Genomic DNA, 66,694 nt, shown 5'->3' with positions numbered 1-66,694 from the left:
AATGGGGAGCTTGGTCTCCCGGGCCTCAGGTAAGCGGCTGCAATACCAGGGATGGTTAGTGCTGCTGAATTGGGGTCCCCTGTTCCCTGGGAACGGAGACCCGGCAAACTCATGGCATGTTCACCACTTTGCACACTCCTTGCATTCACTCACTGCATTGCACACACTCATATTGCACGCTCCTTCCGGTCAGATGGCGTGGCCCGCTGCCCCCTGGAGGGCTCCCACTGCCCCCTGCCGGTTGCATCAGCTATGGGGCCTGTGGGGAGAGCCCCTGCATGCAGCCCCTTCACAGAGTTCTCTGGTTGCACCCGGGGCAGCGCGGGGCCCAGGAGGAAAAGCAGCAGGCCATGCGGGACGGGGACGCCCCCGGAGCAGCTCGTCCCAGCAGCTGGGAATGCTGCTCCCCCATCCCAGGTCTCCTCAGGTCGCCTCGCTTGAAACCCCAGATGTACCTGGAGGTTTTCCCTGCAGGTGCCTGCCCCAGGAGCCAGCTCTGATGGTGCCCTCCCTGCCCCCCATTATTCCCGTGCCTAATCATCCCAGCTAGCGGAAACGATCTGGTGCCACTAATCTGCTGAGCCCCAGCCCAATCGTTGTGCTGGTGACCTAGATCTGGGGGTGTGAACTCCGGCGGGCGGGCGAGGTCACCGCGCTCGCTCACCCCCCACCGGTGGCTGGGATGATTAATTGCTCTCCTGATGCGACCTGAGAGGTGGGACACGGAGCCGAGCCGGGGACGCGCCTGGACCAGCTGGCCCGCGCCCGCGCCCCCGGGGGCTGTGGGATCCCGTGCCGCGGAGGGGAGGCCCCGGCTCGGGCGCCAGAGCCAACAGGAGACCAGTTGCGAAGGCTGGGCAGGCAGGAGGCCGCCCGCGCGCCCGGCCTGGCCAATAGCAGTCTCCCGTGCCAGCCGGGCCCCCGGGGAGCCAGCGTTAGTCAGTCGCTCGAACGAGGATGCTGACATCATGGCCTGTCTATTCCTCCCCGCGAGCCGGTTCCCCGGTGGCCGCACATGCGCCAGGCGCCCCCCAATGAGTCATGCTGCTGCCTAGGTGAGTTTACCCAGCGACAGCACCGGCCATTCAGCAACTTCCCGGCTCACATGATGCAATGCACACGCGGGTGTGTGTGTGACAAACACCCCCCCCCCTCCCCCCGCCCACGGGCCCACGTTCATTCAGACAGCGACCGGACCTGCTGGCTGAACAGGGACGGGCCCGGGTTAGCTGGAGGGCGGGCGCTTGTGCTCCCAGACAGACAGTGTATTTGGATGAACTCGGCCCCACTCGGCTGATGGGATGGGGGAGCTGCCTTCCCAGGATCAGCCCCCCCCCCCCCCCGCATCATCCCAGGCGGTCCCTCCCCCTGCAAAGGGCTCGTTTTAAAATGCACCAGTGGCTGCAAATGGCCCCGGCCGGTGTCACTGTAGCCAGGACGCCAGGGCGAGTCTGACTTGTACCCTTGGTGCTTTGCATCAGCAGATGCTGTGGGGTCCGATTCTCCCCAGCCCCGCAGCCTGGGCCCAATTCTGCCCTGTCCAGAGTGGGAGCGTTTTACACCTGGTTTGTGCTGGCCCCAGACCTGGGCACAACGGGTGTGAAATTCTCTGGGCCAGCAGAGACTCCTGTTCCGGCAGCGCTTTGCACAGGCGTCGGCAACACACGAGGTGTCAGGCAGAAAGTAGCCAGAGTCCGGTGCCTGTGAGAAGGAACAATTCCCTGCTCCAACTGCGGGTCTTCAACCAAGATCAGGGCCCCGTCGTGCCGGGCGCTGCCCAGACCCCAGCCGAGATCAGGGCCCCGTCGTGCCGGGTGCTGCCCAGACCCCAGCCGAGATCAGGGCCCCGTCGTGCCGGGCGCCGCCCAGACCCCAGCCGAGATCAGGGCCCCGTCGTGCCGGGCGCCGCCCAGACCCCAGCCAAGATCAGGCCCCATCGTGCCGGGCACCGCCCAGACCCCAGCCGAGATCAGGGCCCCGTCGCGCCAGGCGCTGCCCAGACCCCGACCAAGATACAGTCCCCGCCCCAAAGAACTTTCAGTCTAAATGGAAAAGGGTGGGTGGGGAAACCGAGGCACAGAGCAGCGACGTGACTTGCACAAGGTCCCCCAGCTGGTCAGGGGCAAGACGCCCAACTCTCAGCCCCAGCCACTACACTGCCCTCTCGGCTCCCATCCTGGAGCCTGTCACTGTCCCCTTGGCCAGGTCCTTCGGCGCCGGCCGGGCAGCATTCGCCTCCGCTGCAGAGCGGGGCCCTGATGTCACCTCCACAGCGATGACATCCACCTCCCGCCAACCGCTGTCACCTGAGCCGCCCGCAGCCCTCCAAAAAGCCCCTGAACATGAGCTCACCGGGAGCCTGAGATCAACACGCCGGAAACCACCCGCTGATTCAACTTCCAGCCAGGTGGCGGCTGTGGCTGGGGGCCGCTGGCCCGCGAGGGCAGGAGGCCCCGTTTGCAGGCGTGGCTGAAAGCAGAACGTGGCAACAGCCTGGAGCGAATGTGTCCAGCCCCAGACCGGGAGTTTGGGGGCACCAGCCCCCTGGGGTGGGGTCCTCGGGGGGAGGGAACAGGAGATGCAGTTTATAACTGAGACTGCGCAACAGGTACAGGGGGCCCCAGCCCGGCCCGGAGTCCCAGGGCTCTGCACCCTGCTCCCCCATTGACACCAGGCCCCTAATCTACCCACTGGCCTCCACTCCCTTCCCAGAGCCAGGGAGAACCCAGGAGTCCTGGCTCCCAGCCCCACGCCAGCACCCCCCAGCTCTAACCCACTAAACCCCATTCCCATCCCAGAGCCGGGGTAGAACCCAGGAGTCCTGTCTCCAAGCCCTCTCACCCCCCGCCCGCTCTAACCCACCAGACCCCACTCTCCTCCTTTCACACTCACTTTGCACTGGTGCAAACAGCTGCACGAGGGGCAAGGCAGCTGGGAGTCAGCACACAACGGCCGGGGGATGCCGCGTGTCCCAGTGACAGTGAGCTGGAAGGATGGGGGGCCAGGGCTGCCGAGGAGACGTCCCTCGCACCAAAGGCTGGCAGCCACAGCGGGATCCCGAGCAGGACGGACCATCAGTCTGACCCAGGGCAGGGAGGGTGGGGGGCTGGGCGGACAGGCCATTTTCTCACCGCCCCCCACCCCGGCCCATTCCTCCTGCAGACCCCTTGCGGGCTGGGGCTCGAGGGTTCACTTTGGGAACTTGGGCTCTCGTGTCCTCTCCCCGAACCCGCCGGCCCCAGCCCCGCTCGGACCCCCCACCCCCCGCCCCTGCTGCGCACCCCGACTCCATCTCCCTCGCTGACCCCGCACAGACCCCCCCATCCCCAGGTCTCCTCACCCTGCTCTGCCCCACCCCTGCCCCGAACCCCGCTCTGCCCCCAACCTCCGCCCCTGCTGCGCACCCCGACTCCATCTCCCTCGCTGACCCCGCACAGATCCCTCCCATCCCCAGGTTTCCTCACCCCGCTCTGCCCTGTCCCCTGAACCCTGCTCTGCCCCACTCCTGCCCCTGTTCTGTGCCCCGAACCCCGCTCTGCCCTACCCCCGCCCCTGTTCTGTGCCCCCACCCACCACCCCTGCTGCGCACCCCGACTCCATCTCCCTCGCTGACCCCGCACAGACCCCTCCCATCCCCAGGTTTCCTCACCCCGCTCTGCCCTGTGCCCCGAACCCCGCTCTGCCCCACTCCTGCCCCTGTTCTGTGCCCCAAACCCCGCTCTGCCCTGCCCCCCGCCCCTGTTCTGTGTCCCCACCCACCGCCCCTGCTGCGCACCCTGACTCCATCTCCCTCGCTGACCCCGCACAGACCCCCCCATCCCCAGGTCACCTCACCCCGCTCTGCCCTGCGCCCCGCCCCTGTTCTGTGTCCCCACCCCCCGCCCCTGCTGCATACCCCGACTCCATCTCCCTCGCTGACCCCGCACAGACCCCTCCCATCCCCAGGTTTCCTCACCCCGCTCTGCCCTGTGCCCCGAACCCCGCTCTGCCCCACTCCTGCCCCTGTTCTGTGCCCCGAACCCCACTCTGCCCTGCCCCCCGCCCCTGTTCTGTGTCCCCACCCACCGCCCCTGCTGCGCACCCTGACTCCATCTCCCTCGCTGACCCCGCACAGACCCCCCCATCCCCAGGTCACCTCACCCCGCTCTGCCCTGCGCCCCGCCCCTGTTCTGTGTCCCCACCCCCCGCCCCTGCTGCATACCCCGACTGCATCTCCCTCGCTGACCCCGCACAGACCCCTCCCATCCCCAGGTTTCCTCACCCCGCTCTGCCCTGTGCCCCGCCCCTGCTGCGTACCCCGACTCCATCTCCCTCGCTGACCCCGCACAGACCCCCCCATCCCCAGGTCTCCTCACCCCGCTCTGCCCTGTGCCCCGCCCCTGCTGCGTACCCCGACTCCATCTCCCTCGCTGACCCCGCACAGACCCCCCCATCCCCAGGTCTCCTCACCCCGCTCTGCCCTGTGCCCCGCCCCTGCTGCGCACCCCGACTCCATCTCCCTCGCTGACCCTGCACAGACCCCCCCATCCCCAGGTCTCCTCACCCTGCTCTGCCCCACCCCTGCCCCTGTTCTGTGCCCTGAATCCCGCTCTGCCCCCCACCCCCTCCCCCGACCTTGGCCCTTTCTGCTCTCCTGACCCTGTCCCCCTCCCCCACTCTGACCTCTGACCCCGCTCTGACCCTTCCCCCCCAGCTCTCTGATTAACGCCGCTGGTTCCACTTGGCTGCGCTCCCCCCCAGCAGCTGAGACTGCCCCCCCCCAGCCGGGTTCTCATTGGTGCGAGCTGCGCCTGGCGCAGCCAATCAGCGAGCAGCAAGAGCCTGTCACCAAAGGAACAAGGACCACGTGCGGCCGCGGGACCGGGGCGTCTGCTTCCAATTCCCCCCCCCCCCCCCCAGCCTGAGAGCGGGGGGGCTGCATTCCTCCCCTCCCCCCATTGCACCCCCAGAACCCCCAGCCTGAGAGTGGGGGGCTGCATCCCTCCCCTCCCCCCATTGCACCCCCAGAGCCCCCAGCCTGAGAGCGGGGGGGCTGCATCCCTCCCCTCCCCCCATTGCACCCCCAGAGCCCCCCAGCCTTAGAGTGGGGGGGCTGCATACCTCCCCTCCCCCATTGCACCCCCAGAGCCCCCAGCCTTAGAGCGGGGGGGCTGCATCCCTCCCCTCCCCCATTGCACCCCCAGAGTCCCCCAGCCTGAGAGTGGGGGGCTGCATCCCACCCCTCCCCCATTGCACCCCCAGAGCCCCCAGCCTTAGAGCGGGGGGGCTGCATCCCTCCCCTCCCCCATTGCACCCCCAGAGTCCCCCAGCCTGACAGCGGGGGGGGGGCTGCATCCCACCCCCTCCCCCATTGCACCCCCTAGCCCCCAGCCTGAGAGCGGGGGGGCTGCATCCCTCCCCTCCCCCCATTGCACCCCCAGAGCCCCCCAGCCTGACAGCGGGGGGGGGCTGCATCCCACCCCCTCCCCCATTGCACCCCCTAGCCCCCAGCCTGACAGCGGGGGGGGGGGGGGCTGCATCCCACCCCCTCCCCCATTGCACCCCCTAGCCCCCAGCCTGAGAGCGGGGGGGCTGCATCCCTCCCCTCCCCCCATTGCACCCCCAGAGCCCCCCAGCCTGAGAGCGGGGGGGTTGCATCCCTCCCCCCATTGCACCCCCAGAGCCCCCCAGCCTGAGGGTGGGGGGCTGTATCCCTCCCCTCCCCCCATTGCACCCCCAGAGCCCCCCAGCCTGAGAGCGGGGGGGCTGCATCCCTCCCCCCATTGCACCCCCAGAGCCCCCAGCCTTAGAGCGGGGGGGCTGCATCCCACCCCTCCCCCATTGCAACCCCAGAGCCCCCCAACCTTAGAGTGGGGGGCTCCATCTCCCCCCTCTCCCCACCCCATTGCACCCCCAGCTTTAGAGAAGGGGGCTGCATCTCACACTGCTCCCCACAGTCCCCCCAGCACTGTCCCACTCCCCTCAGGTCCCCCCGAGCTGCCCCCTCGCATCACCCCCCAACACACCCACACCCACTGTGCCCCGGCCTTAGAACAGCAGGACTCAGAGAGCAGCAGCATCTCACAGGCTGCCCCATCTGTCCATCCCCCCACTGCCCACCCCCTTTCGCCTCCCCCTCGCCATCTGTCCTGGGGGTTCTTAGCCCTAGAGTAGGAGTTCCCCGAATTCCCCGGCCCCTTCACTCGCCCCGTTTAGTGGAGGGGGCTGCCCCAGAGACCAACTGAGATGGGAAGAGGAGGGAGCCCGGACTCCTGGGTTCTATCCGCATCTCAGGGAGGGGAGTGGGGTCTAGTGGGTTGGAGCAGGGGGGGGCTGGGAGCCAGGACTCCTGGGTTCTCTCCCCAGCTCTGCCCCCTACTCCCTGTGTGACCCTGGGGTCAGGCCTCCCTCCCCTCTGTACAATGGGGCTGCAGAGCCTGGCCCCCCTCGTGCCAGGCGTGGGAGGTGGGAGTTTTGAGCTGTGGCCCATGCTGCAGGGGCGGGGAGGGGGGATCTGTGCTGGCATCCAAGGCCACAGCTGGCGTCTGGCTCCGCGGGCTGGTATGGAAGGGGGCCGGGTCGCTGCCCTGCCCTGCTCATGGGCAGGGCTGGAGAGGCGTGAAGGGCTGGGGCAGGCAGGACTGAGCCTGGTATCCCAGATTATCCCGGCCTCCCTCCAGCGCCAGGCCCAGCTGGGGGCAGCAGCTGTGTGTCCCGCACATCTGGCAGCCCTGGTGGCCGGGAGTCGAGCCCACCTGGCGGCCGGACGAGCCCAGTTCATGGGCGGCTGTGACTAATCCCCTGGCTCTGCAGAGTGGGGCAGAGGGAGCCTCACCCCACTGAGCCAGCCACCAGACTCCCGGGGGGCTGGGGTGGGTCCCCCCAGGCTGCCCCTGCTCCCTGCTGTCCCATCTCGGGGTCTGTGGGGTGGGGGTGGGGGGTTAGAGCAGGCTGAGCCTGGTGCCGCTGCTGGGGGATGCTCTATCGCTTCCCCGGGCCCTTTCCCCCCAGGGGCCCCACCGGGGTCAGCCGGGCCCCACCTTGGCATGTCCAAGGCTCCCAATGCTGATGCAGCCAAGCACCACATGCATAGCACCCGCCGCTGACATGCAGCCTCCTCTGGGGTGAAGCACCCCTGCTTTTAACAGCTGCACAAGAACCCCTCACCTGGTGCTGAGATGCAGCCACCTCTGGGGTGGGGCGTGGGGGCTGTTTATACAGGGATCCCTCACCCGGTGCTGAGATGTGGCTGCTTCTGACCCTGTCCCAGGCAGCCCCATTCAGTGCCCCGGTTTGGAAGTCAGCCAAGGCCCAATCAGTGGCTGCCAAAAGGGAATGAGATCTGGGTTCTCACAGAGCGGGCTCTGAACTGGTCACCTGGCAAAGGTGGCAGATGGGAGCTTAGACTTTCTGTTCGCAGGACACGTGGGTTCTGTGCCCGGTTCTTGCCGTATGAGCTCGTCTCTCTGGGCCGCAGAGCCCCACCTGTAACGGGGGCTGTGAGCCTGTGGGGCAGGGCCCGCCTCTCCCGCGGGGTCTGTGCAGGGCCTGGTGCCCGGGACTGCAATCTGCCCTGGGCAAGGAGAAAACAGCTGATGGGGGGGAAGGAGAGGCAGGTCCTGGTGCCCGGGTGAGCCGCTGCCGAGGTCTCAGAGACCCCTTGGCCTGGCCCGTTCTCGTTGCCGGGTGTGGGTGGAGCTCAGATGGGATGGGGCCTGCGCCCCCATTCCTGCTGCTGGGCAGGGGGGACTCAAGCTGGACACTGCACCCCTCTGCCCAGGCAGCTCCTACACTTGCTGTGGGTGCCCTGGGCAGGGCGCAGGGGGAGAAGGGCTGGCCCTGGCACCAGGGCACCTGGGGGGTTACCCTGCTTGGGTGGGGTGCACCCAGCCCTCCCTTTGGGAGCCTGCTACTCCTGCCCTTCCATCCTGGGTGTGTTTCCCCCCCTATAAATAAGTGACTATTTCCCCCCCCCCCCCAGCCTCCCTCCCCGCTGGTCCAGCCCTCTCCTCCATCTGTGTCGCCCAGGCAGCGGCGGCCAATCAGCGCCCGGGAGCCCAGCAGGAAGAGCAGCTGCCATGGAAACAAGGGCTGGATGCTGCGCAAGATGAAGCTGGCAACACCCTCGCAAGGCTGGCAGGGGCGGGCAGCTCGCTGCAGCGGGGACCCTGGGGCTGCTCGGCTCCCCATCGCTCAGGCATCCCGGGCCACCAGAAGGGACAAAAAGGTCCCCAAGAAACAAACTCCCTCTTGGGGCGACCCGAACCCCTCACATAGGGAGCGATACACGGGGGGCTCCATGCAGGGGCTGCAGGTCGGGAGTGAGGGGCACCAGCAGAGCTGGGGGGGTGTGTGTGCAGGGCTGGGACACCAGGGGGCTGCGGGCCCTTACGCTGGCTTTAAACTGCAGCAAGAGCGGTTTAGGTTGGACATTAGGAAAAACTTCCTCTCAGGGTGGTTAAGCGCGGGAACAAATTGCCCAGGGAGGTTGTGGAATCTCCGTCAATGGAGAGTTTTAAGAGCAGGTTGGACACACACCTGTCAGGGATGGTCTAGATCATACTTAGAAGTGTGGGGCACCAGCAGAGCTGTGGGGAGCCTGGGGCTGGGACAACAGGAGCTGCAGGTCGGGGGTGAGGGGTGCCGGCAGAGCTGGGTGGGGTGGGGAGCTTAGGGCTGGGATAGTAGGCAGGGCTGGATTAATGCAGGGGCTTTAGGGGCTGCAGCCCAGGGCCTCGGGCTAAGGGGGGCCCCGCAGGCCCATGGGCCGGATGTGGCCCACTGCTTCTTTTCACCCGTCCCGCAGCAAGTGTCCGCGCTGCGGGCCAGACACCAGTCCCTGAGCCTCAGCGCCCACCCTGGGCCTGGAGCTGCGAGCGCCAGCTCGCCGATGTGCCCCTGCGGCCCCTAGGTGAGGGGCATTCAGGGAATATCTGCACGCTGCCCCCGCCACAGCGCCAGCTCCACAGCTCCCATTGGCCGGGTACTGCGGCCAATGGGAGCTGCGGGGGCGGCGCCTGCATGCACGGGTAGCATGCACCGCACAGAGCGGCCTGGTCCCTCTGCCTAGGGGCCAGACATGCTGTCCGCCTCGGGGAGCAGCGCAGAGCCAGGGCAGGCAGGGATCCTGCCTTAGCCCTGCTGTGCCGCCAACCAGGAGCCGCCTGAGGTAAGCGCCTCCCGGCCGGAGCCTGCACCCCGCACCCCCTCCCGCACCCCAATCCCCTGCCCCAGCCCGGAGCCCCCGCCTGCACCCAAACTCCCACCCAGAGCCCGCACCCCAATCCCCTGCCCCAGCCCGGAGCCCCCGCCTGCACCCAAACTCCCACCCAGAGCCCACACCCCCTCCCGCACCCCAACCCACAGGACAGAATCCAGCCCTGATAGTAGGAGGCCATGGGTTGGGATTGAGGGGCACCGGCAGAGCTCTGTGGGGTGGGGAGCTCAGGGCTGGGGCAGCAGGGGCTGCAGGTCAGGATTGAGGGGCACCGGCAGGGCTGTGTGGGGTGGGGAGCTCGGGGCTGGGGCAGCAGGGGCTGCAGGTCGGGATTGAGGGGCACCGGCAGAGCTCTGTGGGGTGGGGAGCTCAGGGCTGGGGCAGCAGGGGCTGCAGGTCAGGATTAAGGGGCACCGGTGGAGCTGTGTGGGGTGGGGAGCTCGGGGCTGGGGCAGCAGGGGCTGCAGGTGAGGATTGAGGGGCACTGGCACAGCTGTGTGGGGTGGGGAGCTCAGGGCTGGGGCAGCAGGGGCTGCAGGTCAGGATTAAGGGGCACCGGTGGAGCTGTGTGGGGTGGGGAGCTCAGGGCTGGGGCAGCAGGAGCTGCAGGTCGGGATTGAGGGGCACTGGCAGAGCTGTGTGGGTTGGGGAGCTCAGGGCTGGGGCAGCAGGGGCTGCAGGTCGGGATTGAGGGGCACCGGCAGAGCTCTGTGGGGTGGGGAGCTCAGGGCTGGGGCAGCAGGGGCTGCAGGTCAGGATTGAGGGTCACCAGCAGAGCTGTGTGGGGTGGGGAGCTCAGGCCTGGGGCAGCAGGGAATGCAGGTCAGGATTAAGGGGCACCAGCAGGGCTGGTGGGGTGGGGTTCCTTTTGGGGTCCCCTTTTCACTATTTAACCCCAGATGCCCCTTTAGGGCCGAGCGTGCGGCTCCCGGGCTCCCACCCAAGCACTGAGCTGGGCCTGAGCCCTGGCGCTTCTGCGGGACGCTGCTCAGGGCCCCAGCTCAGACCTGCTCCCAGCTGGAGCATCCCGCATCCCTCCCTGCGACAGCGCCTCTCGCCAGCTCCCACGCTGCCTTCGCTCGCTCTCAGCACCGGCCCGCAGGCTCCACCTAGCGGGTTCAGTGGGAGCCGGCAGGGTCGCAAACATCATTCTGGGCTGTATTAGCAGGAGTGTTGTAAGCCAGACACGAGCAGTAATTCTTCTGCTCTGCTCCGCGCTGGGTAGGCCTCAACTGGAGTGTTGTGTCCAGTTCTGGGCCCCGCATTGCAGAAAAGATGTGGATAAACTGGAGAAAGTCCAGAGAAGAGCAACAAACATGATGGAAGATCTAAAAAACCTGCCCTGCGGGGGAAGATTGATAACACTGGGGTTGTTTAGTCTGGAGAAAACTGAGAGGGGACGTGAGAACAGTTTTCAAATACATAAAAGGTTGTTACAAGGAGGAGGGAGAAAAATTGTTCTCCTTAACCTGTGAGGACAGGACAAGAAGCAATGGGCTTAAATTGCAGCAAAGGCTGTTTAGAATGGACATTAGGAAAAACTTCCTGTCAGGGGGGTTAAGCGCTGGAATAAATTGACAAGGGAGGTTGGGGAATCTCTGTCATTGGGGATTTTTTAAGAGCAGGTTGGACAAACACCTGTCAGGGATGGTCTAGATAATACTTGGTCCTGCCTTGAGTGCAGGGGACTGGACTAGATGACCTCTCGAGGTCCCTTCCAATCCTACGAGTCTATGATTCTATGGAGGAATGGACAGACGGATGGACAGACAGATGGATGGATGGACAGATGGATGGATAGAAGGATGGAGGGACAGATGGAGGGATGGAGGGACAGATGGACAGATAGAGGGACGGAGGGATGGAAGGAAGGACAGATGAAGAGACAGACAGATGGAGGAATGGATGGATGGAAGAATGGATGGATGGTTGGTTGGACAGACAGATGGAGGGATGGATGGAAGGATGGATGGACAGAGGGATGGATGGAGGGATGGACGGAGAGACAGATGGAGGGACAGATGAAAGGATGGATGGATTGATGGAGGGACAGACAGAGGGACAGACAGACAGATGGAGGGAAAGGCAGATTGAGGGACAGACGGATGGAAGGACAGACAGATGGATAGAGGGACAGACGGAGAGACAGATGGATGGAGGGATTGATGGATGGTTGGACAGATGGCTGGATGGACAGAGGGACAGATGGAAGGATGGATGGATGGTTGGACAGACGGATGGATGGAGGGATGGAGGGAAGTATGGACTGATGGTTGGATGGCGGGACAAATGGAGGGACAGATGGAGGGATGGCTGGACAGATAGATCGAGGAATGGATGGATGGAGGGACAGACAGACAGAGGAACAGAAGGATGCACGGATGGATGGAAGTACAGACTGACTGATGGATGGAGGGACAGACGGATGGAGGAATGGATGGATGGATGGACGATTGAATGGAGAGATGGAGGGACAGACGGACGGATGGAGGGACAGACAGACGGAGGAATGGATGGATGGAGAGATGGAGGGACAGACAGACAGATGGAGGGATGGCTGGACAGATAGATTGAGGGACAGATGGATGGAGGGACAGACGGACAGACAGAGGGATAGATGGATGGAGAGGGACAGACAGATGGAGGGATGGAGGGATGGATGGAGGGAGGGAGGGACAGACAGATAGAGGAATGGAAGGATGCACAGATGGATGGATGGAGGGATGAAGGGACAGACGGACAGACAGATGGAGGGACAGACGGACGGAGGAATGGATGGATGGATGGATGGATGGAGGGACAGACAGACGGAGGGATGGACAGAGAGGCCCCTGTCTCTGGCTGGGGGTGCTGGGGAACCCCGGGTTGGGACCGCCCTGGGGTGCTGTCCGGCCCAGCCCAGGACTGAGCCTGGCCGGGGGGGGTCACCCCTAAGCATCAGCCCCGGGACCGCCCCCAGCGCTAACCCTGATTGGGGGCGTGGCTCGTGTGGGGGCGTGGCTCAGACCCGCCAATCGCGGGGGGCCCACAGACTGACGGGGTGTCGTGGCCCTTTTAAGGCCCCCCCCCGCCCAAGGAAGCGGATGTGGGGCCCAGACACGTGGTGGAGTGGGAGGAGCGGGCAGGGGGAGCAGCGGGGACAGGTGGGTCCGGAGGGCGGGGGTCGCGGGGGGCTGGGCGGGGTGTGGGGCTGGGAGAGGATTTGGGGGGCGGGGGGTAAGTGGGGCTGGTGGAGGGTTGGGGTGTGGGGCTGGCGGGGGGTCCGGGGTAGGGGGCTGGTGGGGGGATTTGGAGGGTGGGGGTCGCGGGGGGCTGGGCGGGGTGTGGGGCTGGTGGGGGGATTTGCGGGGCAGCGGGTGTGGGGCTGGTGGGGGGATTTGAGGGGCAGGGGGTAAGTGGGTCTGGTGGGGGGTCCGGGGTAGGGGGCTGGTGGGGGGGATTTGGGGGACGGGGGGTAAGTGGGGCTGGTTGGGGTGTGGGGCTGGTGGGGGGATTTGGGGGGCAGGGGGTAAGTGGGGCTGGTGGGGGGGTTGGGGTGTGGGGCTGGTGGGGGGTCCGGGGTAGGGGGCTGGTGGGGGGGATTTGGGGGACGGGGGGGTAAGTGGGGCTGGTTGGGGTGTGGGGCTGGTGGGGGGATTTGGGGGGCAGGGGGGTAAGTGGGGCTGGTGGGGGGTTGGGGTGTGGGGCTGGTGGGGGGGATTTGGGGGGCGGGGGGTAGGTGGGGCTGGTTGGGGTGTGGGGCTGGTGGGGGGGATTTGGGGGGCGGGGGGTAGGTGGGGCTGGTGGGGGGTCTGGGGTAGGGGGCTGGTGGGGGGGATTTGGGGGACGGGGGGGTAGAGGTCTCCCCCCGTCGGTCTCTGTCGTTCCGCCCGTGGCGCTTTGCGTGCCCCGGGGCGCCCCGCAGCTCTGTGCAGTGGGGTCACGGCCTGGCCCTGCCCCACACGGGAGGGGCCAGGCCCGGGACTGACCCCTGGTATCTTTCACAGCGGAGCCGCCCGGCCCGGCCTGGCCCAGGAGATGGTGAGTCTGGGGGGGGAGATCGGCCGGGGGGGGGGGGAGATCGGGGGAGGAGGGGGGCTGCATTCACAGCTCTGGCTCCAGCCAGCCCCCCTCGGGTTGGGGTGCCCCTGGCAAAGTGGGGGTGGAGCAGGAGTCCCGCCCTGGGGTCACGGTGCCGCTGGCAGCTCCAGGGGTTCCCCACAGTTGGGTCCCCCCTGTTGCTCTGACCCAGCCCAGAGTTGGGGGGACCCCCCCAGCCCGTGTAAGCCCCCCCCAGCTCCCGGGGCCCGAGGTGCCAGGCGTCGGGCTCCAGCCGGGCCCCTCTGGGGGGTGGGGAGGGACTTGCAGCATCTGCCCCGCTCCCGGGTGGGGTGGGGGGGTCCTGCCCCTGCCCTGGCTCGGCCCGTGGGCCCCCCCAGCTCTCCCCGCTCTCTCCCTAGTCGGCCACGCTGGACCTGAAGTCGAAGGAGGAGAAGGACGCGGAGCTGGACAAGCGCATCGAGGCACTGCGCAAGAAGAACGAGGCGCTCATCAAGCGCTACCAGGTGGGAGCTGGGGGGGTTCAAACTGGTGCCAGAAAGTGCTGGGCAGTAGGAAAGCCCCAGTGAGTTCCCATCCCACCGCCGACCCCTCCCCTGCGGTGCCAGCCCCCCTATCCCGGTGCCAGCCCCCCCATCCCACTGCCGACCCCTCCCCTGCGGTGCCAGCCCCCCCATCCCACCGCCGACCCCTCCCCTGTGGTGCCAGCCCCCCTATCCCGGTGCCAGCCCCCCCATCCCACCGCTGACCCCTCCCCTGCGGAGCCAGCCCCCCCATCCCACTGCCGACCCCTCCCCTGCGGAGCCAGCCCCCCCATCCCACTGCCGACCCCTCCCCTGTGGAGCCAGCCCCCCCATCCCACCGCTGACTCCTCCCCTGCGGAGCCAGCCCCCCTATCCCACCGCCGACCCCTCCCCTGCAGTGCCAGCCCCCCATCCCGGAGCCAGCCCCCCCATCCCACCGCCGACCCCTCCCCTGCGGTGCCAGCCCCCCTATCCCGGTGCCAGTCCCCCTCCCACCGCCGACCCCTGCAGCGGGTTCCGCCCCGTGGTGTCGGACGTGCCCTAAGGCACTGAGAAGCCGTGTAATCCGGCTCGTGAGACACAAACGTCCAGCAGCGGCTTAGCGCCAGGGGTGGTTTATGTAACACCAGGCTGGGAGGGGGGGCAGGTCCTAGAATCCCTGGGGGTCCCCTAAACAGGGACATGGGGGGAGAGGGTTATTTTCTCTGAAGCAGAGGCATCTGGTGCTGGGGGCGGGGGTGGGGGGGCGCGTTCTGGGCCTGAGGGCCAGTTCTGGGGCAGCGGGGAAGGGGTTCGGTACCAGTCCAGATGGGTGCACTGGAGTGCGGATACCAGGCTCCAGGGGCAAGACGGGGTGCATACATTGGGGAGCCCTGGCTCTCGGCCCGGGAGCCCCGTCACGTCCCTGCCGCTCCCCGCAGGAGATCGAAGAGGATCGGAAGAAGGCCGAGCAGGAAGGCATCGCGGTGACAGGCTCGCGCCGGCCGCGCCACTCCGAGGGTGAGCCCGAGAGGAAGCGGGTGGATAAGGACGTCTCCATCACTGTCCAGGTCTTGCTGTCCCCCGGGGTGAGCGCTGGGGTTGGTGGGGTGGGGGGTGAGAGGGACAGGACAGCCCCCAAGGGCATGGGGCAAGGTAGCAGAGCACTGGGGGGATGGTAGCCACTGATAAAGAGTGGGGGTGGGTAAACCAGTGGAGGGCACAGCTCCTGTGGAGGGGGAGGAGGTTGGGAAAGCCAGCTAGGGGAGGCAGCAGCTGTAGGGAGAGTGAGCGGGAGGAGGGTGGGGATGCCAGCCGGAGGGGGCACATGGCTGCTGGGGAGCTGAGGGGTATGGTGATAAGGGTGGGGGGCACAGCTCCTGTGGGGGGCTGAGGGGGACACGAAGTTGGGGTGCTGCGGGGGAGGAGGGTGGGGAGCAGCTGTGGCCCGGCCCTGGTGTCTCACCCTCTGCCTCTCTCCCCTGCCCCAGGAGAAGCGCGTGGTCAGCGACAGGAAGTCCCCCGGCGCGCCCAAGGCTGGCCGTGGCCCACCTCCCCGGGGCGCGGGGCGGGTCGGACCGTACCCCTCCAGCCGGTCGCCGCGGGCGGAGCAGCCTGACCAGCCCGTCTGGGAAGGGGCAGGAGGCGGCGCAGGGGATGGGCCATCTCCGGGCGGGCGAGGGCGCAGGCCGCGGGGCCGAGGAGGGGCCGGTGCGGTCACGGCGGCAGGAGAAGGAGGCCCTGACAGGAAATCCAAGGTGCGTCATGTCTTGCGGGCAGTTTGCCAGGCTGGGCCTAGTTCAGCAATAGTGCGTTGCACACGCGTTCACGCTCACTGCACTCGTGCTGGTGTTGCGTGTTGCTTTCTGCTGGGGCAGGGGGTGAAGGCTCGTAGCAGGACTCTCCCCCGGGGGGCGGATTGCAGAGTGGGACATGGGGTCTCTCTGGGGGGCACCGGCTCGGGTGGTGGGGACGAGGACATGGAATCGTAGCAATGCTGGGCTGGAAGGGCCATCGAGAGGTCGTCGCGTCCAGCCCCCGGCACTGAGCCAGGCCACGGAAACCCAGCCCAGCCCTGACGGGGGTTTGTCCAACCCATCTCCCAGCCGCCCGGGGAAGCCTGTCTCTCCCCCGAGCATTCGGAAACTTTTCCCGATGTACAGTCGTTCCCTGTTTTGGAGCTGTGCATCTGATTCCGCCCAGTCCCCGCTTCCCAAGAGAGGTGCAAAGTGCTTCACCTGGCTGAATTCAGACCAGTTCTCCAGTTGGTCCCAGTCATTTTGAATCCTAACCCTGCCCTCCAAAGTGCCGGCAGCCCCTCCTCCTGGGCGTCATACACAGACTTGATAAGCGGACTCTGTTATCCACGTCACTAAGGAAAATATTGACTGGTACCAGTCCCAGGACTGGCCCCTGCGGGACCCCCCTGGATCTGCCCTCCCGGTTTGACAGCGACCCATTGATAACTCCTCGTTGAGTGCTGTCTTCAACCAGCCAGGCACCCGCCTTAGAGTAACGTTCTCTAGGCCACATTTCCCTGGTTTGCTTAGGAAAATGTCACGTGGGGCTGTGCCAAAAACCTTCCTGAAATCAAGATATGACTCATCTACGGCTTCCCCCCTTGTCCGCTCGGTCAGTAATGCTCTACCGTAGAAGGAAATTAGGTTTGGTTTGGCATGATTGATCCATGCTGACTATTCCTAGTAACCCTGGGGCCTTTCCACTCTAGGGGGTGCTGGCTCCGATCCAGCCCCTGGGCATTGACTGGCTGGCTCGGGCGGGGGCAGGGAATGGGATGTGGGTGTCCCCGGGTGGTGCCGGTGTCCCCTGGACCTGCTGTGCCCTCTCACTCTTCCCCTTCCCACACCAGGAGTGGGAGGAGCGAAGGCGGCAGAACATCGAGAAGATGAACGAGGAAATGGAGAAGATTGCGGAGTATGAGCGGAACCAGCGGGTGAGTGGGGGGCAGGGAGGGGTGGCCAGCTTGGAAAACCCATTTTCCCCGCCCCTGTTTTGCTACCATTGCTGGGAGGTGCAGGGGGATGGTGGATTTCCCCCCTCCCCCCAGGGCCTCTGGGCCCCCTGTGCTGAGCTGTCCGCACCTCAGCGCCCTCCCTGCAGTGGGGGTGGGGGAGCCGTGGCTCCGGGTTGACCCTGCCCTTGCCTCTCTGCAGGACGGGCTGCAGGAGAAGAACCCGGTGCGGAATTTCCTGGATGACCCGCGGCGCAGCGGCTCCTTCCAGGAGGCCGACCGCAAGGAGGGGAGCCGGCGGCACGTCCGCAACTGGGGGGGGCCCGACTTCGACAAGGTCAAGACAGGCATGGAGCGGGAGAAGGAGTGGCACGCCCCGGTACGTACCCTGGGGAGGGGGAGCCAAGGGGGCCCCGTGGGGGGAGGGCCTTGGGGTGGGTGTCTGTGGGAGGTGGCGTGTGTGTGTGTGTGGGGGGGGGGTGTATCCCAGCCCCCTGCCCCTCCTACCATGGCCAGCCGGTGGGGTTGGGCCGTGGGGCTGGTGCCCCTCAGGGCAGGGGCTGTGCCTGGGTGGGAGTGTGTGGGGCGGGGTGGGGGTCCCGTCCCACGGCCCTGTGAGACACCCGTTCCTGGCTGTGAGCTGCGTGTCTCTCTCCCCCTCCCCGCAGGGCCGCCGGCCAGGCCCCAAGAGCGGGGGGCCGCTGGACATGACGCTGTCCATGACGGGCCGGGAGCGGGCTGAGTACGTGCGCTGGAAGAAGGAGCGGGAGCAGATCGACCAGGAGCGGCTGGCGCGGCACCGCAAGCCCACGGGCCAGTGGTGCCGGGAGTGGGACGCCGAGAAGACGGACACCATGTAGGAGGGCGGCGGAGCAGCGGGATCCCCGGGGCGGGTGGGGAAGGCCCCGGGGCTGCGCTGGTTCTCGGGGGGCCTGAGCTGGGTCGCTTGGCGGAGGGGGGGGCAGATAGGGCCCGGTCTGAGGAGCAGGTGGGGGAGCTGGTCAGTGGGGGGCGGGGGTGTCTCTGGGCTCACACCCAGCTCGGGGGCGGGGGGGGGTGTCGCCCGTGGCCGCACTAACCCAGCACGTGTCTTTCAGGTTTAAGGAGGGCTGTGGCTCGGTGCCAGGACTGGACCCGGGCGCCAGGCGTGGTAAGTGACCCCGGCAGCGCCAGGGCCTGGTGGAGACTGGGGGGGGTTCCCCCTGCCATTCCCCATCCCCACGGGTGGGGATACCGACGCCCTGGCGGAGGGTCCTGGGGGGGGGTTGGTCCCTGTGGGACAGCCCCGGGCCCAGGTGCAAGGCGGCGGGGGGCCCTACTGGACAGCATGGGGGTAGTGGGGGATGGGGGACGTCGCGCCCTGGGGGCAGTACCCCTGTGGGGGGAGGTCTGTTCCCATGCCTAGGGCAGATCCGCTGACTCTCCACTGGTTGGACTGGAATTGTAGCCCCGGCAAGGACGGACCCTGGGGTGATCCGGAGGCCTCCGCTTCTGGGAAGCGTCGTCCGGCCCTGGCCTGCCTTCCGCACAGCCGTGGGGACGGGCCAGGGGCAGCCCTGCTGTGAGCTCCCCTGCCCCCAGACTGTTAACTCCCTGCTGCCCTCTCCTCTCAGACGAGAACAAGCGCCCCCCCAGGCCGCCCATCTTCGGGGAGTTCCTGTCCGAGCACCGGGCCGAGCGCAGGAGGAAGGGCCGGGGCCGACCCGCGCCCGCCAAGCCCTACAGGTAAGTCCACCCTTGCCCTGCTGTGTGAGGGCCGAGGGCCGGACGCCTGGGTTCCATTCCTGGCTCTGGGCGGAGGGAGTGGAGTCTGGTAAGTTAGAGCACTGGGCGGTGCGGGGGGCTGGGAGCCAGGACTCCTGGGTTCTGTCCCTATTTAAGCCACTAACTCCCTGCGTGACGAAGGGAAGGGGGGCCTCTCACTGGACCTCAGTTTCCCCTGGGCTGGTGTGAACCCCTCCGGAGCTAGTTGGCCCTGTTGGTCGGTGTGTCTGGGCTGGGCTCTGCAGTGCTGGGTGGGGCGGGTGCCGAATGGGGTCTGGCTGGGTTGGGCCCTCCTGACGCCTGTTCCTCCCCCACCCAGCATGCATGACAACCGGTGGGAGGAGAAGGACGAGGGGCCAGGGGCCGAGGAGCCTGACCCCCGCCACGAAGAGCCACAGGTAAGGGGGCGGGGTCCAGCCACGGCCATTCGGGGATCCCCCCCCCGTCCTCTCTACAAGTAGCTCAGCCTGCAGCTCTGCCCCATGTCTCCCCACTCCCCCTACAGCCCCGTGTCTCCTACAGCCCCCCCCCCCCAATCCCATCACGGGGACTCACTCACGCAGGATCAGGCCCTGTCCCACTGTCCCCCGCGGCTCCCTGGGTCCCGCTGCCCCTCGCTGTCTGAACGTCCCTGCCTTGTGCCAGCAGGCGGAGGTGCTGGCCGCCCAGCTGCCCCCCGAGCCCCGGCAGCCCCCCGACGAGGATGAGGACCAGTGGGAGGATGTCAGTGAGGAGGATGATGATGATGAAGGGCACCTCAGCTCGTCGGGCGAGGAGGAGGAGGCAGCGCCCCCCGTGGAGTCCCCGAAAGCCCCGCGGGCCCTGAAGGTTGGGCGGGTCCTAGCCCCCAAGCTGGACATGCCCCCGCCGGGAGCTCATGGAGGACAGGGCAAACCCCTCAGCCCCTTCTCCCCAGCTGAGGGCTACCAGCCTGTCTCAGACTGGGGCGAGGAGATGGAGCTGAACTCGCCCCGAGGCAGTGTGGGGGACAGCCCCCCACAGGGCCCTGGCCCTGGCCCCGCCCCCCAGGCACAGCGGGCAGGGCCCCCTGGAGAGACTGCAGGTAAGGGGCACTGGCTGGGCTCTGCTGGGGGGAGGGGAGGAGAGCTGTGTGCTGTGGGGGGCCGGGGGGGCAGGTATCAGGCTGGTCTGGCTTGGGGTGTTTGCCCCGTTTGGACAATGGAGAGGGCCCTGGTGTGGGACTTGGGGTGTGGTCCCAGTGGGATGGGGGAGTAGGGGCTGACAGAGGGGAGGGGTCAGAGGGCGGGAGTACTGGGGGGGGCATCACCCCAGGAAATAATGGCTCCCAATCTCCCCCCAGCTGCGGAGTCGGGTGGGCGGGGCACGGCAGAGCCCGCCGAGGCCACACAGCAGGAGCAGCCGGCACGGGACAGGGGATCGATGGCGTTAGCAGCCCCTGGCGGCACGGAGAGGCAGGAGCCGGCCCCCACCACGGCTGGGAGCCCTGAGGAGCCGGGGGTCCCTGCGACGCAAGGTGCTGGGGGTGGGCGGGGTCTGTGCTGAGCGTGGCGGGGGGGGCTGGAGGGGGCAAGAGCCGGGGGCTTGCTTGGAACCCCTGGAAGGAGGGGAGGCTCCCCTTGGCCTCTGGGGAACCATGGCTGGGCTGGTAGGGGAGGGGGCTGGCTGGGCTGTGTGTGGGGCTCAGTCCCCAGGGATGCTCACCCCCAGCCAGGAGGGAGCCATGCGCGGCTGGGCTGGGGGGTTTGCCCGCAGCCCCCGGCTGCTGATGCTCTCTCCCTCTCCTCCCCAGCAGCCGTAGAGACCCCGAGCCAGCTGGAGGCGGAGCCGGTGCCGGGCGCGGTGCAAATCACGGACCTTGAGCGGGTGTGTTTCCATAAGAGCTCGGCCTTGCCCGCCAGTCGCTAGTGGCACTTGCCCCTTCTCTCTGCCCCTCCCCTTCTTCGCAGCCCCGCTGGCAGGGGCACTCCCGCTGCAGACTGACCCGCCTGCCGTGCTGGGCCTTGTCACGGCTCACTCTGGACGGGCATAGGCAGATCCCGAACAGGGAAACCGGCTGCTGCCTGGCTCGGGGCTGCCGCGCATTCCTGTCCCGGTGTCTGTCCCAGGCGAGGGTGAGACAGGCCCCTTTGTGCATCCGAGGGGGCAGCTAACCCAGGGCCTGAGCCTGCTGGCAGTGGGGGGGCGGGATTGACTTCGGTGGAGCAGGATTGGACGGGGTCTGGTCTGAGGACGTGGAAAGCAGCAGCTGCTGCTGGGTCACTGAGGGGCGAGCGGCTTTAGCTGCTGGGCCTCCCACCTGGGAGCTCTCCGCTAGCCGCTTGTGCAGCGGGACCCGGATCCCCGCTCAGGGCCCCACAGGAGCTGGGGTCAGTAGTGCAGCAGAAACGCAGATCGGCGCTGCCTGCTGGGGTGTGGGGTGACCTGTCTCTGTCAGCTGCACCGACAGAATCCGTGGCCAGGATTCGAACTCACGGCACGTTCTCTCTCTCTCTCTCTCTCTCTCTCTCTCTCTCTCTCTCTCTCCCCCTTTGACAGGATAATGGAGAGCCCTGATGCCCCAGAGCCACCCCCGAGGCTGCCGCGGCAAAGGTCAGGCGGCTCCCTCCGTGACTTCCACAGATTGGTAGAGCCTCTTTCTGGAGCCGTGCGGGCAGGATGTGCTTTGAGGCTTAGCTGTCTGGATGTTGTCTGGGTTAACCTTCCCGGGGGCCCAGCCTGGGGGTGCAGGGGTATGTGTGGGTGTGTGTGGGGTGGGTGGCCTGGAGGGTTTATTCTGGTGGGAATTGCATGACCCCGAGCAGCGGGGCGAGGAGGTCGTTCCAGCAAGCGGTGCAAAATGTCTGGGATCCGACGTGCGTCTGTCCACAATTAACCTCTCCTGCTGAAGTGTGTGTGTGTGTGTGTGTGTGTGTGTGTGTGTGTGTGTGTGTGTGTGTGTGTGTGTGTGTGTGTGTGTGTGTGTGTGTGTGTGTGTGTGTGTGTGTGTGTGTGTGTGTGTCCCTCTCATGGGATTAGGGGTGACCTAAATCCCGGTGTAAAGACTATGTGAGCCAGGGCCTCTCCTGTGTGCGGCTGCCCCTGGCTCGCCCTGTCCCGCCCCGCTAGCTCCGAAGTCCAGGCGAGGGCTGTGGGTTACCTGGGGGCACGTGTATGATCACCAGCTGCAGCTAGCCCTGTCCAAGCACTACTAGCCAACGTCTCCTGTGCTGGAGCCAGCCGCGCTTTGCCCCTTCTCAGCTGTAACCATTGCAAGGGGCTGTTCTCGGGCTGGCTGAATGTGTCCCCGTCCTCCTGGTCTGCGCTCCCGGGCAGCCGGTTCCACCCACCGCTGTGCAGCCCGTGAATCCTTTCCCCAGGGGGTAGGACTCCCCCACCCTGCTCGCTGGGGGGGGGGCAGGAGCCTGGGCTTAGAGGTGTTTTCACTCCCCGGTGCTGCCCTGGCATGCTTGGTTGTCCTGCCCAGGTCTCCTGTGCTGTCCGGCCGCTTTCGATCATGTAAAAGCAATGCCAACATACCTGACTTTCTTACAATAAAACCTTCACAAAGCCGCTGGGCCTGGCTGCGTCAGGCTCTTCCTGGCGGGGAGGGGATGGGATGGCAGCACGGCTCTGAGAATGCAGCTTTAAGGGGTGGGGGCATGTGACTTGACAAATCTCTTACCGGGGCAGCCTGTGCTCCTGGGCACTGCCGTGGGGATGGGCAACCTTACAAGTGCCCCTTCACTCGGGCACGCGCTCCCTGTGGAATCCCTCTGGGCCTAGCCATCAGGGCTGTCCATGTGAGACAGAAATCTGGGCAGCTGGTGCTTTCTGTACCTGTTAAACCCAGGGCCCTGGCTAGATTCCAGCATTGCTAGTTAATCCCCTGTCCTGAGCCACCCTCCCCCAGAACATTTAAAGCGGCTGTGGCTCCATCTCAAGCAATGGTGCAGCGTTGCTGTGTGCTGTTATGGCTTCCGCCCCAGAGGTGGCTGTACTACAATAGGTGATCTCTGTGTAAAGCCCGGTCGGGTCCCGGGGGGACGGGCGCTGGGTAAATGTAGCTGGATTGGTGGAACCAGTAGGAGCACTGCGGTAACATGGGTGGGCGGCTGCCCACCGGCCAGACCTCGGCGCTAAACCTGGTTTCAAATCAGTTAAGAGGTTTAATCTCCTGGACATCAGCCCCCACCGTGGGGACCAGAAGAGCTCAGCAGGCTGGGCGCAGAGCTGGCCCCTGCTCCCTTCTAACGGCGCCAAACCGCCCCAGCACGGTTCGGCTCACGGGTGCTTTGGCGGCACTGCAGGTGCAGGGCTCCCTGGGGCTGGCTGCTCCTGGAATCAGCGCAGCTGGTCTGTCCGCTGGGTGCTCAGAGCACGCGGCTCCTGGTGACACGGAGCAGTCGCTCTTTGTCCAAGGGGCAGGATTGTGGTTCCCTGGACGCTACGAAGGGACCTCACACAACTGGGTGACTGGGCAACAAAATGGCAGATGAAATTCAGTGTTAAGTGCAAAGTGATGCACATTGGAAAACATAATCCCAACTATACCTATAACATGATGGGGTCTAAATTAGCTGTTTCCACTCAAGACAGAGATCTTGGAGTCATTGTGGATAGTTCTCTGAAATCATCCACTCAATAAGAACATAACATAAGAACGGCCATACTGGGTCAGACCAAAGGTCCATCTAGCCCAGTATCTGTCTACCGACAGTGGCCAATGCCAGGTGCCCCAGAGGGAGTGAACCTAACAGGCAAGGATCAAGTGATCTCTCTCCTGCCATCCATCTCCATCCTCTGACAAACAGAGGCTAGGGACACCATTCCTTACCCATCCTGGCTAATAGCTATTAATGGACTTAACCACCATGAATTTATCCAGTTCTCTTTTAAACGCTGTTATAGTCCTAGCCTTCACAACCTCCTCAGGTAAGGAGTTCCACAAGTTGACTGTGCGCTGTGTGAAGAAGAACTTCCTTGTATTTGTTTTAAACCTGCTGCCTATTAATTTCATTTGGTGACCCCTAGTTCTTGTATTATGGGAATAAGTAAATAACTTTTCCTTATCCACTTTCTCCACATCACTCATGATTTTATATACCTCTATCATATCCCCCCTTAGTGTCCTCTTTTCCAACCTGAAGAGTCCTAGCCTCTTTAATCTCTCCTCATATGGGACCCGTTCCAAACCCCTAATCATTTTAGTTGCCCTTTTCTGAACCTTTTCTAGTGCCAGTATATCTTTTTTGAGATGAGGAGACCACATCTGTACGCAGTATTCGAGATGTGGGCGCACCATCGATTTATATAAGGGCAATAATATATTCTCAGTCTTATTCTCTATCCCCTTTTTAATGATCCCTAACATCCTGTTTGCTTTTTTTGACCGCCTCTGCACACTGTGCGGACATCTTCAGAGAACTATCCACGATGACTCCAAGATCTTTTTCCTGACTTCTTGTAGCTAAATTAGCCCCCATCATATTGTATGTATAGTTGGGGTTATTTTTTCCAATGTGCATTACTTTACATTTATCCACATTACATTTCATTTGCCATTTTGTTGCCCAATCACTCAATGTGCAGTGGCGTCAAAAAAGCAAACGATGTGGGGCATCATTAAGACAGAAAATATCATGTTGCCTCTATCAATCCATGGTATGCCCACATCTTGAATACTGCGTGCAGATGTGGTTATCCCGCTCCAGCCCTGGAGGGGTTAAAAGCCAGCCCTTGGAGAGGGCTAGGGCTGGGAGCCAATCAGAAAAGGCTGAGGGGCAGCCAATCAGGGCCACTCTGGGCCCTATAAAAGAGCTGTGGGGCCAAAAGGCAGTCAGTCTCTCTCTAGCTTTGGAGTGAGATGGCCCTAGCTGCCTGAAGGAGCAAAGGGTCCCATGGACAGAGCTGTGCTGGGGAAGGGGAAGGCTGAGCTGGGGAGCTGAGGTCTGGCAGGAAGGCCTAGGGAGGTACTGGGCTGTGGGGAAAGGCAGTAGGTCCAACCCCCTTGCCAATGATGAGTGGCCATTACAGAGGAGAGGGGCTAGATGATGATGGGCAGTAGCCACTGAGGCAAGGTGGGCATAGGGGGAGGGGGTTCCCCTGGGAAGGGAGACCCAGAGTGTGGGCAGCACCCCTGAGGGAAAGGGGTGCTGGGGTCCGGGAGAGACATGGAGGCCTGAGGCAGGCGAGACACTGGCCAGCAGGGGGTGCTCCAAGACTGGAAAGTGCTAATTCCTGGACTGACCAGCAGGAGGCGCCGTGGCCTAGAGTGCTCCATCTGTTACACCCCATAGATCCATTGGACTTGGGAAAGGTTCAGAAAAGGGCAACACCAATGATGAGGGGTCTGGAATGGCTCCGTGTGAGGAGAGATTAATCAGACCGGGACTGCTCGACTTGGAAAAGAGACAACTGGGGGGGGGGGGGGAGGAGAGAGAGATGCTAGAGGTCTATAAAATCATGACTGGTGTGGAGAAAGTCAATAAGGAAGTGTTATTTACTCCTCATAACACAAGAACTAGGGGTCACCCAATGACATTAACAGGCAGCAGGTTTAAAATGAACTAAAGGAAGTATTTCTTCACACAACGCACAGTCAACCTGTGGAACTCCTTGCCAGAGAACGTTGTGAAGGCCAAGACTATAACAGGGTTCAAAAAAGAACTAGATAAATTCATGGAGGAAGGCCCATCAATGGCTATTAGCCAGGCTGGGCAGGGATGGTGTCCCTAGCCTCTGTTTGCCAGAGGCTGGGAATGGATGGCAGGGGATGGATCACTTGGTGATTCCCTCTTCTGTTCATTCCCTCTGGGGCACCTGGCATTGGCCACTGTCGGAGGACAGGATACTGGGCTAGATGGACCTTTGGTCTGACCTGGTCTGGCTGCTCTTAGGAAGCAGCGATAGGTCTGCTGCAGGCCCTGGCCTCCTGCGCACAGAGCAAACCTGCAGTGAGCCCTTGGCCTGTGGCATGGACATAGCACAGCTCTCAGAGGCTAATGCAATCGCCCATGCTGCGGGCACCACATAGCCCCACCCTGCCCCCGTTAATCCGTGGAGCCAGCATCTTTCTTCGCTGTAGTGGGGACAGGGAGGTGTTAGAAATCTGATGCAGAAGCCAGCAGACACGTGGAGGAAAGCTGCCTTCCTTAAGACCACAAGGATGGAGCTTCAGATTTAGATGCCTCTCTGCGAGCCGCTCTTCTGACTTCAGGGCCAGCTACTCGGGTGACCCACAGCCAGCCACACCAGCCGCTACTGGAGGGACCTGGAGCCACCCTCACCAGCCACTGCTTGGGACGCTCTGGGCAACTGGCTCCGGGGACCGCCCAAGGGAGCGTCAGAGCAGCGGTCCTGGGGCTGCTGGAGCAGTGGCCCCAGGGGTGCCCGGAGAGCAATCCCGAGAGCAGCAGCTGGGGGGCAGTCAACCCCCAGCACTGGAGCAGGGCCCCCTGGAGCAGCGGGGCCCCAGAAATAGAGATTTAGACGGGTATTGTTAGTAAAAGTCCTGGACAGGTCACAGGGCGGTGGATTTTTATTTATTACCTGTGAGCTGTCCAGGACTTTTACGCAAAAGACCCCTGAGTACATCTTGGCCTTAGCACTAATGCGTGGAGACCAGGTTACTGTGCGCCCGTGTGGACGGGGCTGGAAGGGTGAAAGGGGCGAAGCTGCGGGTGGCAGGGGCTGGCTGGTCAGGGATGGGATTGGGGGTGAGGGTCCCCAGGCACCACAGAGCGGGGAATGGCAAGGGGAAGCGCTCTCTTCTCCAGCCCAAGCTCCCTGTCCGGGGGTGGGGGGGGGGGGGCGGTACCTGTGCCAGGAGGGGTGTGTGGCAGAGGGTCCGTGCAGCCCCGAGAGCTCAGCGGGGGCTTCCTAGTCCTGGGGGCTGCATAGGTGTCTCCCCCCTTCTTTTCCCTGCAGCCAGGCTGGGGGTGGGGGGCAGATTCCTTCAAGGCTGAGAATAGGAAATGCGCCCGCCCCAGTCTCAGACTAACCGTGTGCGTGGGGGGCAGGCTCTGCGGTCCAAGCCCTGAGACACCCCCACCCTCACAGCATTAAGGGGGGCAGGGAGCAGAGTTCTGTCTCCTGGGGACCGGGTGGGGTGGTGAGCCGGCAGGGCGCGGGGGGAGGGGGCAGTCCCGGTCGGAGAGGCTGGCACAGCGCGGGGGCGGGTCTGGCAGGGGGGGCGGGTCTGGCGCGGGAGGGGAAGGCGAGGCTGCCCAGACCGGACAGGGCTCGGGCGGGGCCGGCAGGACAAGCGGTTCCCGAGCGCCCCGGGCCGTGCCAGCCTCCCCCGTGCGTCCTGGGCGCAGCCGGCATGAAGCAGCGGGAGGGAGACGGGCCCGGGCAGCCGGTGCCCCCCAGCTACGCCGGGGATCGGCCGCGGGCGGGCGGGAAACTGCTGCTGGGGGGCGGCCGGGCCCCCCCGCGCTGGCTGCGCGTCGCCACCGTCTGCGCCTATTTCCTCTGCGTCTCGCTGGCCGCGCTGCTGCTGGTGATTTACTACGGGCTGGTGTGGACGCCGCGGGGCCCCGGCGCGGAGAACGGCACCGAGCCCGGCCCGCAGGCCCCGCAGCTCTGCAACCACAGCGGGCCGGGGCCGGAGCCGGGGCTGCAGGAGGCGGCGGCGAAGGGGGGCCCGGGCGGCGGCCCGCGGCCCGCGCAGGAGGAGCGGAGCGGGCAGCAGGGCCCTGCGGGGCGCACGGGCTGGAGAGGCCGCGACGGGACCCACTGAGGCGCCGGAGGATGGAGCCGCCCCTGGGGGCTCCCCCCGTGGGACCGAGCCGGGCCAGGAGGGATGAGACCGGGACGGAGCCGGGGCCCGCGGCCTGGGCGTGAAGGGCTCCCCAGGCATCGCTCGGGGCGCGCAGCGGGGACCCCCCCGGGTGGCCGCAGGAGTCGGGCGGGGGGCAGGTCCCCCCTGCTTCCGGGGAGGCGCCCAGAAAAGTCCAGACAGCCTCAGGAGGCGGCCAAGGACGGGCCCGCGGGAGCCGTCACCTCTCCAGGCCTGGGGGGCACGCGTGGGCTGGCTGAGCCGGGAGAAGGGGCTGGCCGGTGCCAGGGTCGGAGGGCACCAGGCTAACATAGCAGCATAGCCCCCCCGACCCCAAGGCACCGTGTGCTGGCGCCAGGAGCCTGGGGTGCTTTGGGTGTCAAGGACATAATGGACTCAGACTCCCAGGGCCACCGGACTGCGGGCCTTGGGCTCAGCAAAACCTGTATCCTTCTCTCCGTCTGTCTGTCCAATAAACCAGTCACTGCTCCTGCCCCAGCCTCTGTCCCGCGTCACGCCACAAACTTACCCATCCAGGGGGGTGGGGGCATGGGAGCCGGGGGTGGGGTGAGGTTTGCAGGGAGCATAGGGGTTCAGGGAGCAGGGTGAGGGGTGGGGGTTGGAGGGAGCATAGGGGTTCAGGGAGCAGGGTGAGGGGTGGGGGTTGGAGGGAGCATAGGGGTTCAGGGAGCAGGGTGAGGGGTGGGGGTTGGAGGGAGCAGAGAGGTTAGGGGGGCAGGGTGAGGGGTGGGGCTTGGAGGGAGCAGGGCCCCGGGGGTTGCAGGGAGGGGGGGTTGCAGGGAGCAGGGTGAGGGGTGGGAGGAGCAGGGTGAGGGGGGGTTGCAGGGAGCGGGTAGGGTTGCAGGGTGAGGGGTGGGAGGAGCAGGGTGAGGGGGGTTGCAGGGAGCAGGGTGAGGGGTGGGGGTTGCAGAGAGCCGCGGGGTTCAGGGAGCGTGGTGGGGGTTGCAGGGTGAGGGCTGGGAGGAGCAGGTGAGGGGTGGGGGTTGCAGAGAGCAGGGTGAGGGGTTGGAGGAGCAGGGTGAGGAGTGGGGGTTGCAGGGAGCAGGGGGGGTTGCAAGGTGAGGGAGAGACTGTGTCACTTTAGCCCAGGGGTCTCAAACTCAAATGACCGCGAGGGCCACATGAGGACTAGTGCATTGGCCCGAGGGCCGCATCACTGACATCCCCCCTCACTGCCCCTGGCCCCGCCCCCACTCCACCCCTTCCATGAGGCCCCGCCCCTGCCCCGCCTCTTCCCACCTCCTCCTCCAAGCAGTTTTAATAAAATATATACACTCAGTAAAGCCCCCCCACTGCACTGGGCTACACCACCACTCCCCCCCGCTCTGTCTCTTCCAGGGGTGGCAGGTTTGTAGAAATTTTGGTGGTGCCCAAAACCTGCCCCCCCCAAACTCCACCCCCACCTGCCTAAGGCTCTGGGAGGGAGTTTGGGTGGGGGAGGGGGTCTGGGATGGAGTTTGGGTGCTGGGTGCAGGCTCTGGGCTGGGGCAGGGGGTGGGGTGCAGGCTCTGGGAGAGAGTTTGGGTGCTGGGTGCAGGCTCCAGGCTGGGGCAGGGGGTGGGGGTGCAGGCTCTGGGATGGAGTTTGGGGATAGGAGGGGGTGCAGGGGTGAGGGCTGTGGGGCTGGGGATGAGGGGTTTGGGGCATTGGATAGGCTTGGGGCATTGGAGAGGCTCAGGACTAGGGCAGGGGAAGGGCAGCCTGCCCTGACCCTAGTGGAGGGGGGCACTAAAACCCTGCGGCAGCAAGTGATGCCAGAAGCCGGCAGAGCAGAGCGTGAGCTGCAGGCTCCGGGCGGTGAGGGGGCAGCAAGTGAGCCCGGGGGACACTCGAGGGAGACACGGGGCGGCAGGCGGGGCCGGGGGAGAGACAGGGAGCTTAGCTGCCACATAAAATAACTCGGGGTGGGGGCGGGGGTGAGGGGAGTTTGGTGGCGACAGGAAGTAACGGGGGGGGGCGTGGGGAGCTTGGCGGGCTGCAGGGAAGAGCTCCGCGGGCTGCATGCATGTTTGAGACCCCTGGTTTAGCCCATTCCCAGCTGTGGGAGTCGTCGCATCCAGACTGGCTGTCAGCAGATATCCTCCAGTCTCCCATATTCCAAACAGCGTCACATGGCCCCACGCAAAATTAATGCAGAAAGGGGTGTCCCTACGCACTGCTGAAGGCATCACAGGAATTTTTCATTCAGTATTGTGACGGGTTGGATCACAGAAACCCCGTTGGGAACTGCCACCTGATGTGCCTAGACTACCTCGGAGCCCGTTTTCCCTGCCAGTTTGGGACTTCAGTGCCTTGCCTTGTTTGAGCCAGACACGCTAGCCTGCTGCAACACAGGTCCAAGTCTGAACCACATCCCCCACAAGCTGCAGGCTTAACTGAAAACAGCTTAAGAAGTGCTCCTGTCTCCAGCACTCAGATATCCAACTCCCAATGGGGTCCAAACCCCAAATAAATCCGTTTTACCCTGGGTAAACTCATAAACTGTTCACCCTCTATAACACTGATAGAGAGATACGCACAGCTGTTTGCCCCCCCAGGTATTATTACATATTCTGGGTTAATTAATAAGTAAAAGATGATTTTATTAAATACAAAAAGTAGGATTAAGTGGTTCCAAGTAATAACAGACAGAACAAAGTGAATTACCAAGCAAAATAAAATAAAACACGCAAGTCTAAGCCTAATACAGTAAGAAAACTGAATACAGGTAAATCTCACCCTCAGAGATGTTGCAATCAGCTTCTATCACAGACTGGACGCCTTCCTAGTCTCGGCCCAACCCTTTCCCCTGGTACAGCCCTTGTTCCAGGTCAGGTGGTAGCTAGGGGATTTCTCATGATGGCTCCCCCTTTTCTCTGTTCCACCCACTTATATATCTTTTGCATAAGGCGGGAATCCTTTGTCCCTCTAGGTTCCCACCCACCCCCTTCTCACTGGAAAAGCACCAGGTTAGAGATGGATTCCAAGTTCAGGTGACATGATCACATGTCACTGCAAGACTTCATTACCCACTTGCCAGCACACACCTATACAGGAAGACTTACAGGTAAACACAGCCACCTACAGTCAATTGTCCTAGTTGATGGGAGCCATCAAGGTTCCAAACCACCATTAATGGCCCACACTTTGCATAATCACAATAGGACTCCAGAGTTATATTTCATATTCCTAGTTTCAGATACAAGAGTGGTACATTTATACAAATAGGATGACCACACTCAGTAGATTATAAACTTTGTAATGATACCTTACAAGAGACATTTTGCATGAAACATATTCCAGTTACAAATTATATTAACTCATTAGCATATTTTCATAAAATCATATAGACTGCAACGTCACAAGTATTATTAGACTTTTCAGTTTCACATCAACATTATCAGTGTGTAACAGAAATGGTTTATCAAAATCAGGTTTGACTAGAACAGGCTTTTTTTTGGTAAGGTTTATCATGGAAATAACAATGTTACTGAATCCCCTTACAAACCCATGGTAATATTTGACTAGGTCAATAGCGGATTGGACCTTTTGTGATCTTGCCCGAAGTTCTTGAAAATAGCTAGTTTATCCCTATAAGCTCCGACCTGGTGTATCTTCTGTGCCAACAACTATAGGCAAATTTCCCCCTCCCTTGTCAGACCGGTAATTTGCATCAACACCGACACTAGTTTTCAAATTCTCATCATTGTGCATACCGCAAAATTTCCTTTCCTTTCTTAGAGTTGACTCATTCTCCCCATCAGCAGGCTCGGGTCCCTTCCCCCTCACCTTTCTCCTAGAGGGTTGAGATCTGAACCTCCCTGCTTAAAGAATCCCGTGGCTGGCCGGGTGTGTCCACCAACTGCAGCCCCTCTGGGCTCTGAGCATCTACCCGGACACTCTCCTGCATTCTTGCTTTTAGATCCACCACCCAGAGACTGGACTCGATTTACAGGGACATAATCAATTCCTACCAACAAGTCAGAATCAGGATTCTGCTTACTCTCCTCTCTCCATTCTTGGTTCCACTTCGGAGCAGACGGGCCCGAGCCCACCTCTGACCCCTCTCCCTGCTCCTAAGGGCTGAACTAGGCAATTTGCCTGCAGAGCCCTGGAGCTTCCTGTTTGCGGCATTATAAAACCTCAGCCTTCGCTGCCCATTGGCGCTTGGGAAAATCGCCTGCAGCACGGACGTAGCCTGCAGGGTCTGGGCACACGGGGTGAGTGCTTGCTTAGCTCTGCGCCGCTGTTCTGCTGATAAAACTACACAGGATCTTTTCAGGGGACAAGGCAATATGCCACGTTTATTATGATAACACAATTTGATGTATAACCAATAGCTAATACTTAATACCTACGTACACACACACACACACACACACACACACACACACACATCAAATGTTCTGCAGCTGCTGGATAGTTACCAGTCCTGAACGTAGCTTGAGCCTGTAGCCTGATTTCGCAGCTTGGGTTCGTAGTTCGTGGCGGCTAACTGGCCAGGAAAGCCGGGCACGAGGAAGAGCCGGTCTCTGTCAGGCGCACACCAATGCCCTTTGATGTTGGCAGCAGAACGTTACTCAAAGTCTTCCACCTCACCCATCCTTTTTGTAGGCTTTAGTTTGAACAAGAGTCTATGGGTCTTGCTGTGTCACGCTGCCTCTGGGTACTGTGTGATTGATCACCCATCAATTGCAGATGTGACTGTCAGCCTCGGACCTGGCTTTGATCTTGTTTCAATTGCACCTTTGTTCTTTTCTTTTAGGGTGGACTCTTCTCACTTTGTCAGGGCTGTTGTCTGCATCTTCAGCCCTTGGTGTTTGCACTTCACCTTATGGGGACAGGCTGGGGCTGGAGGTTGATCCCATTATCCATGCATCCCTCACTCACACATCTGAACGAAGTTAATAAGGTTACAGCAGGTTTTGCAAAATGGACTAAGCATTTCAAAATGGAGTTTTAGATACAATATGGAAAACACAATTTCATTCTTCAGCTCTACACCGCAGGCCTGGAGCCATCTCTTCTCGGGGGCGTGGTGGGGCCTTCCAGCGGGGAACAGCCGAGCCCATGGGGCAAATGCCGATGTCTTCCTGCCTGCACTTCGTGGGCAGCAGCTCCTCTACAGGACATATTCAAAGGGTTTAGGGGTGAGATTCTGTCTGCTCCCCCTGCATCCTTCTGCCAGAGCTGGGGTGTGTCCCCCACGTTGCCTTTCCCAGAGCTACTGTGCTGAGCTGGAGACTGGCATGGCCAGCGGGAGGAATATGGGGCTCCATCAGGGCGCAGAGCCGCAGGGAACAGAACCCGGGAGCCCTGTTGCTCTGACCACTAGCCCCTGCTGCTCTAAACCACTAGCTCCCCTGCCTAGCGCCAGGGCTAGGACCCCGGAGTCCTGGGTCCCGGGGGGGGGGGGAGGGGAGGGGGGACCCCAGGTGACTAATGAAGAGACGGCCTAGGTGCCCGTTTTCACTCACACAGGTGCAATCGTGGAGTTTCTCAAGTAGGAACGCAGAGGCAGAATCAGGCCTGAAGTGGGCCCCCGCCCCACCCCCCGCAGCTAGCAAAGGCCTCTCAGCTGGGAGGGCTGCAGGGAGCTACCCCAGAGGGGACCCGTGTTCCTGCCCCAGCTCCGGGGGGGGGGGGGGTTACAGCCTGAGGTCCCTCTGCTTCCCTCTCTCCTGGGTGGAAGGAGATGGAGGGAGATGGAGGTAGGGCTGGTTCCTACCCACCCTCCCGTAGCTACCCCCCTTGCTGCAGCCTCAGCAGAGGAGAAGTCTGAATGGGCCCTGGGATGGAGCCCCCCCAGAGGGTCCCTCAGGGGCAGGGCCGAGGTGCACCGGGGGGGTTGGATTCTGTGGGTAGTGCCCAAGATGCAGACAGCTGGGAGGCCCCATGGCAAGGAGCTCACAGCCTGGCGTGGGGGCGGGGCACTCGCCCACCCTGGCGCTGCAGCAGGAAGCGGGCTGACATGAGGTTTTTGCGAGAGGAGACTCTTCCTGACCCCAGACCGGCCCCAGTTGCCCATGCTATCTGCAGCGACGTGGCTGCCGGCAGGTGTCCCGCCATGGCTCAGTGGCTCTGAGGAGGAAGGCTTATGTGAGCCAAAACCTCACCCACTTGGCTGGCTGAGTTAATCTCCCCAGGATGCAATTCCGTTCCAAACGGCCCCTTTGAGATCTGTGCCCGACTCGTCTGCCTGCGCAGGGTCCCTCTGCCATCACCGCCTCCGTCCTGAGCAGGTGTGTGTTTGCACCGGTCTGGAGACCAGACAGGGAGCTGAGATCGTACCTTGCACCGTCATTTACCCCACGGGAGAGTGTAGCTGTTCTGACCTGGGGGGCGTTTCACGGGTGTAAACGCCTGCATGAAGTGCTGGGGGGACAGAGAACGGGGCCCCGAGGGGTTTAGGTGAGGGTGGGAGCACTGGGAATCAAACCCAGAGCTCCAGGAATGGGGGTGGAAGCCTCCACCACAGCCAGGTTCCTTTCTGGGCCGCCACCCCACCTCTGACCCCTCTCCCTGCTCCTAAGGGCTGAACTAGGCAATTTTTCTGCAGAGCCCTGGAGCTTCCTGTTTGTGGCATTATAAAACCTCAGCCTTCGCTGCCTGTCCGCACTTGCGAAAATCGCCTGGAGCACGGACGCAGCCTGTGGGGTCTGGGAACACGGGGTGAGTGCTTGCTTAGCTCTGCGCCACGGGCCCGGAGCCATCTCTTCTCGGGGGCATCATGGGGCCTTCCAGCGGGGAACAGCCGAGCCCATGGGGCAAATGCCGATGTCTTCCTGCCTGCACTTTGCGGGCAGCTCCTGTCCAGCCTCTCTGGCATTGTCATTCTCTCAGACAGGCACAAGTTGCTATGGATAGACTGGTTTGGCCTCGAAGCTTGTTGTTAAGCCGCTCGGGGTGTTGCTGAAAGTGGCCTGATCAAAGGAGGGTGTCTATCAGAATCCAGGTGAGACGGTGCCGCCCACGTTAAGTGCTGGGTCTGGGCTGGCGCTCCTAGATCATTTGCTTCCCCCCCCCCCCCCCCCCCGGTCCCCTGGGCTCGCTCTGATAGTCTGCCCACAAATCACCCCACACCAGACCAGTCGTGTCCCAGGTCAAGATTTGCCTGTCGCGATGGCTGCATTTGGGGTGGAGCTTTAGATAGGCTGTGGGTCAGCATGTGAGTTGTTGGAACGGTTTCGGGGTTGGTCCGTGGTGTGGCAAGCCTGTTCCGTTTGATGCTGACAGCTCAATTCCTGGCACCCGCGCCCGCTCTTCTCTAATGGGCAACTCGTCACTGCCGTAAAACAAGGCTTGGGCTGCCTCTACACGAGTGAGCTTTTTGGCATGAATGTAAAGTGGTGCAGTTATACTGGGGTCACCCCCGTGTAGACACACTTATTCCGCATCAGAGCAGCGGCTTTCAGTGTAGTTGAGGTTGCTTGGGAAGGAGTTGGAGCTAACCGGAAAAAGCCCCTCTGATACTGGACTCAATGCCCCCTCGGCGGCTTACCCCCGTGTAACTCGACTGGTGGAACCGGTCACACTTTCCTGTGTGCACCAGGCTTGAGACTTCCCCTGCACCAGGGATTTTTTCCCGGTTCTGTTCTCTAGTTCAGTTAAAATAGTTTAAGTCACTGTTTTTGGCAGCTAGGGGCTTGGGCTGCGTTTAACCCAGCCTGGTTGGATCGGTGTACAACCACACTGCTCTGCCAACTAGCTCCGATACGTGTCTGGTGCCCGGGCACCCCCACGCCCTGAGCTGTCCGTCCCCCAATAGTTATGACCACCCAGCCTGCTTCGAGCCCTGGCAGGAGGGCTCCTGTGTTTACGAAACTCTGCCTTTGGGAAATTGGATTGCTCTGTGGCTAGAAACTCCGCAGCATTGGAGCTGCCATCTGCTAAAGAGCCTCATTTCTGCACGTTTAGCTTCGTTAGCAACTGTACATGCTGACGCGCCATCACCTGCTCTGGCCACTAGACTCCACTGCCCTCCCAGAGCTGGGAATAGACCCCAGGAGTCCTGGCTCCCAGCAGCCCCTGGGTAGCCAATAGCTCCCACCCCCCTCCCAGAGCTGGGAATAGAACCCAGGAGTCCTGGCTTCCAGCAGCCCCTGGGTAGCCAATAGCTCCCACCCCCGTCCCAGAGCTGGGAATAGACCCCAGGAGTCCTGGCTTCCAGCAGCCCCTGGGTAGCCAATAGCTCCCACTCCCCTCCCAGAGCTGGGAATAGAACCCAGGAGTCCTGGCTCCCAGCAGCCCCTGGGTAGCCAATAGCTCCCACTCCCCTCCCAGAGCTGGGAATAGAACCCAGGAGTCCTGGCTCCCAGCTCCGTGCTCTGACCCACTCCCCTCCCCGAGCTGGGGAGAGAATCTGTGAATCTGAGGTTCTGCTGTTGCACGATCACATTATTCTTGTCACCAGCCTAAAGCAGGGGGAGATGCCGAGCTCAGGCACTTACTGCTACCCACGTGGGGCCCAGCTCAGCGCAGCAACCTGCACCAATCAGACGGGGGTTTTCACCGAGGGCCCAGTCCTGTAGGCATTGCTGCCCACGCCTCCCGGATCAGGGCCCTCGCCCGGAGAGAGTGCTTTATAAATAGCAGTTGCTTTTTCCTTCCTGCCCCAATTACACGGCTTTCCTCTTTCATCACGGGAAGGACGCGATGTTGGGCAACTGGCTTCACAATGCAGAGTCGTCCTGCAACTGGGCAGCCTGGGAGCAGAGCGCGGAGATGCTCGGGCCCAGGTCCTTAGCCTCCAATGGGCATTCGCTGGCCTGTGCGAAAGGCGCTGGGGGCCTCAGCCCAGTTCCCAAGGGGGAGCAGCCTGTCCACAGGGAAAGGTCCCCCCCACAACGCCTGTCAGTCAGTTTAGATCCCAGCCACACTTCCTGAGTCCTTCCCAGCGGGACGCCAGGCGGTCCCATGAGCACAAATGTTCAGTCCTTTTAAAAAAATCCCGCTAAGCTCCTGGCCTCACAGAGATCTTATGTTGGTGAGTTCCACAGGCCAATCTGGATCTGTGTTTTAATACAACTATGCGGTTACGGTGCCATTCCCGCAGAGTAGCAGGAAGCGACTAGCCTTTGTATTTTATTGTTTGTTTACAGGATACAGACCCTGCTGCAGAATGAGCGTCACCGAGTTGGATGGTTACTACGATCCTGACTTTACCTTCATTGCGCCCACCATCGACACGACGGATCCACAGCTGACCCCAATCCTGTGGGCGTCGCTGGTTCTCTACTCCCTCGTCTTCCTGCTGGGCGTGCCGGGGAACGCGGCTGTCATCTGGGTGACGGGCTTCAGGATGAAGCGCACGGTGAACACCGTCTGGTTCCTCAACCTGGCGGTGGCCGACCTACTGTGCTGCCTGGCGCTGCTGTTCCTGGCCGTGCCCGTGGCCCGCGGCAACCGCTGGGAGCTGGGTGACTTCGCCTGCAAGCTGCTGCCATCCCTCACCATCCTGAACATGTTTGCCAGCGTCCTGCTCCTGATGGCCATCAGCGTGGACCGCTGCGCCCTGGTGACCAGGCCCATCTGGTGCCAGAACCACCGCACGACCCGGCTGGCCTGGGGCGTGAGCGTGGCAGCCTGGCTCCTGGCTCTGCTCATGACCCTCCCAACCTTCATCTTCCGGAAGACACACGCCGAAGCGTTCTCAGACAAAGTGACGTGTGTCATGGAGTACGCTCAAGTAGCCAGTTACCAGACCACCATCGAGGTGTCCGTCGCTACCTTCCGCTTCGCCGCCGGCTTCCTGGTCCCCTTCGTGGTGATTGCCACCTGCTACGGCCTGGTCCTGGCCCGCGTCCACAGGAGCCGTTTCACTCGCTCGCGCAAGACCATTAAGGTCATTCTTGTGGTGATCGTCGGCTTCTTCGTGTGCTGGCTCCCCTACCACGTGGTGGGGCTGATCCTGGCTGCCACCAAGTCCAGAACGAGCCTGTACAAAGGCGCCTCTGAGTCCGACCCCCTGATTGTGGGTCTGGCCTACGTCAACAGCTGCCTCAACCCCGTCATCTACGTCATCATGGGCCAGGACTTCAAAGACCGGTTCCAGCGCTCGCTGAAGACCATCCTCCGCAACGTGCTGAGCGAGGATTCGTTCTCTGTGGGTGACGGCAGGAAGAAGACCAGATTCACGCAGGAGACCAAGTCCACGATGGAGGACCGGAGCATCGGGGTGTGAGCTGGGGAACGGGCCCCCGGCAGCCCCACTGCGGGCCGGGCTTGTGACATGTCAGGCGATGGCTGCCTCCCCTTCGCTCGCTGTCGTTACCCTGGGGGGTTCGTGCAGGGCGCACAGCCGTGCGGCCACCGCCCCTGCGCCCCCCAGGCCCTGCAGGCTGTGGGGTGGGGCAGACGGTGATTTAATGCACAAAGTGCCGCCTCTATATTTGCATATCTGAATAGTCATGCTCTCATTCTCCTATTTCCCCATCATCCAACCCTTTGGTGCCTCACTCCCCTTCCTACCCTCCCAGCTCCTGCCTTGATTCCCCCCAATCTCCAGTTCCCCATGTCCCCCTGCCCCAAATTCCTTCTCCATCCCTTCCCCCGAGTCTGGCCCCACCCGCAACAACCCCTCTGCCATAGAGACGTGACTGGAGCAACACCCGGAATCGCTCTACAACCACATCTCCATGGCTACAGGCCACACTCTGCGTGGGTCTCCTCTCTGGCTAGGGTCCTCTCTGTGGTTGGAGACCTCCATGCAGTGGGGTCTCCTGTCTGGCTGGGGTCCTCCGAGAGAGAACCTGCCTCCAGGAGGCTAACTATAGAGATGTGGCGTACGGAGCCTCACCCTCAGCTCTGCAGCTGTCCCAGGCAGGAGCCCTGCATTGGGTGCTTGCCAATCCAAGAGCCAGGCTGGAGCTGGTGGCCCTTGGCCTCGGCTCCTCTCTCCCAAGCTACGTGGGTAACTCCTCTGCCGGGCAGCAGTAGTAGCCTGTTACCCTATTCCGCAAATCAGCCATGAGAGGGCGACAGAGACCCGCCCTCCCTAGCACGGGGCTTACGGAGACCCAGGGCCGCAGGGCGTGACTCTCCCTGCCCCTTATGCAGTCGTCGGCACCAGCCCAGGGTGTGAAGCACAGGTCGGAACGGGGCAGCGTTTGGGCACGCACTCTGCATGGGTGCGGCCGAGCACCTGAGAGCCAGGCGCCCATGGGTATCCATGCAAGCAGCCCCTGTGCAAGCTGCGGCAAGCAGCATCCACCGGGGGAAGATTACGGGAGAGTTTCTAGCCTCCCACCCCTGTTGCCAGAGGCTCGGAATTTTCTGTAACTTCCCCCTTTTAGGGCTGGGATTTTGGGGATTAGGTTTTTGGAGCCAACCGCCCCCGCCCCGCCCCCCCAGCACCCCACAGAGGCACCATCCCGGAAATGTTGGTGGTTTGGGTTTTGTGTCGTGGGGGAGGACGACTGGCAGGAAATCACCCTCCTGCTCCAGGGCACGAGCCAGCCCCTGACTGACTGGGCCAGGGAGAGACTTCCCAGGAGGTGACAGGTCTGAGTGCACCTCTGCCAGGCCCAGGCCTGGGACACAGCACCCTGTGCTGACCCAGGGGGGCTGAGTGAGTCCTGGCACCTCTGGGCTTCCCTTTGGGAGCCGGTGCCCAGCAAGCCAAAGTATTGTTTTAACCATAGGAACAAACATTTAAAGGGGGAAAGGGTTTTAAAAACACAGTCTGCGACCATTTCTCTCCTACCTAAAACCATTCTGCAATGGGGATCTAGACAGGGCCGGCGTCTGAAGTTGCCCCAGCGGCTCTTGCATGTCACCCAGGCCCCCCAAACAGCCTCCCCCCCCCCAGGAGACGCTTGTTACAAACGCTCGAGTCCCTTTGCTCGCGGGCGTGCACAGGCCTCGGGCTGGCCTGGCGCTATCTCCTACCAGCACTCAGGCATTTGCTGGGTAGTGGCTTATCTTGAGCTGTCCTGCGTCCTTCCTGCTGGTTTGTGCGGCCAGACACCGATTGAACTGAACCAACAGCTTCACCTCACAACGTCCACAGACAGCGGCCATCCCTTGTCAGGGCTCGGCTCCAGCTCCGTCACCCCTCGAGTCTCATCCCTGCACACCGGCCTCTGGAGCAGCTGGGACTGGCTGGGCAGACGAAGTGTGAGTCCTGCCCTGATCCGTGGTCCCGGAACCCCCCAGGAAGTCTCACCATGACCCTCTCTCCAGCCCCGTGTGATTGTGCATTGCTCCCTCGGGGCCTGGCAGCCCCGGTCCCTGCGGCTCCCCCTTGCCCCTGGGCTGAGGTTCCCCTGCCCCAGCAGATAAACACGTGGCTCTGTGGCTTGCTGCTTGGCGCTCTGCCTTCCTCCATTAGCCTGTACGCGGCTCTGCTGCCACTTACCCCGGGCGAGGCCCCTCCGTCACCCGCTGGGTCAGCGCCAATGTGATCCTGGGGGTATTTCCAGGTTTGCCATAAACACAGACGTGGCTGCTGCCGGGTCTCTCCTTGACTCTTGCTGTGACGATGAGTGTGGGGAGTCTGGGGGGGCATGAAGCCACCTGTTTATTTGCCGGGGTGGGGGGACAAGGCACCCGAGGGGCTGGGAATGGGGCTGCCACGCCCTGAAGGGAGGGTTGGGGGTGTGTGTTTCATTTAGCAGTTTATGGCGCTGTCCACAAGGCTGGGCTTCTCGGGGCGCTGGTTCTGCACACACTGTCCAGAGGTCTCTCTTTGCCAGGGTCCCCTATGCAGACCAATTCATGCACCACACAGTGGGGGTCCTTCGGATTCCAGCCCCCCCCGCGCGCGGTGCTGCTCCCAGGAGCCCCGAATAACCGCTCCCCGTGTTCAGTGAATAAACGTGCCTCTTTGTCGCTGCGTTGGAGTTTGTCGGGATGTTGGGCTGGTGCTTCTGGGTTAAAAACTGAAAAGCAGAAGCACTGTTCCTAGCTGAGCTCATGAGCGCTGGCGTTTTCCTGGGCGTCTGCCATGGGACGTAGCTGGAGACAGCTGCCATGGGGCGGGGGCAGGCCATGAAAGCAGGGTGTCTGAAAGGCGCCACAGGCTGGGTGCCTGGTGGGGTCTGGGGTCCGATGAGCGGAGGGTGAGGGGCTTCCCTCTGCCTCAGTCCGTGGCCCTGAAGCACACCGAGTCGGGTGCTTCCCAGCGGACGCGGAGCGTGACGTTCCCTGGCCCCAGGACTCTGATCCCGCGGTCAGATCCGGGCCGGTGCAGGGGGGTCACGACCCAAGGAGCCCAGCCGCTGGGTGCTGGGGGCTTTTCGATGTGCCACAAGCGAGGGAGCGGCAGGGGCAGGGGCAGCACAGAGACCTGGCTATTCTCAGGGACAGCACACGCTGGCCAGGAGGGTGCAAGCAGAAACATCTCCAGTGAGTCTGTGAATTATGTATGTTCCATTCTATGCATCCGATGAAGTGGGCTGTAGCCCATGAAAGCTTATGCTCAAATAAATTTGTTAGTCTCTAAGGTGCCACAAGTACTCCTGTTCTTTTTGCGGATACAGAACACAGCTGCTACTCTGAAACCTGTGAATTATGGTCGCACCTAAAGGCCCCAATCCTATCCTGGCCCCCTGTTGTCTTAGGGGTTGTAAAGGACAGGCCCCTGCCCCCACCGCCAATAAATCCAGAGCCCAGCTGAAAGGTGGCTGATTTGGTTACACATCTGACCCTGGGACCAGCAGGATCCTGGGGGGGGGGGGGGGGACGTTTGGCAGTTGGGCCCAGGCCTCTCCCCCACCCCCCAGGGCAGTAGCAAGACACTAACCCCAGTTCTCGTTTCTGGTGTTTATTTGGAGGCTGCTCACAGGACAGCTGGGGAATGTTCTTGCTGCCCTAAGCAAACCGGCAGCTGCTGACGCAATCGGCCCCCGCACCCCTGCCCAGGGTGGCAGCTGTCCCAGCTCATACTCAGCTGTGGGGGTGTGTGGGGTGGGGGGAGCTGTAGGAGTTAGAAATGCAGAAATGCCGGGACTTGTGCAAGCGGCTGTGGGCTGTTGCAGAGGTTCTGGGTGGAGTTCTTAGCACACCAGCCCCTGGGGAAGTGGCCCCTATCTCCGCTCTGTGGAGGGCTACCAGTCCCCCTGCTTCGGGGCCGGAGCTGACCCCTCACCGGGCAGGGGCGTTGTGGAGGGCATGTTATCCCATCACCGTCTCTGCAGCAGTGGGCAATGGCCTCTATTGAAGACTGGGCTAGAGGGACCCTGGGCTGGTCCAGGCTGGCCACGCCCTGGATGCTGGGCATTGTGAATTTGTCAGGTCTCTGCGAGCACCGCTAAAGCCCCCTCCTCCCTCTGGGGGACCTGAGCTCTTGGTCGGTGTTGGGGGTGAGTGGGAGCTGCCCTGTGGGATGCTGGGAAGATCCCGCTCCAGTCCCGGCTGTGATGCTGCAGAGTAGCCAGGCACCGAGTGGGGAGTCTCTCACCAGCACATTTTGACAGGGCCCCCGGCCAGCCCTACTCTGAGGAGCAGCCAGGGCCGCCCAGAGGGGGGCAAGTGGGGCAATTTTCCCAGGCCCCGTAGGGGCCCCCACGAGAGTACAGTATTCTATAGTATTGCAACTTTTTTTATAGAAGGGGCCCCCGAAATTGCTTTGCCCCAGGCCCCCTGAATCATCCCCAGCACCGTCTGCGGCTGTGTCCATGACACGCCTTGTTCACGTGTGTGACAGCTGAGTGAGTAACCCCCTCTACCCTGGCCCCGACAGCCTGTGCTTGCGTCCGCCCTGCCTGAGCTGGCGCATTGACAGGGGGAGCCCCGGGCCGGGAAGAGCCCAGACGCCGGAATGTCCCATCACCCCATCCTCACGCCCGGCTCTGGCCAGAGCCCCCCACAGCCCCTCCCGGCCACGCGTCCGGCCCGTTCTGCTGCCGCTGCAGAATTCCCAGCTTCCCCATCTTCTGCAGCTTAGTTTAGCTTCCTCCTCCCGGCAGCCAGGCCCCATTGCCCAATGCTCTGGTGTGATGCAAAGGAAACCGCAGGGCCAGCTCCAGCTGGGCCTGGGTCTCTTCAGGGAGGGGCATGCGGGGCAGGGGGTCCGGGTGCCCTGGGCTGAGTTTTCCCTTTATGCGGCAGGGAAGCAGCGACGACTCCCACCCACGGAGCGCAGCAGCGGCCGGCCCACGCCTGGGTGGGGACAGCTTGGAGCCGAAGCCCCAGCAGAGGCGGGTGAGCCAGTGGGGAAGGCACCGGGCTGGGACTCAGGAGACCTGGCTCCAACGCACAGCTCTACCACTGATGCCCACTGCGACCTGGGGTGAGTAACTCCACCTCTCCAGGCCTCAGCCCCCTGCTGCCATGTGGGGAGAACGAGCCCTCTTCTGTCCGTTTGCATTGCCGGCTCTTTGGGGCAGAGCCTGTCTCTCACTCTGCGTGCAGCCCCTGGCACAACCGGGCCCCAGTCTCAGCCGGGCGCGCTGAGTGTGACTGCGTCAGTCACTCCCCCACCGCTGCAGGCCAGGGTGACGTCAGAGCAGGGCCCCGTCCCATGCCACGGCAACGCCCAAGGTGGCAGGAATTAGCCCTTGGAGTGCCACAGAAATGGGGGGGCACTACTGCATCCACTGGGCCGTGGGCAGAGACTCCTGCAGCAGGGTCCTCCCGGCCGGGATGTGGCTGCGGCATGTACATGGTGTGGGGGGATTTTATCCAGCAGGCAGGAGTCCCGGCTGTGGCTCTGGGTGTCTCTAACCCACAGAGAAATCACGGGGCCTGGAACTGCTGAGCCGGGGGCTGGTTGGTGAAATCATTCACGTGGCCTTGTCGGGCTCTCACGGCTCCTCCAAGCGTGGGACCAGCCTCTGGCTCAGCTGCTGGGGGTGGAACACCAGCACGGGAAGGGGCTGCGGTGCCTACAGGGGACCCCTCCGTCCCCCGTCGCCAGGTCTATGCAAAGATACATCCAGGCCTGGCTGGCTCCTGCAGCGAGCACCGGGCCTTGGGGGGATGGTGCCATTTCAGAGCAGAAAAGGGAGAGAATTTTATTCAACTCGAATTGGTTTTCAGGGGGCAGATCCTGCTGCAGAATGAACGCCACCGAGTTGTATGATTACTACGATCCTGACTCGTACCCTAACTTCACTGCGCCCGTCTTCAACACGACGGATCCACAGCTGACCCCAGTCCTGTGGGCGTCTCTGGTTCTCTACTCCCTCGTCTTCCTGCTGGGCGTGCCGGGGAACGCGGCTGTCATCTGGGTGATCGGCTACGGGATGAAGCGCACGGTGAACACCGTCTGGTTCCTCAACCTGGCGGTGGCCGACCTACTGTGCTGCCTGGCGCTGCCGTTCCTGGCCGTGCCCGTGGCCCGCGGCAACCGCTGGGAGCTGGGTGACTTCGCCTGCAAGCTGCTCCCATCCCTCACCATCCTGAACATGTTTGCCAGCATCCTGCTCCTGACGGCCATCAGCGTGGATCGCTGCGCCCTGGTGACCAGGCCCATCTGGTGCCAGAACCACCGCACGACCCGGCTGGCCTGGGGCATGAGTGGGGCAGCCTGGCTCCTGGCTCTGCTCATGACCCTCCCAACCTTCATCTTCCGGAAGACGCACGCCGAAGCGTTCTCAGACAAAGTGACGTGTGTCCTGGAGTACGCTCAAGTGTCCAGTTACCAGACCGCCGTTGAGGTGTCCATCGCTACCTTCCGCTTCGCCGCCGGCTTCCTGGTCCCCTTCGTGGTGATCGCCACCTGCTACGGCCTGGTCCTGGCCCGCGTCCAGGGTAGCTGCTTGGTCCGATGGCACAGGCCCACGGTGGTCGTGCTGGTAGTGATCGTCGGCTTCTTTGCCTGCTGGCTGCCCTACCATGTGGTGGGGCTGATCCTGGCCGCCCACACCCCCAGCGCCCGTCTGTACAAGCTGGCAGATGCCACCCAGCCCCTCGTCGTCAGCCTGGCCTACGTCAACAGCTGCCTCAACCCCATCATCTACGTGGGGATGAGCCGGGGCTTCCGGGGCTTGGTGCAAAGCCGCCTGGCTGACATCCTCCAGGAGGAGGGGGCAGACCTAGGGGGTGAGGCCCAGGCTCAGCTCACCTCCACGAGCAGCGGGCAGGTTTAGGTCCATGGGGGTCCCCCAGCTCGGGCAGGACCAGGAGAGCAGGGGACTGGACTGGACTGAGCAGGCGAGATGCTCGCACCCCAGCTGCTGTGCCCTGTGGGATGCTGAGATGCTGTGCCCTGCGGGTACCACGTCTGTGCCTTGCGTGGTCGCTGAGGGAGTCTCTGCAGAGTCGGCTGGAGGGGGCAGTAAGATCTGCTGCCCCCCGAGCATCCTGCAGCCCCTCAGCGAAGGGGCTAGCTCCGTATTACCACTGAACTGCTCCGACTGGAAGCTCTGGGGGCAGGGACTGTCTCTGTTCTGCATGTGTACGGTGCCGCTGCAATACAGATCATCCATAAATCACGGCCTTGTGGCGATCCCTCTCCTGCCCCCTTCCTTGGCTGGCCTGTGGGAGCCTGGAGCATAGGGCTGCGTGTGCCCGGCCCTGATCCCTGCCCCAGCAGAGGTGGGCAAACTACGGCCCGCGGGACCCTCCTGCCCGGCCCCTGAGCTCCTGGCCCGGGAGGCTGGCCCCGGCCCCTCTCCTGCTGTACCCCCTGCCCCACAGCCTCAGCTCGCTGCGTTGCTGGCGCAATGCTCTGGGCGGTGGGGCTGCGAGCTCCTGGGGCAGCGCAGCTGCAGAGCCGGGGCCTGACCCGGTCTCTGTGCTGCGTGGTGGCGTGGCTGACGCCGGGCGGCGCAGCTGCCTGTCCTGGTGCTCTGGGCGGCGCGGCGGTAGCACCGCCAGCCACCAGTGCTCCAGGCAGCGCGGTAAGGGGGCAGGGAGCAGGGGCGGGGGTGTTGGATAGAGGGCAGGGGAGTTCGGAGGGAGTGGATGGGGGGCGGTCAGAGGGCGGGGAACAGGGTTGAATGGGGGCAGGGGTCCCCGGGGGCAGTCAGGAAGGAGAGGGGGGATTGGATGGGGCAGCAGGGGGCAGTCAGGAGCGGGGGTGGTCAGGGAACAGGGAGTGGTGGATGGGGCAGGGGTCCCAGGGGGGCCGTCAGGGGACAGGGAACAGGGTGTGTGTGGATGGGGCAGGGGTCCCCGGGGGGCAGTCAGGAAGGAGAGGGGGGATTGGATGGGGCAGCGGGGGGCAGTCGGGGTGGGGGGTCCAGGGCTGGTCAGGGAACAGGGAGTGGTGGATGGGGCAGGGGTCCCAGGGGGGCCGTCAGGGGACAGGGAACAGGGGGTGTGTGGATGGGGCAGGGGTCCCCGGGGGGCAGTCAGGAAGGAGAGGGGGGATTGGATGGGGCAGCGGGGGGCAGTCGGGGTGGGGGGTCCAGGGCTGGTCAGGGAACAGGGAGTGGTGGATGGGGCAGGGGTCCCAGGGGGGCCGTCAGGGGACAGGGAACAGGGGGGTTGGATGGGGCAGGAGTCCCAGGGGGGCTGTCAGGGGGCGAGAAGCGGGGGGGGGTTGGGGGCCAGACCACGCCTGGCTGTTTGGGGAGGCACAGGCTCCCCTAACCGGCCCTCCATACAATTTCAGAAACCCGATGTGGCCCTCAGGCCCCTGCCCTAAAGCCTCGGCTCTCAGGGGGAGTGTGACTCCGGTTGGAAGCTGGAAGCAAAGCCGGGCGCTTGGCTGCAGGCGGATGAAGGGTGCCCCTGTCCCGGGGGCAGTGGGACCCCCAGAACCCTACAGCCCCCTCCCCCCAGCTCTGTGCCCTGCAGCCCTGATGGGCGGGGGGGTGCACTGGTCCCCCGCAGGAAGGGGATCCCCCCCATCAATGTAACGGGGGGACCCTGACCCAGCCCCCCGTGCAGGGGGAGCATGTACCAGCCCCAGCCCCTGCAGGGACGGGATCCCCCAAGCACCCCCCCCGGGAGCAGATCCCCCCCCAATGCAGCGGGGGGGGGGTGCACCGGCCCCGGCCGGGAGGGGATCCCCGAGCCCCCCAATGCAGCGGGGGGGGGGTGCACCGGCCCCGACCGGGAGGGGATCCCCGAGACCCCCAATGCAGGAGGGGTGCACCGGCCCCGGCAGGGAGGGGATCCCCGAGCCCCCCAATGCAGCAGGGGGGGTGCACCGGCCCCGACCGGGAGGGGATCCCCGAGACTCCCAATGCAGCAGGGGGGGTGCACCGGCCCCGACCGGGAGGGGATCCCCGAGACTCCCAATGCAGCGGGGGGGGTGCACCGGCCCCTGCCGGGAGGGGATCCCCGAGCTCCCCAATGCAGGGGGGGGGGGGTGCACCGGGGCTCGGGCCGGGCTGGGGCGGCCCCCGGCGGCTGCTGCGGGAAGGACACGGGGCGGGACCGGGGCCGGAGGCGGAGCTTCCCGGTGGCTGCGGCCTGCGAGGCCCGGGCGGGCTGGAGCGGTGAGAGCGGGGCCGGGGGGGGGGCATGTGGGGGAGCTCGGGGGGATGCAGGGGGGCACAGAGCTAGTGAGGGGGGTGCAGGGGGGCCTGGGGTACACAGGGGCGGGGGGGGGAGTCTGGGGACACGGGTCGGGGGGCCCATAGGGGAATGGAGGGGGGAGGGATAGCAGGATTGGGGGGGCCCATAGGGGAATGGAGGGGGGAGGGATAGCAGGGGGTTTGGGGGGGCCTATAGGGGAATGGAGGGGGGAAGGATAGCAGGGGGTTTGGGGGGGCCCATAGGGGAATGGAGGGGGGAGGGATAGCAGGGGGTTTGGGGGGGGCATAGGGGAATGGAGGGGGGAGGGATAGCAGGGGGTTCGGGGGGCCTATAGGGGAATGGAGGGGGGAGGGATAGCAGGGGGTTTGGGGGGGCCCAAAGGGGAATGGAGGGGGGAGGGATAGCAGGGGGTTTGGGGAGGCCATAGGGGAATGGAGGGGGGAAGGGATAGCAGGGGGTTTGGGGGGGCCCATAGGGGAATGGAGGGGGGAGGGATAGCAGGGGGTTTGGGGGGGCCCATAGGGGAATGGAGGGGGGAGAGATAGGGGGTTTGGCCCATAGGGGAATGGAGGGGGGAGGGATAGCAGGGGGTTTGGGGGGGCCCATAGGGGAATGAAGGGGGGAGGGATAGCAGGGGGTTCGGGGGGCCCATAGGGGAATGGAGGGGGGAGGGATAGCAGGGGGTTTGGGGGGGCCCATAGGGGAATGGAGGGGGAAGGGATAGCAGGGGGTTTGGGGGGGCCCATAGGGGAATGGAGGGGGGAGGGATAGCAGGGGATTCGGGGGGCCCATAGGGGAATGGAGGGGGGGTCTGTGGGAGGATAGCAGGGGTTTTGGGGGGCCCATAGGGGAATAGAGGGGGGAGGGATAGCAGGGGGTTTGGGGGGGGCATAGGGGAATGGAGGGGGGAGGGATAGCAGGGGGTTCAGGGGGGCCATAGGGGAATGGAGGGGGGAGGGATAGCAGGGGGTTTGGGGGGCCCATAGGGGAATGGAGGGGGGTCTGTGGGAGGATAGCAGGGGTTTTGGGGGGCCCATAGGGGAATGGAGGGGGGAGGGATAGCAGGGGGTTTGGGGGGGCCCATAGGGGAATGGAGGGGGGAGGGATAGCAGGGGGTTCGGGGGGCCCATAGGGGAATGGAGGGGGGGTCTGTGGGAGGATAGCAGGGGTTTTGGGGGGCCCATAGGGGAATGGAGGGGGGAGGGATAGCAGGGGGTTTGGGGGGGGCCATAGGGGAATGGAGGGGGGAGGGATAGCAGGGGGTTCGGGGGGGCCATAGGGGAATGGAGGGGGGAGGGATAGCAGGGGGTTCGGGGGGGCCATAGGGGAATGGAGGGGGGTCTGTGGGAGGATAGCAGGGGGTTCAGGGGGGTCATACGGGGTCACACAGAGGGGCCGTGGGGGGATGCTGTGTTGGGGCGTTAGCTCCTTGGGGGGTGGGAGAGGGAAGGTGCTCTCTGGTGCCAGGGGATGGATCAGGCCCAGGGAGGCGTTTGGGTTCAATCCCCCCTGCCTGGCACAGGGTTCCCGGCCCGTCGCCCAGCGGGCCTGGGGCTCACGCTCTTCCAGAGCGAGTTCTCGTCCTTACACATCCCTTTCTGCCCTCCAACCCGCCAGGCACTGGGGAGACCAGCCTTGTGTGGGACCCCCTGCAGCTGGGCCAGGTGGGGTGAGGCCCTCCCAGAGATCCAGCTGTTTCCTACCTGCAGTCCTCTCCGGATTTCTAACCCTCTCACCCCCGTGGGTGCCACGGATCCAGATTCCCACCCCCTGTCTCTGCCGAGAAGCGGGAGGTCGTCGCCTGGGGTGACCCAAGGGGGCAGAGATGCCATCGTCGGAGAAGGAGCGCAGGGCCCAAAGGCGAAGCAGAGACCCCTCCCCGTCCCGGGGGCACCAGGGCGGGCGCTGGGACTGGAGCTGCCCCGAGACGCGGCGCCGGCTGGAGGAGCTGTATTTCCGGGAGCAGGATTACATCCGGGCGGGCTCTGAGGACAGCCGCCAGTTCTGGGCCTTCTTCGAGCGGCTCCAGCGCTTCCAGACCCTGAAGGCTGAGGGGGAGCCGGCGCTGCGGGCTCCCCCGGCCCGGGCTGACCCCTCTGCCGCCCCTGGGCTGGCTGGCCTCCCGCAGGAGTACGACCCGCGCTACCGGATCAACCTGTCGGTGCTGAGCGGGGACGTGGAGGGGCTGGCGCGGGGCAGGAGCGGGAGTCTGCGGCGGGGTCCCGGGGTGCCGGCCGAGCGGCTCTCCCAGTTCCGCGCCACCCTGCTGCATTACCTGGACTTCGCCCAGAAGCAAAGCTTTGCCAAGCTGGCCAAGCTGCAGCGGGAGCGGGCGGCCCTGCCCATTGCCCAGTACCGCGACCGGCTGCTGCGGGCCGTGGCCCAGAACCAGGTGGTGGTGGTAGCCGGCGACACGGGCTGTGGCAAGTCCACACAGGTCCCCCAGTACCTGCTGGCGGCTGGGTACAGTCACGTGGCCTGCACCCAGCCACGCCGCATCGCCTGCATCTCGCTGGCCAAGCGGGTGGGCTTTGAGAGCCTGCACCAGTATGGGGCTGAGGTGAGTGGGGCTGAGACCGGGGGCGGCCCAGGACTCCGGCAGGGTCTGTGCCAGGCTGGGGGAATTAGTAGCCAGTTTTGGAGATCGGACTGGGAGGACGTGAGATCTGCTGTGCCCTCCCCTCCTCCTGGCCAGGAGTCCTGGTTAAACCCGGCGGGGGTCCCAGATGAACCGACCCCACGTGGCCTCTCGCTGTTCTGCCCTAGCCCTGCTGCCTGGGGGCAGTGGGTGAGATTGTATGCAGGGAATGGGGGCTGGGCCATGCCTTGGGGGTACAAAGAGCCCTGGGATCCAGGCTGTGCCCTCCCACCCCTCATGGGGGTCTGGGCCGAGCCCTGGGAGCAGGCAGTGCCTGGGGGTCTGGGCCGAGCCCTGGGGGCAGGCAGCGCCTGGGGGTCTGGGCCGAGCCCTGGGGGCAGGCAGCGCCTGGGGGTCTGGGCCGAGCCCTGGGGGCAGGCAGCGCCTGGGGGTCTGGGCCGAGCCCTGGGGGCAGGCAGCGCCTGGGGGTCTGGGCCGAGCCCTGGGGGCAGGCAGCGCCTGGGGGTCTGGGCCGAGCCCTGGGGGCAGGCAGCGCCTGGGGGTCTGGGCCGAGCCCTGGGGGCAGGCAGCGCCTGGGGGTCTGGGCCGAGCCCCTAGGGTTCTGGGTCAGTCATCAGGGGCCTCTCTCAGGGCAGCATTTCAGCACCAGCTGTCTGGGGTGAGCACCATGGTCCCTCCTTGCTGGCCCTCTGCCCCTGGCTGGTGGGTGCTGGGCTCCCCCCCCCCCCCCCCCCCCGCTGACTGCCCACCCCTGCTCCTCCCCAGGTGGGATACCAGATCCGCTTCGAGAGCACTCGCTCCCCGGCCACCAAGATCGTCTTCCTGACGGAGGGGCTGCTGCTGCGGCAGGTGCAGCGCGAGCCGGCGCTGCCCGGGTACCAGGTGCTGATTGCCGACGAGGTGCACGAGCGGCACCTGCATAGCGACTTCCTGCTGGGCGTGCTGCGCCGCCTGCTGCCCGCCCGCCCCGACCTCAAGCTGGTGCTCATGTCGGCCACCATCAACATCCGCCTCTTCGCGGGGTACTTCGGGGGTGCCCCTGTGGTGCAGGTGCCTGGGCGGCTCTTCCCCATCACGGTGAGAGCACAGGGGGTGGGCATGGATGGGAACGTGGGGAGCCCCTCGCTGTACCCCTACTGCATCCTTGGGGATCCCTCGCCCGGCGCTGAGATGCAGCCACCTCTGGGGTGGGGCACAGGGGCTGTGTGTACAGCAGTGGTCACCGACCGATCTATCGCGATCGACGGGTCGATCCTAGAGGATCTCCCTGTCGATCGCGATCTCCAGCGGCACAGCAGGGCTGCCGCTAAGACAGACTCCCTGCCTGCCCCAGCCCCATGCTGCTCCTGGAAGCAGCCAGTGCGGCCCCGTGGGCAGGGGGGACAGGGAGGTCTCCCTCTGCTTGCTGCTCCTGCCTGACAGCACCGGCCCCGCAGCTGCCATTGGCCGGAAACGGGGAGCTGTGGCCAATGGGAGCTGTGGGGGCGGTGCTTGCAGAGAGGGGCAACGTCCAGAGCCACGTGCCCGCCCCCCCCCCCCCCCGAGGCCCCAGACACCAGGCTGGGAACCTGTCTTAGCGGCAGCCACGCTGCGCTGCCGACCGGGAGCCGCCGGAGGTAAGTGCTGCCCGGCTGGAGGCTGCACCTCAACCCTGAACCCCTCCCGGAGCCAGCAGCCCATACCCCCTCTGGCACCCCAAACCCCCTCCGGCACCCCAAGCCCCAGCCCTGACCCCCCTTCCAGAGCCAGCACCCCCACCCCCTCCTGCACCCCAACACTCTGCCCCAGCCCGGAGCCCCCTCCTGCACTCCTGCCCCAGGCTCAGCCCAGAGCCCCCTCCCACACTGCAAACCCCTCGGCCCCAGCCCAGAGCCCGCACCCCCTCCCGCACCCCTGCCCCAGCCTGGTGAAAGTGAGTGAGGGCGGAGGAAAGCAAGTGACGGGGGTGTGTGTGTGTGTGTGTGTGGAGTGAGTGGGGTGGGGCTTTGGGGAAGGGGCGGGGCCTCGGGGAAGGGGCAGGGTAGATCCTGGGTTGCCCTTAAATTCAAAAAGTGATCTTGGGCATAAAAAGGTTGGAGTCCACTGGTGTACAGGGATCCCTCACCTGGTGCTGAGACGCGGCCACCTCTGGGGTGGGGCACGGGGGCTGTGTGTACAGGGATCCCTCGCCTGGTGCTGAGATGCAGCTGTGTCTGTACACAGGTGGATTAGAACCCAGGAGTCCTGGCTTCCCAGCCCCCCTGGTTCTAACCCCCTGGACCTCACTCCCCTCCCGTAGTGGGGGTAGAACCCAGGAGTCCTGGCTCCCGTGGCTAAGCCACGCCCTTCTCCCTGCACCTCCAGCCTGCTGGGAAGATGAGGGCGGTGTCCCTGCGGGGCCGGCTCTCGGGCTGCCCAGCATAGGGCGCTCTCTCTCCCCTTTGGCCACGGCGTCTCTGCTTGCGCAGGTCGTCTACCAGCCCATCCCTCAGGAGGAGGCGGCAGCGAGCGGGAAGCCGGAGCGGCTGGACCCCCGGCCCTACCTGCGGGTGCTGCAGGCCATCGACCACAAGTACCCGCCCGAGGAGCGGGGCGACCTGCTCGTCTTCCTGAGCGGGGTGGCGGAGATCGGCGCCGTGCTGGAGGCGGCCCAGGCCTATGCCACCCACACCCAGCGCTGGGTGGTGCTGCCCCTGCATAGCACCCTCTCCATCGCCGAGCAGGACAAGGTGGGTCTGGCGGCGGGGCAGGGGCCAGGGCCTCTGCTGGACTGGGCTGTGCCCCCCCGGTGGGGGAGACGGGCAGGGAGCGGCTGGCAGTGGGGAGCTGGCCTCAGAGATGGGGCTAGGAGGGGAACGTGGCAGAGGAGCTGGGGAGTGGCTTTGGGGGCTAGGAAGGGGTGTGTGTAGGGGCGCTGGGGGAGCGGTGCGGTGGGGGGGGAGCGACTGTGCATTGGGCTGAAGGCATGTGTCGGGGAGGGGGTGGAGAGTGGCTGTGTGTGGGGATGCAGAGGGGACCAGCAGGGGTGGCAGGGTGGGTCAGGGGCTGTGACTCCCCATCTCTTCCCCCCCCCCAGGTGTTTGACATGCCCCCCCCCGGAGTCCGGAAATGCATCGTCTCCACCAACATCGCCGAGACCTCGGTCACCATCGACGGGGTGCGGTTTGTGCTGGATTCTGGTGAGACGCCCGCCCCTCGCTTCGGGGGTGGGGGGCCTGGGCTGGCACCAGCTGGTGGGGTGGGGGCTCCACTCTCTGGGCTGGCCTGGGACCCCCCTTTGGCCATGGCTCTGAGCACTGCAGGACGGGGGTGGGCGGGTGCTGGGCGAGGCCGGTGGAGGTTGTCACCTGTCCTGCCCCCCAGGGAAGGTGAAGGAACTCAGCTACGACCCCCAGGCCAAGCTGCAGCGGCTGCAGGAGTTCTGGATCAGCCGGGCCAGCGCCGAGCAGCGGAAGGGACGTGCGGGCCGGACGGGCCCCGGTGTCTGCTACCGGCTCTACGCTGAGTCTGACTACGACGCCTTCGCCCCCTACCCGGTGCCGGAGATCCAGCGCGTGGCGCTCGACGCCCTGGTGCTGCAGGTAGGCAGAGCCGGGGAGGGGGGATCTCCCCCATCTGCAGGCGGGTCTGTCACCGCTGGTGGGAGCTGTCCTGCGAAGGGGGGAACCTGGGTAGATGCTCTGCTCTGGAGGGGAACTCGCCCCCAGGTCTCCAGCATCACGGGAGCAAGCGCTGGGCCCAGCCCCTGCAGCCCCCAGCCTCTGGGACGCTTCCAGGGGTTGCCCAGGGCCGTGAGGCACCTTTGCATGAGGAAGGCTTGTCTGTCCCGGCCGGGGGTCAGCTCTGACTCCACGGGCTACAGGCCACACGAGCCCTCCCCTCTCGGCCTGCGCAGGCTCCGCCGTCCTGCAGTGCAGCAGCAGACACCCTCCAACGCCCGAGCCCTCCAAGCGCCACCCTACGGCATCCAGCCCCTGTTCCGCCGCTCCCAAAGGAGCAGCACGCCTCAGCTCGCCGTTGCCCCCGGAGCCCCCCAGCTCGCCGTCGCCCCCGGAGCCCCCCAGCTCGCCGTCGCCCCCGGAGCCCCCCAGCTCGCCGTGACCCCCGGAGCCCCCCAGCTCGCCGTGACCCCCGGAGCCCCCCAGCTCGCCGTCGCCCCCGGAACCTCCCAGCTCGCCGTGACCCCCGGAACCTCCCAGCTCGCCGTGACCCCCGGAACCCCCCAGCTCGCAGTGACCCCCGGAGCCCCCCAGCTCACCTTTGCCCCCGGAACCTCCCAGCTCGCCGTGACCCCCGGAACCCCCCAGCTCGCAGTGACCCCCGGAACCCCCCAGCTCGCCGTCGCCCCCGGAGCCCCCCAGCTCGCCGTCGCCCCCGGAGCCCCCCAGCTCGCCGTCGCCCCCGGAACCCCCCAGCTCGCCGTCGTCCCCAGAGTCCCCCAGCTCGCCGTCGCCCCGGAACCCCCCAGCTCGCAGTGACCCTCAGAGCCCCCCAGCTCGCCGTCGCCCCGGAACCCCCCAGCTCGCAGTGACCCCCGGAGCACAGCTCGCCGTGACCCCTGGAGCCCCCCTGCTCGCCGTCCCCCCCAGAGCCCCAGCTTGCCGTGACCCCTGGAGCCCCCCAGCTTGCCGTGACCCCTGGAGCCCCCCAGCTCTCAGTGACCCCCGGAACCCCAGGTCGCTGTCCCCCCCGGAGCCCCCCAGCTCGCCGTGACCCCTGGAGCCCCAGGTCGCCGTCCCCCCCGGAGCACAGCTCCGCTTAGCACACAGCTGGCAGATCCGTTCAGCATGAGCTGAACGAACAGCCGGTCCATGTCTCCCAGCCTGGACCAGCCAGAACGGCTGTGATCCTCCGGTCATACAACGTGCCAGCTGGCTGCTTGCCCCGCGATGAAGGATCCTGGGTGTCTCTCTGTACCCCGGTTACACCCCCAAAAGTCCAAGCAGGGTCACCCTGCGGTGTGTGGGTTTTCGAGGAGGACTTGAAGTCTATCAATCCGTCCTTTGCTCAGAGTAAGTGGGTGTCCTTGTGACCCCCCGATACTCAGCCAGGGTGAGGGAAGCGTCTCTTCTCTCCTGCCTAGCAGGAGCACCTGGGTCGCCTTCTGGCCTGCTTGTCTCACACACCTTCCGAACACACTTTTCAGGGCAGATACGCAGCTCCTTGCACGTGACCCACGCGTCCGTTCTGCAGCGGTGACGACGTCCAGGCAAAGGGCTAATCTTCCATTTCTCCACCCCCCCCCAGATGAAGAGCATGGGGCTGGGCGACCCCCGGACCTTCCCCTTCTTGGAGCCGCCCCCCCAGTCCAGCCTGGAGACGGCCGTGCGCTACTTGAGGGAGCAGGGGGCGCTGGACGGGGCTGAGAGCCTGACGCCCATCGGGAGCCTGCTGGCCCAGCTGCCCGTGGACGTGGTGATCGGTGAGGTGCCGTGGGGGGCTGGGGAGGCCCTGGCTGGGGACGGGGGGAGATTGGGGGGGGCCAGGGGCATGGAGAGGGACTTTAACCCTTGGGATGGGGGTGGGAGGTGGTTCGCTGCCCCCCCTGCCCCCGTAACGCTCTCCTGCCCCCGTCCCCCTGCAGGGAAGATGCTGGTTCTGGGCGCGCTGTTCGGGCTGGCTGGGCCGGTGCTGTCTGTGGCGGCAGCGCTGAGCGTGCAGTCCCCGTTCCTGCGCCCCACGCGCACCAACCCCGACTGTGCCACTGCCCGCCGGCCCCTTGAGAGCCCCCACGGCGACCCGCTGACGCTGCTCAACACCTTCAACGAGTGGGTGCAGGTGGGACTGGCTGGCCCTCAGCTCCGCGGGACGTCTGGGGGGGCAGACCCTTGCGTGGGGTGTGTTGGGGGGGTTACATACTGTGGGGGAGCTGTGGGGGGTCTCGGGGAGGAGATCCCCCATGGCAGGAGCTGCGGGGGGGTGTTTGGGGGAGGAGATCCCCCGTGGGGGAGCTGGGTGTGGATGTGGGGGGGAGGAGATCCCCCATGGCGGGAGCTGCATGGGAGCATCTGGAGGAGGAGATCCCCCGTGGCGAGGGCTGTGGGGTGCAGTAGGATGGCCCCCCGCCCCTGCCGTAATAACCTGAGGCTTCGGTGTGGCCGGCAGGTGAAGTCGGAGCGGGCCGGTGGCTCCCGGAAGTGGTGCCGGCGCCGGGGGCTGGAGGAGCACCGGCTCTACGAGGCAGCCAACCTGCGGCGCCAGTTCCAGGTGGGTGCGCGGCAGGAGAGGGGGCCGGGTGTCCCCCCAGAACCCTCCCCAGCCCCTCCCCCCCTAACCTTCCCCCCCCCCCCCCAGGAGCTGCTCCGGGACCATGGTCTGCTGGAGGCCGTGCAGGGGCCCAGGGACAGCTCCGCCCGGCAGAGCCGGCACCGGGAGCGCCGGGAGCTGCACCGGCTGCGGCGGCGGCACGAGGAGACGGAGGGGCGGAAGCGCAAGGTGCTGAAGCTGCGGGAAGGGGAGGCCGGCTCCTCCAGCGACGAGGGTGATTGCGCCGGCAGGGCTGGGCCGCCTGGCGTTGATATCCAGGTGCGTGGGAGGGGGCCCCAGTGGGGAGAGTGTGGGGCAGAGGCCCCCCCCCATCCCACCCCTCACTGGGGCCAGAGCCAGCACTAAGAGCTTTCTCTGTGTCTCCCGCTGGCTTCCTGCCATGCCCTCCCCCCACCAGCAGGAGGGAGCCTGGACTCCTGGGTTCTGACCTGGCTCTGGGAAGGGAGTGGGGTCTAGTGGGTTAGAGCAGGGGGGTGGGGGCTGGGAGCCAGGACTCCTGGGTTCTGACCCTGCTCTGGGAGGGGAGTGGGGGCTATTGGTTAGAGCAGGGGGGGTGGGGGCTGGGAGCCTGGACTCCTGGGTTCAGTTCCTGGCCCTGACTCTGTGACACTGGTTACATCCCCTCCCCACTCTGCACATCAGTTTCCCTGGGTGTAAGCTGGGGCCATGCCCCTGAGGGGCTGTGGGCACCGAGCCGGCTGGTGGAGGGGGTCAGGATCCTGTGGCTGCGGCAGTGCCGGCCCCTCCCTGCTGGGAGCCCGGGAGCGTCTGCCCGCAGGGTTTGCCGGGATGGGGGCAGTGCTGTCCCTTGCCGTGGGGTGCTCCTAGGTGCTGCCGGGGGGGCCCTGAGCTCCTCTCAGCGCTGCCCCCCTCACACCCGTCACCCCTTCCCTCGGCAGGACGTCAAGTTCAAGCTACGGCACAACGTGGACGAGCTCCAGGCTGCGGCCGGCGCGGCCCTGTCCTCCCACCAGCTTGCCCTGCTCAAGCTGGTGCTGTGCAGGGGTCTCTACCCCCAGCTGGCCGTGCCCGACCAGTACAACAGCTGCCGCAAGGACTCTGACCAGGTGCGCTGACCCAGCTCCAGCTCCTGGGGCCCGTCTCAGCTCTGAGGGGGCAGGGAGGTGGGAGCCAGGACTCCTGGGTTCTATCCCAGCTCTGGGAAGGGGGTAGGGTCTGGGGAGTAGAGCGGGGTGGGGGTGGGGGTCAGGACTCCTGGGTTCTATCCCAGCTCTGGGAGGGGAGTGGGGTCTGGTGGTTAGAGCAGGGGCGGCTGGGAGCCAGGACTCCTGGGTTCTATCCCAGCTCTGGGAGGGGGTGGGGTCTGGGCTAGAGGTTTGGGAGTCTGCGAAGGAGGAAGCCCGTGAGAGCCGTGCCCCAGGCTGGGGTCTCCAGCACCCGTTGCAGTCGCTGGCCCTGGCCCTGACGCCTCATCTGGTCTCCTTGTAGATTTTTCACACCAAGAACAAGCAGGGGATTGTCCTGCACCCGACCTGCGTCTTTGCCAGCAGCCCGGAGCTGCTGCAGGCCACGGAGGAGAAAGCAGAGCCGGGGAGGAGCCGAGGTAGGGAGAGGGACGCGGGGCGGCCCGGCCCCAGCCCCTTGGTGCCCCGACGCAGTGGGAGCTCCCAGTCCAACCCGACCCAGCAAGGGCCCTTCTCCCTGCGGCACAGAGCGACTGCGTCCCAGAGAGACGCGGGCACTAGCCTGGGGTCATGCAGGGTGTCTGGGGGGGAGCCGGGGCTGGAAGCCACGGCCCCTGAAGCCCAGCCCAGCCCAGCCCCCAAGCCTGCTGGCCCCGCTCAGAGCAGTGGGGCTGTGGGCCCTGCCCCCCCGCCCCGTGGTTGCCCCAGCCCCCGCGCAGGGCTGAGCTGAGCCCCCCTCTTGTGGCTTTGCAGGTTCCCAGGAGGGGCTGAGCAGCCGGCACCAGCTCCTGGCCTTCGTCTCGCTGCTGGAGACCAACAAGCCCTACCTGGTGAACTGCCTGCGGGCACCGGCCCTGCAGGTGGGTGCCTGGCCCTGCCCCTGCCCCCTGGCCCCCTGCCCGGCCCTGCTGCCTGGTCCCCCTGCCTGGCCCTGCCCCCCTGGCTCCCCCGCCTAGCCCCCTGCCTGGCCCTGCCCCCCGCCTCCCCTGCCTGGCCCTGCCCCCTGGCCCCCTGCCCAGCCCCGCTGCCTGGCCCCCCTGGTCCCCTGCCTGGCTCCCCTGCCTGGCCCCCCTGCCCAGCCCCCCTGCCTGCTCCCCCCCCCCCCGGTATCTGACCATTGCTCTGCCCCCTCCCCGTGTATCTGACCATTGCTCTGCCCCCCCCCGTGTATCTGACCATTGCTCTGCCCCCCCCCCCCCCCCGGGTATCTGACCATTGCTCTCTCCCCCAGGCTCTCCTGCTGTTCTCCCGCGCCCTGGACACCAGCGCTGACTGCACGCGGCTGGTGGCAGACTCCTGGCTGGAGCTGTGCGTGCCGGACAGCGAGGCCGCCCTGCGTCTGCTCTCCGCAGTCCTGCAGCTCCGCGCCGCCTGGGAGGGGCTCCTGAACCGGCAGCTGGAGGGGCGGCGTGGGGAGCCAGGGCGCGGGCCGGACTCTCGGGAGGTGGCGACACTGAGGCAGGGGCTGCTGGAGTTCCTGCAGCACGAGGTATCTGCAGCTTCCGCAGTGCAGCCGGGCCAAGGCAGGGTCTGCCCCCGGGCAGCTCGGGCCCTGGAGCCCCCCCAGGGAGACCTTTCCACCGAGCTTTGTACCCCTCTGCTCCACAGGCAGCTCGGAAACATCCTCCCCAGCCTATGGAAGGGGAAACTGAGGTATGGGGCAGGGCCTGTGCAGGCTCATGCCACCAGTGGGGGCACGGCTGGCAGCTCCTTGCCGGGTGTGCACTGTCTGGGACAGCTCTGACCCACACGTCAATACGAGGGGCTGGGGGGCAGCCTGGACACTGGCCGTGACACCCCCCCCACACACACACCAATCCGCACATGGTGTGTTTGCAGGACCTGAGCCCCTCCCCCAGCTGCTCCCCCTGCACTAGTGGGGTGGGGGGGTGCAAGTAGCGGGGGGCCCCTGGGCAGGTCCCCCCTGCACTGGTGGGGTGGGGGTGTTGTCCAGTGCGTTGTGCAGACAGTGTGCCCGGGAATGCAGCTTCCCCCCGGTGCTGGTGGGGTGGGGGTGCAAGTAGTGGGGGGCCCCCGGGCAGCTCCCCCCTGCGCTGGTGGGGGTGCAAGTAGTGGGGGGCCCCCGGGCAGCTCCCCCCGGTGCTGGTGGGGGTGGGGGGTGAAGTTAGTGGGGCAGCCCCAGGCAGTTCCCCCGCTCCCGGTGCTGGTGGGGTGGGGGGTGCAAGTAGCGGGGGGCCCCCAGGCAGCTCCCCCCTGCGCTGGTGGGGTGGGGGGTGCAGTTAGTGGGGCAGCCCCAGGCAGTTCCCCCGCTCCCGTTGCTGGTGGGGGTGGGGGTGCAAGTAGCGGGGTGCCCCTGGGCAGCTCCCCCCTGCGCTGGTGGGGGTGGGGGTGCAAGTAGTGGGGGGCCCCCAGGAAGCTCCCCCCTGTGCTGATCTGGGTTGGGGGTGTAGGTAGTGTGGGGCCCCCGGGCAGCTCCCCCCTGCGCTGGTGGGGTGGGGGTGTAGGTAGTGTGGGGCCCCTGGGCAGTTCCCCCCTGCGCTGGTGGGGTGGGGGTGCAAGTAGTGGGGTGCCCCCAGGCAGCTCCCCCCTGCGCTGGTGGGGTGGGGGGTGCAAATAGTGGGGGGCCCCCGGGCAGCTCCCCCCGGTGCTGGTGGGGGTGGGGGTGCAAGTAGTGGGGTGCCCCCAGGCAGCTCCCCCCGGTGCTGGTGGGGGTGGGGGTGCAGGTAGTGGGGGGCCCCCAGGCAGTTCCCCCCTGCGCTGGTGGGGTGGGGGGTGCAAATAGTGGGGGGGCCCCGGGCAGCTCCCCCCTGCGCTGGTGGGGTGGGGGTGCAAGTAGCGGGGTGCCCCCGGGCAGCTCCCCCCGGTGCTGGTGAGGTGGGGGTGCAGGTAGTGGGGGGCCCCCAGGCAGCTCCCCCCGGTGCTGGTGGGGGTGCAAGTAGTGGGGTGCTCCCGGGCAGCTCCCCCCGGTGCTGGTGGGGTGGGGGTGCAGGTAGTCGGATGCCCCCGGGCAGCTCCCCCCTGCGCTGGTGGGGTTGGGGGTGCAACTAGTGGGGTGCCCCCGGGCAGCTCCGCCCTGCGCTGCTGGGGTGGGGGTGCAGGTAGTGGGGGGCCCCCGGGCAGCTCCCCCCAGTGCTGGTGGGGTGGGGGTGCAGGTAGTCGGGTGCCCCCGGGCAGCTCCCCCCGGTGCTGGTGGGGTGGGGGTGCAGGTAGTGGGGGGCCCCCGGGCAGCTCCCGTTGGTGCTGGTGGGGTGGGGGTGCAGGTAGTGGGGGGCCCCCGGGCAGCTCCCCCCGGTGCTGGTGGGGGTGGGGTGCAGGTAGTGGGGGGCCCCCAGGAAGCTCCCCCCTGCGCTGGTGGGGTGGGGGTGCAGGTAGTGGGGGGCCCCCAGGCAGCTCCCCCCTGCGCTGGTGGGGGTGGGGGGTGCAGTTAGTGGGACAGCCCCAGGCAGTTCCCCCCCTCCCGGTGCTGGTGGGGTGGGGGTGCAAGTAGTCGGGGGCTCCCGGGCAGCTCCCCCCTGCGCTGGTGGGGGTGCAAGTAGTGGGGTGCCCCCGGGCAGCTCCCCTCGGTGCTGGTGGGGTGGGGGTGCAGGTAGTGGGGTGCCCCCAGGCAGCTCCCCCCGGTGCTGGTGGGGTGGGGTGCAGGTAGTGGGGGGCCCCCGGGCAGCTCCCCCCTGCGCTGGTGGGGGTGGGGGTGCAGGTAGTGTGGTGCCCCCAGGCAGCTCCCCCCTGCGCTGGTGGGGTGGGGGTGCAGGTAGTGGGGTGCCCCCGGGCAGCTCCCCCCTGCGCTGGTGGGGTGGGGGTGCAGGTAGTGGGGGGCCCCCGGGCAGCTCCCCCCGGTGCTGGTGGGGTGGGGGTGCAGGTAGTGGGGTGCCCCCGGGCAGCTCCCCCCTGCGCTGGTGGGGTGGGGGTGCAGGTAGTGGGGTGCCCCCGGGCAGCTCCCCCCGGTGCTGGTGGGGTGGGGGTGTTGTCCAGTGCGTTGTGCAGACCGTGTGCCCGGGACTGCAGCTCTCTCCGGGCAGGGAGGGAGCAGCCGGGCAGGTAGCGGGTGACACGCCCTCGTCCCCCTGGGCTAACCCCCCGGGTCCCCTGCAGGTGCAGTACACCCTGCGCCGGCTGACGGCGCTGGAGAAGCAGAACCTCTATGTGGGGCCCCAGACGGTGGCGGCCGCGCCGGGGCTCCCGGGGCTGTTCCAGGGGGCGGAGATGACGCCCGACGAGGAAAAGGGCGGCTACAGGGTGACTGAGTTCCTGACCTACAACTGCCTCACGGTGAGTGCCAAGAGCCCGGGGCTTCCCCCTGGATGTGGACTAGCGGCCTCCAAGGCAGGGTCTCCCTATCCCCCCCCAGCTCCTCTGGCCCATATCAGGGAGCCCCAAGGCAGCCGCTAGAGGTCCCTCACCTTCCCTCCCTGTCCCTCCCCGTCCCTCCCCATTCCCGAACTGGGGCCAGCATTCCCCAGGCAGAGGTTCTGGGTCCCACCCCGCTCCCTGGATCGGGACCGGCAGCCCCTGAGGCGAAGGCTCCGTGTCCCACCCTGTTCCCCTCCGACTTTGTCCCTTGCAGAGCGACACCGACCTGTACAGCGACTGCCTGCGCAGCTTCTGGACCTGCCCGCACTGCGCCCTCTACATGCCCTTCACCCCCCTGGAGCGCATGGCGCACGAGAGCAGCTGTCGGCCCCAGCCCCAGGAGGGTGAGTCTCTGTTGGGTCCCCGGGGCCGCGCTGGGCTAGGACACGGCCTGGGTTCCAGGGCTGGCGTCCCCCGTCCAGTCACCGCGCAGCCCAGCCGGTCTCTGCCCCAGGCGCTGCAGTGGCTGGGGGCCGCCGGCCATGTCGCTCCACGGGGACGGTGCATCCCAGCCAAGTCACCCCGGGAGTGCTTGGCCTGTCCGGTGACGCCGTTTCCTCTGCTCTTGCAGCTCCCCTGGAAGAGGCCGCTGAGAGTCCAGCCAAAGCCACTGCTCTGCAGAGACCTTATCACTGCGATGCCTGCGAGCGGGACTTCATGTTCACATCCACAGAGATCCTGCGGCACAGAAAGCAACACCAGTGACGGCCGGGGCTGTGTGTCTGGGCCTAGCCCTGATGGGGGCTCTAGTGGTCAGAGTGGGGAGGCTGGAGGCCAGGACTCCTGGGTTCTCTCCCCGGCTCTGGGAGGGCACGTGGTCCTGCCCCTACAAAGCACATGGCAGTCCATCCTAGCTGCGCTGGCTGGACTCGCGGTGCGGGGTCAGGGGTGGGAGCTGAGTCCTGCAATGTCGCTCCCTCGCTGACTCACAGGTGGGTTCGTTACGAGTCGGGTTGGCGGGTTCGTTACGGGCAGGCAGAGACCCCCGGCCGTGGGTCTGTCAGGGCGTTGCTCCGGTTGGACTGGGCCTGTCCAGTGGGGCCAGAGGCACTGCTCCCCCTGGCGGGGACATGTCGGGTATTTGTACATGTGTGAATAAATGTCCTTGGCTGAGGAGCGCAACCCCCGAGGTGCGTCGGAATGGGGGGCTTGGGCTGTTCCGGGGTGTCTCTCTGATACGCGGCAGGCCGGAGGGGGTGGCCCAATAGCCCCTTCTGGCCCCAGCATCTCTGGGTCTGACGGCTCCAGACGGGGAAACTCACCAGTGCTCACAGCCGCTTTGCCCTCTGCGGCGGGGGCTGGGGCCGGGGGCTGGAACCCTTGCGTGGGCGACGGGGCAGCCCATACCTGAGGCCTGGCTCAGCGCCCTGCAGCCCCCAGGACACCCCCATTCTGCGCCTGGTCTCTGCCGCAGCATCGGAATCGATCCGCGCAGGGCAAGCCTGCATCTGACCTGGCCCGGAGTAGGAGTGGCAGTGAGCGAGGGCCTGGGCGGGAGCGGGAGCCACGGGTGCGATGGGACGCGTGGCAGAGATGGGTGCAGCAGGAAGTCAGCAAGGCTTAGCTGGAGCCAGGGGGTTGGGGGCTAGGAGAGGCCGAGATGGTACCCAGGTTACAGGCTGAGCGATGAGAGCGAAGGCGTGTGCCTGCGGGTATCTCCGTGGGATAGGCATGTTCACATGGGCAGCGTGCACACTCTGTCCATCTGAGACTGGAGTGTGGACGTATCAGGAGACGGAGGCGCAGCACGGCCAGTCGCTGGCTGAGGGGCCGGCTTCTCTGCCTGCCAGGCCGGAGCTGCTGCCTGGACTTTGCGTGGCCACGGGGTGGCAGCCTCGCTCTGTGTTTGCAGGATTTGCTGGCGTGTTCCCAGCTCCTGCTCCGAGCTGTCCATGCAGGGTGGAGAGACAGGGACCTCCTGTGTTTGTCAGGATCCTCATTAGTGATGGGTCACCTGTTATTTATGACATAGAGGCTTTGACTGAGATCAGGCCCCGTTGTGCCGCGCACTGCCCAGACCCCGGCCGAGATCAGGCCCCGTTGTGCCGCGCACTGCCCAGACCCCGGCCGAGATCAGGCCCCGTTGTGCCGCACACTGCCCAGACCCTGGACGACATCGGGGCCCCGTCGCGCCGGGCGCTGCCCGGACCCCAACCGAGATCGGGGCCCCGTCGCGCCGGGGCTGCGCAGATGCAGAGCAAGAGACAGCCCCTCCCCTGAAGAGCCCACGGTCCCAACAGCCCTGCAGAATGCACCAGCCAGGAGGGCACAGGGTGCCTGGCGAATCCTGTCCTTTTGGCTCTGCAGGCCTGGGCTGGGGCTCGGGGCTCGCCCTGCTCTCCTCTGACACCACTCCCATGCCTGCTCACTCAGGCCAGCTCCCAAGGGAGGCTCGTGGGGCGCAGGGCGTCTGTTCTCCCTAGGAATTGGGGATCCCCTCCCCCATCTCCAGCCCTGAAAACCCTGATGGCCTTGAGTCTAAGCAGCTCCCCCCCATTTCCCTGCTCTCCCCTCAGCCCCCCTCACTTGCTCTGTCCATTGCAGGTTGAGTGTTGCATTGTATAGCACTGGGGCAGAGAGCACAGAGCACCCCAGGGTGGGCAGGGCAAAAGGGTGTCGTAAAGGGCACCTCAGATCTAGGACCACATTTCACACTGGTGACATTGGGCAGAGAGCACAGCATAAGGAGCAAATCCAGTGTCTACTGGAAGGGGGGGGCTGGAAGCCAGGACTCCTGGGTTCTATCCCAGCTCTGGGAGGGGAGTGGGGGCTAGTGGGTTAGAGCAGGGGAGCTGGGATCCAGGACTCCTGGGTTCTCTCCCCGGCTCTGGGAGGGGAGTGGGGAGGTTAGTGGGTTAGAGCAGGGGGGGTGGGAACCAGGACTCCTGGGTTCCAGCTCTGGGAGGGGAGTGGGGTCTAGTGGGTAGAGCAGGGACTGGCCCACACCACTGTTTACCCAAAAGTTATCTGAATTAATTTGCTCCTTTGGCCTTGCTGTTTGGTCTGTCAAAGCTGTGAATTCACAGACCCTTCCAGGGCTGACGCACTCCCTTGACTGTAGTTTTTGAAGGTCCCTTTTAAGACAACAACCGCTGCTGCTCCCGTCTGCATGCTGCGCTCGCGGGCTGTTTCCAAGAGCTGCAACGCTTTGTTATTTCTCCTTGCATCACTTTAAGGGTTTCAGATCCTCCTAATTCGGGATTAACAGCCAGATGTGTTGATTACTACAATGACAGGGGAAAGTGGCCCATACATTGTTAATAGCCTGCTTGATGAAGAACTGAAGGTGTTGGGGTATCATGCAGACCCAAGCCCCCCTGGAGCAGTGCAGCTTACTGGCCTGGCTCCGAGTTTGCAATATGAAAGAGGGCATGATCGCAGATTCATAAATGGCTGGCAGGGGCTTGTACCAGCAGCATGTAGCCAGGGGCTGGAACAATGGAATTAATTCAGACTGGTCCTTTGGACAAAGCATCACTCAAGGCGGGGGATGGGGAGAGAATGCTTTACGCAGAGGGGATGAGCTGGTGAGCTTAAAAGTCAGGACTCCTGGGTTCTATCCCCAGATCTGGGCAGGTGTTGGGTCTGTAGCCCTGTCTCGTGGCGGGTTCACACTGGAGGTTTAGGACCCTCTGCTGGCTGGGGAGACGGGGGCTAGTCCTTCAGTGCCCGTGGTTGTGGCTGCTGTGTCCCCCTATGCCTCACAGGTCTCCGGTGAGGTGCCTGCCAGGGGGATGTGTGTGTTGGGGGGCAGCCGGCCCCAATGCCTGGGGGTCACAATGGGGAGATGATCTCTCTCACCCTCCATCCTTCTCATCTCCAGTGCCAAATTCAGCCAAAGTTTTAGGCATTCAAGTGTTATTGAATCGCTGAAGCTGTTCCAAACAGCCTATCCCAGCATGGACAGCAAGAGACCCTACCATAAACAATCACGTAAACAAGGCAACCCATGTAACTAGCCCACTCCACTTCAAGAAAAATGCCCCTCTTTAAATGCAGAGGATTCCCCTGGTCAGAGCCGGGTCCGGGGGCTTGTCTCTCTTCTTGTGAGTGAAGCTGCCGCATAGGAACAGAGATCAAATGAATCCGGCGATCGATCTGTAATTGTGTCACATCCTGCCCTGTGCTGGGGAATTAATCGGACTGTCGAGGTTAATGGAATGTCAGTTAATTTCTTAGTGCGCGATTGCCGGAGCCGCCTGGTAAACGCTTATTGATTTCAACACAATTAAAGATAAACTGAGCACAGGCGGGTCCGGGTGGCATCAATGCCACAATGACACAGAGGAGGAATTGGAGGAGCAAATACTGGCTGGTGTCGGTGCCCCTGAGTGCCCAAGTGGCATCTACAGGCGTTTTCAAAGTGCGGTGCAGGGACAGAGCAAGAGCCAGTCTCTGCCCCACCAAAATGACAAGACAGAACCCTTGTCTCTCTTTCACAGCTGAGGCCCAGAGAAATAGTGGCAGCAGCATTTTCAAATGAGCGCAGTGCCCTTTCAAGCAGCCACATTGTCCAGAGGTCTCAGCATGCTGGATGCTGCTGCTTTTTGGAGAAACGGGCCCATGGTTCGGTACCTGAAGGGGAGAGGGGCTCTTCTGACTAGCTGCCCCACAGTGGCTGCCCTCGGTCACGCAGCAGGGTAGTTGCAGAGCAGGGATTTGAAGCTGGGTCTCCTGAGATGTCATCCAGTGTTGTGTGCCCAGCCACCCACCCGTCCTGCTTCTGGGTGCATTATAAATACAGCGACAGCTTGGTTAGCCAGCTGCCTGTCTGCGGAGACAGGATGTCAGATCCGACACTGCTCACTCCCTCGGGGACGGCATCTCCCAGTTTGCGAAGCCAGCAGCTCCTCTGGGCCAGGCGAGTTAGATAGTTTAGTCTCTTCAAACAGACTCCCAGCCCCATGCATTGGAGGGCGGTAAAGCGGGGCTGGTGGGTACCTACAAATTAAGTACCTACAGACCCAGGCCTCACAGGCTGCTCTCAGACCAGTGTAAATCCGGCGTGACGCTGCTGCAGCTGGGGGCACTACATGGCCATATGTGACAGCAGCGCCCCCGCCCCCTGACAGCTGCCCTACCTGACTGCAATCCTACTATTCCCAGGGAGAAACGAGGTGTTCTGTGCAGACGGCCGGCCCGTGAGGGGGCAGGACAGGCAGCCGTGCAAGAGTGTGTTGGTTTTCTCACAGCCAGAGGGGACATCCATGCTGTGGCTGAGACACATAAATCCTTTGCCGTTGTAAAACCAGCCAGCCCCTGCTGTTTAATGTGCCACGTGCGGCTTCGCATCCAAACTCTGCTGCGATTTACAAGTGGAGAGCATTTGGGAACCAGGCAGCTTGGGCTGGGATGGTGAGAGCCGAGCGCATTTGGAACTGCTCTTTAACGAGGGATTTTTAATGATGATGTGACATTAAAAGTCCCCAAGACAGGATGTGGGGCGGGGGTGCTGTAGTATGAGATTTACAAACCCTCTTGCGCTAAGTGTTTAAATGATGGAAGCTCTGTTCCCGCGCGGTAATTAGGGCATAAATTGTATTTATAACTCATAAACAGAAATGTCACCAGTTTCATGAACTGAGGCTTGAGATAATAAAAGGATATTGTAGTTCATCATCGGGGCGATGGAGGGAGATCGATCAGAATTACGGCCTAGGAAAGCTGCGTCCGCGAGTGGCGTTTCTCCGCCTGATGCGTGACTCGTCCAGTGCACGGGCATGGGGCCAAGAATGGAGATCACTGGGCTGGTGGGGGGAGAAATCCATCTGCCTCTGAGTCAGGGCGGTAGGGAGATGCTAGGCCTTGTA

The 66,694-nt window shown here is 64.6% G+C and overlaps 5 protein-coding genes across 5 annotated transcripts; all 5 read left to right on the top strand.

Moving 5' to 3' along the window:
- The first annotated feature begins 13,184 nt into the window (after positions 1-13,184).
- On the top strand, positions 13,185-21,007 carry CCDC9 (coiled-coil domain containing 9). Its single transcript, XM_065420994.1, has 14 exons — positions 13,185-13,216; positions 13,636-13,740; positions 14,679-14,825; positions 15,228-15,494; positions 16,607-16,690; positions 16,911-17,087; positions 17,377-17,564; positions 17,806-17,858; positions 18,322-18,433; positions 18,792-18,870; positions 19,118-19,535; positions 19,794-19,967; positions 20,244-20,317; positions 20,990-21,007. The coding sequence occupies exons 1-14, from the start codon at positions 13,214-13,216 to the stop codon at positions 21,005-21,007; spliced, it is 1,899 nt and encodes a 632-aa protein (XP_065277066.1). The 5' UTR covers positions 13,185-13,213.
- A 5,749-nt stretch (positions 21,008-26,756) lies between these two features.
- Positions 26,757-27,173, top strand: INAFM1 (InaF motif containing 1). The gene has a single exon (XM_065420701.1). The coding sequence runs from the start codon at positions 26,757-26,759 to the stop codon at positions 27,171-27,173; it is 417 nt and encodes a 138-aa protein (XP_065276773.1).
- Positions 27,174-36,333: 9,160 nt separating this feature from the next.
- LOC135893241 (C5a anaphylatoxin chemotactic receptor 1-like) lies at positions 36,334-37,395 on the top strand. Its single transcript, XM_065421041.1, has one exon. It carries the CDS (start codon positions 36,334-36,336, stop codon positions 37,393-37,395), a length of 1,062 nt encoding a protein of 353 aa, XP_065277113.1.
- A 4,982-nt stretch (positions 37,396-42,377) lies between these two features.
- LOC135893179 (C5a anaphylatoxin chemotactic receptor 1-like) lies at positions 42,378-44,570 on the top strand. Its single transcript, XM_065420977.1, has 2 exons — positions 42,378-42,444; positions 43,194-44,570. Exons 1-2 carry the CDS (start codon positions 42,426-42,428, stop codon positions 44,243-44,245), a joined length of 1,071 nt encoding a protein of 356 aa, XP_065277049.1. The 5' UTR covers positions 42,378-42,425; the 3' UTR covers positions 44,246-44,570.
- Positions 44,571-48,411: 3,841 nt separating this feature from the next.
- DHX34 (DExH-box helicase 34) lies at positions 48,412-62,006 on the top strand. Its single transcript, XM_065420966.1, has 16 exons — positions 48,412-49,146; positions 49,951-50,262; positions 51,633-51,893; positions 52,241-52,343; positions 52,528-52,745; positions 54,412-54,586; positions 54,749-54,942; positions 55,270-55,371; positions 55,459-55,689; positions 56,331-56,498; positions 56,881-56,995; positions 57,330-57,436; positions 57,808-58,065; positions 60,627-60,803; positions 61,099-61,228; positions 61,456-62,006. The coding sequence occupies exons 1-16, from the start codon at positions 48,412-48,414 to the stop codon at positions 61,587-61,589; spliced, it is 3,420 nt and encodes a 1,139-aa protein (XP_065277038.1). The 3' UTR covers positions 61,590-62,006.
- The last annotated feature ends 4,688 nt before the right edge of the window (positions 62,007-66,694 follow it).

This window comes from Emys orbicularis, chromosome 21, assembly GCF_028017835.1.
Source record: "Emys orbicularis isolate rEmyOrb1 chromosome 21, rEmyOrb1.hap1, whole genome shotgun sequence".
NCBI classification, from domain to species: domain Eukaryota; kingdom Metazoa; phylum Chordata; order Testudines; family Emydidae; genus Emys; species Emys orbicularis.
Note: the sequence above shows the minus strand (reverse complement) of the source record. Positions and strands in the feature narration are given on the sequence as shown.

What these genes read in the sequence shown, in the direction of transcription:
- CCDC9 (XM_065420994.1), top strand. An exon ending in CGCTCATCAAGCGCTACCAG is followed by an intron (nt 13,741 to 14,678) that starts GTGGGAGCTGGG and finishes CGCTCCCCGCAG; the next exon opens with GAGATCGAAGAGGATCGGAA. An exon ending in AGGTCTTGCTGTCCCCCGGG is followed by an intron (nt 14,826 to 15,227) that starts GTGAGCGCTGGG and finishes CCCCTGCCCCAG; the next exon opens with GAGAAGCGCGTGGTCAGCGA.
- LOC135893241 (XM_065421041.1), top strand. Translation starts at nt 36,334, where the DNA reads ATGAGCGTCACCGAGTTGGATGGTTACTACGATCCTGACTTTACCTTC.
- DHX34 (XM_065420966.1), top strand. Translation starts at nt 48,412, where the DNA reads ATGCCATCGTCGGAGAAGGAGCGCAGGGCCCAAAGGCGAAGCAGAGAC. An exon ending in CCATCGCCGAGCAGGACAAG is followed by an intron (nt 51,894 to 52,240) that starts GTGGGTCTGGCG and finishes CCCCCCCCCCAG; the next exon opens with GTGTTTGACATGCCCCCCCC. An exon ending in GCCCGTGGACGTGGTGATCG is followed by an intron (nt 54,587 to 54,748) that starts GTGAGGTGCCGT and finishes GTCCCCCTGCAG; the next exon opens with GGAAGATGCTGGTTCTGGGC.
- INAFM1 (XM_065420701.1), top strand. Translation starts at nt 26,757, where the DNA reads ATGAAGCAGCGGGAGGGAGACGGGCCCGGGCAGCCGGTGCCCCCCAGC.